Below are 71,474 nucleotides of genomic sequence, written 5' to 3' on the forward strand. Positions count from 1 at the left end.
ATGTCCAGTAAGGAATGAAACACTAATCTAGGGGTAGCATTTAACTCAGACGCAGACATGAGACCCTAAAAGTTGCCCTTGAAACTAACGGCCAGGTCAGATATTGGGGAATAAGTAGATGTTGATTATAATAAACGTGTGGATATAGTTCGCTTTGCACTTACAGCCAAGAAAGACTGAAGGGTCAGAAACTATGTTCCTTGATTCGATCAGACTCCTAGCTTAGCTATATCGAAGATGTTACGTTTCAATGTGTAGGTTTCTTCTGTTTTCAGATGAGAGTAACAATGGGATATGTATGGAGAGCTTTTGGAGTCGCTTGGCCAGAATTTGACTTTGGGCCAGGACAGGGAAGCAAGCTCAGGCAGGAATCTGATTTTAGGCTAGAACAAAGAAGTAGGCTTCAGGCAATAATGTGACTTTGGGCTAGGACAGGGAAGTAGGCTCAGATACCCATAAGCCCTTAGAAACAGTGATTGTGGGACTTTGTTTATGGCCTCGCTTGTTCCCTGACTATTTGTGTTCATTGTCTGGCTTGTCCCCTTAACCTAGAACTGACTTTATTACTTGCATGAAATTAAAATGGTATAAAAGCAGACTAGGACAAATTAATCCCGCCTCAGCCTCAAGCCTGGCTGGGGTCATGCTGCAGCATTGTCTCATCGTCTCTTTCTGTTTAACCCTTGCTCCGCTGCTGGAGAACCCATTGACGGACTGAGCTGGCTTGGTCAGATATGTACATCTCCAGGTGTTACTATGAGGACTATATCGGTTAATATTTGCAGAGTTACGGGCAGTTGTGAGCCACCCAAACTAGGTGCTAGGAGCCATACTGTTTTGTTGGGGTGGGGGGAGGTGTTGGTTTTGGTTTGGTTTGGTTTTGCAAGATCAGCAAGAACTCTTAACCCCTGAGCCATCTCTCTGGTCACAGAGACTGTTCATCATACATGAAACTCATCATGACTCAATGGAAGGGGTGAGATGGAATCTAACTGCTGTGAACATCTCATAGGTAGAGACTTGTGGTTGCATTTGAATAGAATCAATTCTAGACATTAGCATATCATAATAGGTCCTCAGTAAATATCGGGTCCACCTGTCACCCTGCAGTTCTGTTCCTGGCTCCGGTCTCCTTGTTTCCTTTGACATCTAAAGTAGGGCAGTCTGTCTTGGGAAACCAAGTCGGCTGGTTGACAATCCTGAGATGGTGAAGAATGTTGTGTATCTTTTCAGAAGATTCCTGAGCTTTCATTCCCAAGCCTCTTTGCTCAAACACGTTCATGTTCTTCAGGGAGTAATGTCAGCATTGCTGTTTTCTGAATCTGGTGTTAACATTGCCAAGGGGCTCTCTCTGCAGCTACTGAGAACTACTAAGGTCAAGTTTACCCAACTGTAAATGACTGAGTCAGAAAACACATTGAACTCCTCTAGCCGGGGATGGGTGGCCCTTGCCTTTCAACAAATCACCAGTTCCTAAGAGATTTTGAAATGAAAACCCTTGAGTGAGTGAGGAGCGCCACTGTGTGGTTCTAGAAAGTGAGATCACATAAATGTTGATTTGGTGTCAACAGATAAAGACTCTGCCAGAACACATCTAGGTCCTCTGGCTCTTAGGGTCTTTCCATCTTCTTTTCCATGATGAAGCCAGCACCTCACACATGCTAGGGAAATGTCCATCTACTGAGACACACCATCAGCCCCACATCTGTGCAAGTTTGGAGGACACCAGAGAACAACAGAAGGGTTACAGACAATGGTTTCTTTTTGGTGACTTGTGGGCCAAGCAATGCCATTGTCTATTAGCTAGAGGTTCTTACATGTGTTTGGGCAAGCTTAATCTTTGCCTCCCTGTGACAAGCGTGAAGCCAGGTTGCAGGCCTACTTCCCATAGTCCCCAGCAAGTTTGGGAGGCAGAGGAGTGTAACCAGTCATCTGACAATGCAACAGCACTCTTGGAAAGTGCAGTGGTCCTTGGTGGCAGCCGGGTCGGTTCTGAGAGTAAAGGGTGGTGAGCAAACCGCCCAGTGGGTACCACCGAGAAACTGGATCTAGGCAAAATTTAAGGTCCAGGCTAAGAAGGTTTTAGATGTTGGCAAGTGATTCTGTGTGATGTGTTGGGCAGGCCACTGACTTCTAGGATCTGCTCTGTCTGTCTTACTGTCCCATTTTCCTCTGCATTTCTTCATTGTGTCCTGTCACCAGGAAACAAACTGGCTCTCTCCAGCTGTGTCCTGTCATTTTTAGACAACAGCACTTTGATTTTCAAAAGCATACCTCATATCATTGTAGTGTGAGTCACATAATGCCACATGCTTATTTTCCAGTGTAAGATGTATTCTGAATTTTATACTACTCGGGGAAATACCGTTGTGTTAAAAGGCAAACTCAAGAAGAAGCTGCAGGTGCACAGAAAGGCACTAATTTGCCTGTTGATTTTGTATCCTACAACTTCATTGAACTCGTTCATTAGATTTACATTTTTCTGTTGGGATCTGTGTGGTCTTTGGATAAACAGTCATGATATTAGCAAATCGAGGTCATTCCAATATTTATATTTTTCTTGCTTTATTTTCTTGAAGACTTCGGGTGCTGAATAGAGTAAGAGTGAAAAAGGTGGAATCTGCTGTTCCAGGTGTTATGTTAAACGCTCTTCGTTTTCATCACTTAGTGTAATGTGGCTGTAGGTTTGTCATATTTAGCCTTTACTACACTGAGGTTGTGAGTTCCAGCGAATCCAGTTTATCTGGGTCTTTGATCATCGAGATCTGTTGATCTTTCTCAAATGCCTTTTCTACAGCAATAGACGTGATCATATGATTCCTGATTTATTCACTGATCTGCGTGTATTGAGCAACTTTGCTTTCCAATGATGAAACCAACTTGATCAGAGCATTTGACTTTCATGTGTTCTTGAATTTAGTTTACAAGTCTTTTATTGGGGTTTTTTGTTTATTTGAGAATTTTTCTATATTTGTTAGAGAAATTGGTTAACTCTCTCTGTCTCTGTCTCTCTCTGTGTCTCTCTCTGTCTCTCTCTGTCTCTCTCTCTCTCTCTCTCTGTGTGTGTGTGTGTGTGTGTGTGTGTGTGTGTGTGTGTGTGTGTTTGTGTGTATGTGTGTGTTATCTGATTTTGAAATCTGGGCAGTCCTGGCTTTGTAAGAAGTTTGGAAGTTTGGTAAAGTCTGGTGCCTTTCTCCACGAACAGCCATGACTGAGCCTTTCTTTGTTAAGAAAAATTTAACTGTTTAGTTCTGTGGTTTGTCTTAAGTCTTTTTAAATTGTTCATGTCATATAACTTTAAATTTGGTGGTTATAAGCATTTACAACTTTATTTCTTCTTGATTTTTTTCCAGTATGTTGATTATGTTCTGAAAGTATTACTAATGGATGTTCTGGATCTCACCAAAGTCTACTTAACACCTCCCCTTTCTGCATTAGTTTATTTATTTGGGTTCTTTCCTCTGTCTGACTGCTTAGTGTTCTGTTGCTCTGAAAAGACACCATGACTGTGGTAACTCAGTCCATTTTCAACACGTCAGGAGCACAGCAGCGTGCAGACAGCATGGAGCTAGGGCAGTAGTTGAGAGTGCTACATCCAGATGCACAGGCGTCAGGAAGAGAAGCAGCCATGAGGCTCAGAATGGACTTTTCAAAATCTAAGAACCCACCACCAGTTACTCAATTCCTCCAACAAGGCCACACCTTCTAATCCTTTCAAATGGTATCACTCCCTGGTGACCAAGCCTTCAAATCTATGAGCCTGCTAGGGGTCAATGTTCTATGGACTACCATACCATCCATTCATCTGTCCTTCCATCATGTCTGTCTGTCTGTCTATCTATCTATCTTCTATTTATACATTTATAGGTGTAGATATATCGTTTAAAATCTCTCTCACTTGTTCTCTCTCTCTTTCTCTCTCTTTTTCTCTCGGGGAGTTGGCAATCTTTCCAAAACTCCAGCTTCTCATTTTGTTAGGTCTACAAGATCCACTTCTTTCTGTTTCATTCAGTCTTTATCACGCCTTGCTGTCTACTGGGCTTGGGATTGGCTTCTTGTTTTCTGAGAGCTGTGGAGTTCTTATTGGAGATCAGTGGTTTACTTACATTTGAGCTCTCTAATATTTTACAGAAGTGGTTATAGTTATAAACTTTGTGCTTGGCAGCCTTGGCTGTGTCCCAGAGGTTCTGGTAGGTGGTAACCTTATTCCCACTTGATTCTGGGAATGTTTAAATGGTCTCCTTAATTTCTTCAATGACTCATTCAAAAATACATTGTCGGTCTCCAAGTACTTATATATCTGTGCATATGTGTTGGGAATGGTAATCCTTGCTAGTATTTTTCCACGTGGCTTGAAAGGTAAATTAACGAGGCAACTTGGGCTTAGAAAGACAAAAGCTGCACATTCTTTCTCATATGTGGGTCCTACCGTCTAAGCTAGAAAGAGAAAAGGGAACCCACACGATGTAACAATGACAGGGAGAGTCCTACGTGTGTGGGTCACACATGGCACAGGTATTAGAGATGGGGTGGGGGGGAAGAAATGGAAATGCCATCAAACCCTGCCCCTCTGTGGCAATTAAAAACCCAATTTAAAAAGTTAAAGGTGGATATAAAACAATTTTCGAAAGAATGTTGCCATCTAGTGGTCAAGTAGCAAAATTCACTTAGACAAGATCATGTTTTCTAAAAATGTGGCTGTTTTATAGTTTCCTGTTCACTAAGTTATACTTTCTTTTTACGCTCACTTTTCAGGCTTCCAAAATTTTATTCTCATATTTGGCCTGATTACCAAAAAATCAATTTCTCCAGGGCATAGCAAGATGTGTGTCTGTTAAGCACTCAGTATATTTTATCTCTGTTGATGCAAATCCTCTGGGCATGGCTCTCGTCCTTGTTTGTGTACTTGTGTGCACTTAAATAGTTTGATGATGCCACAGACCCCTGAACACTGAGCAGCCAGCATGAACAGTCGGACTCCGACGGTCTGCCAGCTAGGTGTAGTCTCTCCATCTGCAGACCCTGTTCCTTGCTGCACACTTTCCTTCCCTCTCCCTTTCAGGGGGCGTGGTCTGATTTTCCTCTTAGGGGATCTTTTGTATTTCAGCCCTTTACCTTAATGTTATATTCGAAGAAGTCATGGGCCACCGCGTGTCCCTGTAGCATACCTCTTCAGTGCCACACCCTAGTCTCCTACGTTGAGCTTCAGTCTCTACTCTCTTTGGTGATTCTTGCTTCCCCTCCCCGTTAGCATTCTGTCTAAGCTCCACGCAGTTACCTGGCAACAGCCAGGTATGCCTGACCCTATAAAAAGGGCTTCTCTCTTGCTCTCTTGCTCTTGCCTTCTACTTCTTACTCCCCCATCCCCTTTCTCTCTCTGCCTCTACTATCCTCTAAACTCCCCTCCCATGCCCTAAATAAACTCTATTCTATCCTTTACTATTGGAGTGGCTGGTCCCTCAAGGGGAAGGGATGCCCCAACATGGGTCCACCAGAGACATCCCCCTTCCCCCACACCTCACCACACCTCCATAGAACATACTCTACTTTCTTTATCTTTTTATAAACGCATCACTCCTCACACCCCTCACTTTTGCTCTTCAAACAACACTGGGCAATTTCCCATGGATGGATCATCCTCTACAAAGGTGTTCATGCTGGCCATGCATGCAACCATGTTGGTGTCTTAAAATACCACCCTGTTCCTTGCTCCCATGCCTTGACCATTCTATCCTCTATCAGTGCCTTCTATTCACCCAAGATAGGGAGCCATGGGAGAGCAAGAAAGTATTAAGTCCAGCTTGGTGGGCAATGATTTATCTAAGTCCAGCTTGGTGATCTCGTGACTTTTGTTTTGCTTACATTCAGGAACAAGCATAAGAGATTGCTCATAGAAGACAGAAGTGCGGGTGACTCTAAAACAGGTACATCACCAAAAAGTCCCACCCAAGCATGAGTCACAGTCTCCCAGAAGCTCCGTAAATGGATTTCCCCCATTCAGTCAATGCTTTTATGCTCTGGTGTCTCCTGGGACTGCATGCAGCTGGGAGGGATCCATGGAAGAAACCAGTGACCGAGACGTTGTATCAATGATTTGACCCTGCTGAGAGCACCTTAGAATTCTGGGGTTTTGCCATAGCTTTGCATGTCCTGAATTCTGACAAAAGGGGCTGCAAGAGAATGAAGAAAACACAGACATAGAGAAGCTGGGATCGGGTGGTTTGGGCTTTCTGATGGAGAAGCCAAAGCATCTGGTCTATCATAGCCAATGGAACAGGAAGGTGGAACTATTATATACACCTAAACAAGGAGGCAGGGTTATTATATCTAGCTGAACAAGACGGTAGGCTTAGCTAATATGGGTAGGAGCTGCTCTTTAGGGGAGCAGTCTTCGTGTTGTAACTTCTGGGATGAGAAAGCTGTGGTGGAGATTTTCTTCACACTGTCAACATTCATACTCAGACCTGAGGAAGGTTCTTTTGTCCCATGGGTTTGAGGCACCCATCCCTTGACATGGCCATGGTCACAGGTCTGAGGTACCTGTCTCTTGACATAGCCATGCTCATGGGTCTGAGATACCTATCTCTTTGACATGACAATACATTCATTCAGGGCTTCACTTATACCCCATAGTTTTAAAATCACATTATACAATTGAAATGCATTTCTTTCTGTAATCAGCTAATGGTTGGTATTTCCATCTGCCCTCATCACAAAGTTATAAATTCGCAGGCTCAAAACTTTATCTTCACCGGGACTTTGTCCAACATGATACACCTGGTTCGTTTGTGGTGCTTTATAAACAGGGGTACGTGAAATGGAATAGCAACCCATCAGGCAGACGCTGGTGGAAACACGTGCTTTCCCAGAGGGCAAAGAATCACAGGGATGCAGGATTTTTAGTGGCAGAGGTGTGTGCCCCTTAAGCACTTAACAGACAAAGAAAATATCTGTGGTTGGTTCAGAGTGTGGAGGAGCCAAGTGACAAGTGACAGGTGGAGGGGCTCAGTGAAGACTCAGCCTGTTCTGTCATAGAGAGGGGTGAATGGGGAGCCAGGGGAGTCTGGGAGGACACGGGGTTCAGCTGAAGACAGAGCCAGTCAGTAGATGAGGCCAGGTAAGACGAAAACAGGGACTGTGAACACTGGGTAGCTTTCAAAATGATTTAGATAGAATTTCATGTATCTAATCTTTCAAGATTAGCCATTGTCTTGGAAGAAGGCTAAGCCTCAGGGATCAGCAGAGGTAAGCCTGCGGGAGGTGCCAAGAGCTGAGTGACTTATGGATTGTAACAATGGTCACAGCATACAGGGTTGTGTATATATATCTTTTTTTATGTTTGTTTAATTTTTAGTACTTTTTAAAAGCATTTCTTTTATGTGTGAGTACACTGTGGCTGTCTTCAGACATACCAGAAATGGGCATTGGATCCCATTACAGATGGTTGTGAGCCACTATGTGATTGCTGGGATTTGAACTCATGACCTTCTAAAGAGCAGTCAGTGCTCTTAACCGCTGAACCATCTCTCCTGCCCCCAGTTTTTTAATATTTTTATTCTGGTGCATTTTATAAATTCTATGAGATATATTTGTCTGCCTCCTCTTCCCCAGCTTCTCCCATCACCATCCTCTCACTTTTCCCTCCCATCCCACACAACTCTCCTCCCCACCACACCCATCAAGGTTGGTGTCTGTTACCCAGATGGTCTAAGGAGTGAGACAAGCCACGGTATGTGATTGGCCCTCGAGGACGTCCCTCATTAGAGAAAACTGACTCTCCTGATCCTAGAAGCATCTTATCAAATAACTCTTTGGCTAATCAAGGGAATTTTACCCATCTTCCCCATCCTACGCTGGGATTTTGTCTAACTGGGGCTTAGGCGGGCCTTATGCATACTGTCGCTGTTACTGTGAGTTCATATGTTCATATGTTCAACTGGCCTGTTGGATTTGGACAACACTGTTTCTCTGATGTTATCCAACACTCTCACATGTACAATATTTTCATTCCCTCTTCCTGAAAGCATTGATGGGAGGGATTTGGCAAACGTGTGTAGATTGTCCTGCAGCTTGTATTTTTATGTTAATTCCACTTCCCCAAGAAGGGCTGCCTAGTCACCTACACAGGTGCCTTCATCAAAACCTTCCCATTTTAATTAGTAAAATAAAGGTGAGAGCCAGTGATTTGGGCAAAGGAAGGGAGATGGAGAAAGGGTCAGAGGGGAAAAGAGAGTGAAAAGGGGAGAGAAAGGACCAAGATGGAGATCGGGAAGGATGAGCTGGATCCAGGTGGACTTAACTGGCGTTAGGTAGCTATGAACATTTTAAGGACTTTATAGGTCTAATATCTCATATAGAAGGGCAGTTTGTATCTTTGTCTATTTGATGTAATCTTATTTTGTAGAGGGTTTGTGGATTGAGAGTTTGATATATAAACCTGTATGAAAAGCTATCTGACCTTAGAGTCATGTTTGTGCTGGGCAGGGTGGTAATTCCACCTGGGACAGAGGCATTCAAGTAGACAGAGTTAGACCACAGGGGACCGCATTGTAAAGGGGGGATGGGGCTAGCTATGTCAGAGGCCTTAGGGGGAAAGCCACTGCTAAATGGTTCCACAAATTACATGGAGTCCTGGCATAGAGGGATAATAAGTAAACAGAAAAAAACTACTGAACTATAAACTTCATATTACCAGAATAAATAATAAAAAACACAGCAATGTGGACCTCTTTACCTGTGTTTTGCAACAGGCAGTAGTACTTGAACCTTCCCCCTCACTCCTTGAACTATTCCAAGTCTTCTAAGCACTTTTGGGATATTAACCGGTGGCATAACCATGGTTGGATCTGTTTAATAACGACAAATCAGAATAAAAGAACTAGAGCAAATTTCTCTCAATAAACTTTATCATGCTCACATAGCAAAAGCTACCCAACAGCTTCTCAGGCATGCAATGTCTCCAGCTGTTCCTTGTCATCTCTCTGTCCCTAATGAATTCCCAACTTCTTGTCATCTGTCTGTCCTCTGTTTGCCCAATCCAAACTCTATCCCTTCCTCCCTCCTTTTACTTACATGGCTCATGTCACGTGTTCTAGAGACCAGTGACTAACTCTCACATTGAGATAAATAAATGTCTTTAGGAGGCATGGAGACTCTTGGGCTCATATAAGTACCAGAAGAACCAGGAATGTTAATCATACAGAGTTGTCTCTTCAGAAGGAGAGATGTATGACCCATTTTCTACCCAGAAGACTTGGAGTAGAGGTAGCTAATAGCCTTGTGACCTTTGTGCTGTCTGTGTGGCAGAGAACACATTAGATCCTATTTCATACCCTTATCACGAGTTTTCTTTTCTTAGCCAATCTATCAAACCCATCTTTGTGGAAAGATGTCACAAGTAGTTTACAGAAAGTTTCTATGCAGTCATAGTTTAGGTTTTATTGTTCACACAGGAATGAGTTAATTTTTCACTGGGAAGTTTTTTTTTTTTTCATCCAGTTGTGCTGTGCTTAAATATTTCTAAAATAAATGACTTGGCATCCAGACTCTTGAGGTTTGAACCAACAGCAGATACCGAGTCATCCTGAACTGAACTTTCTTGCAGATCGACATTCTGCTGGCCATGGTGTTTCCAGAGATAGTCATAACTGTCCCTCTCATATATAACCTAAGCTTCAGGATAGTTCCTAAGCTACTATTGAAGTCACCTCCCCAAACTCAAGTCTATAACATTTTAGCAAATGAGTGCATGTTCACTGAAGGTTTCTTGGGAGATATGGTATAAGTTGATGTACTTATGCAGGTGAAGGCAGACACAAGATAAAATGAGGCCTGCCACTGGATGAGAAGGAAGGGTAGGTGGAAACAAAGTTTTAGAAAGACAGGGAGAATCGAGAAAGGGGGAGAGCCACCATGGAGACAGATGTAGATGATCCTCTCTGTGCGTCTCTGCATAGAAAAAGGTTGTTATGAATATTTTATAAGGGATGGATGTGTACAGGATGATTTGACTTGTGTAGGTGGGCAAATTATATCATACCAACTGGATCGGAGTTTGTGTGGTGTTTTCCTTTATGCAGTGACTCAGTGCACAAGGGAACTGTGAGAGGGTAGCCACGGATGGAACCAGGGGGTGGCAGCAGGGAATATGAGCGGAGTTCTTGGCTAGCAGCAAGAGATACTAACCAGAGGGCAGCAGCTGCTGAGAAAGAATTAATGTTAGTTCCATATGACCCTCCAGGACCAGAACTGACGCCAGGGAGCAGTGTGGCGAGGTACCACGCTGGAATGGCTCACAGACTGCCCGGGTCAAAGCGTTCCAGGGGCAGCACAGCGCCACTGAGATAAAGTAATGTTAGTTCTGTATGGCCCACCGGGGCCGAAACTAGTGTGGGAGCAACCTCCCGAGTCAGAGAAACCCAGGGGACAGAGTGGAGCAGTGACGTGCTGGAACCGGTCACAAGGGCTTCTTAAATATTTACCTCAACAATATGGTATTTGTAGACAAAGCACACCAGAAAAGTGAGTCTACCAACTGTGTACATCTGAACATACACATACTCACATATATCTACATGCTCATGAAAACACACATGTGTACACACACTTGTGCACACACACACACTGCAGGGAGTGGTGTCTGCAGTCCCCACAGAAAAGCCAAGTTAAGATATTGATGACCTTTCTTCATGGTTGATTCCCTTAGCTTATGTCTCATCTTTTTTTTTTTTTTTTACCTCATGTAACAGCATCCTAGTGAGAGACTCCCCTTCCATTCTCTTACCAGCCTTTTCTAAACCCCAAGTTTCTAACTGTGTGAATATTAATCTTACCATTCCTATATTAAAGAGACACTGATAATGACTAGAATCTAATATATTAAATCCCAGTGTCAGATTGGCAGATAAGGCCTTACATACTATGACTCCTGCCTCTTTCTGCTTCTCTCTGCTCTTTATCCTCATCTTGCTCTTCCAGCTAGAGCAACAGTTATCCTTCCTCCTCAGCTCCCCAGACACACCATGGCCTCTCCCATGCATTTGATTTTATGCCCAAACAACCTCTTTGGTTAAAGCAAGTCTTCCTCATGCATCCTTAAGGAGAATACCCACTTAGAATTCCCCAGACAACATCACAGGGTCTTCTGTATTCCAGAGCACCCTGTCCATCCCAATTCACCTATGTGACAGTAGCCTTGTATACACTAGCAACATGTGGATCCCTTAGGCAGAATGCCCCCCCCCCCCGTTCCCTTGTATGCAGAGTATCCTTTCCCACCTTCAGGCCTCCAAGCTTGGCTTCTGAAACTGAATGGCATGACCCTATATGGGGCCATGAAACTGAAGGTGAAAGTCATGAAAACTCTGGCAACAAAATCTTTCTGCATGTGCAGTGCCCGAAATTTTATTCAAAGTCAAATGCGTAACAAGCTGGGGTGTGGGTGACAGTGATCCCTTGAGTTGCTCTGTGGCCTAGGCTCTGAACACACGTGCACACACTTTGCCCTGCACAGGCAACTATGTGACATAGCACGAAGAATTATGTTGGCTCAGATTTGACCCGCATATGTCGTGAGTTGCACGTTTTCTGCTGCCTCCCGAAAAGTCCTGTCTCACAGAAACACAATGGTTTGATTTACAGAAAACATAGACTCTCAGTATTTCCCTACTGTTTCCCAGTCTGTATCAGACCCAGTATGCCTTGGCATTTGATTACATTGGAGTTGTTTGATCTTGAACACGAGTTTGTGTTGCTTTCTTGGGATTCATGAAAGACCATGAAACTGAATGTTGGCTTGAGGTTACAGCATTGTTTCTCATGATTTCTTAAACTGCCCTAAATATGTTTTTATAGTGTATATACGCACAGCAGCCTTCTCAACATAGACCACTGCAAAACCAAAACACAGAACAGCTCTGCAAAATACCAGAGAAGCCCTGTAGTATCTAACAGTCAGCTAATATTTAGTTGTTTATGTATAAATCAGCAAAGACAATCCTGTCACTTGCTTTTGCAAACGGCAAAATTATATTTACCAAAGAAAGACTTTATGATAAATTTCTAGCAAGATCTTTTAAACACTTACAGATTGTTATTATCGTCGGGAAGTAAGCATATGGTGCACAGAGGTCAGTTGATGGTGCTGGTTCTCTTTCCACCTTTTTCTGGGCTCTAGGACTCAAACTCAGGTCACAGGGCTTACACAGTGAGCTCCCTAGCCATTGAGCCCTCTCCCTCATGCTCCTGGTGTCGAGTTTTTGGTAATTACTTTTACTTGTGTTCTTCTTCATTTACGTCTATGCCCAAGGTCTTGCAAAATTTTCCTGGGCTAAAAGATCAGGTCAGGAATGGAGGATGTTTAGGAAGCCCCGCCTCTTGTGTGCTCAAAGGATGGCATGTGCTTAGTCCAGGTCAGCGGGGACTTGAAGCTGGCCTCTAGGGTAATACAATGTTGCATGAAGTAAAGATAGGCCTGCTGAGGTAAGGATTTGCCTCAAGACTAGAGTTCTCTCTGTTGGAGCCTCCAATCTGTTTCCTTTTGCCCCTTTGCTTTGGTTCTCCTGTTTCTGTGCTCCTCGCAGCTTTGGGTTCTTGGGCTTTTGAACAGTTTTTTCCCTGGTTAGTTCTTCTGAGTGTCCTTCCATTTGCTCACTGTTCTCTGATTCCCTTGAGTGGCAGGCACCGGGGGTTCTCTGACCGGTGCAGACACATAGGCTGATGGGAGGGAATACTTTCCTTCATCCACCCCAGCCTCACAAAGTGAGCTAGAGAGGTGTGAATGAAAGAGTGAGGGAGGGTTTCACATTTTTTGTGCTCCCTGATGTCATGGCCACCTCAGAAGCTTACTTTCCTCAGTAGAAGAGAGGAGGTCTGCCTTTCTGTGCTCCCCACCCCCACTAAGAGGACAACTAGGTCGCAGTCACCAGAGGAATACAGTGGGGAGAAAGACAGAGGAGGTGCTGAGAGAGCTTGACCCTGGGTGACCTCCTTCTGGTCTAAAGAAGGAAAGGCCACTTCCCAGTTCTGCCCCGACCTTTAAAGGAAAAATGTCTCCCCTACAGAACACGGAACAATGCGGACACTGTGGGCGTGCTGCTGTTTGTGTTTCCAGTGGAACACAGAGAGACTTTGTTGAGGGTTCTGCCTCTTAGAAGTCTGAATCAATGCTCACTGTCCTGTTCCTGTGACTAATTTCATCCATGGCGGGAGAACGTCCTTCTCTTTGAACAGAAAATTCACATATTGACACCTTGCTTATCTTCTTTTCCCTGTAAAAGTAAAAACTTTAACTTTTGATTTCTAACCTCATGTTTCCCAAGATTGTCCAAAGTGGGCCCCATCACCTACCGCAGACCGGATGATGATACTTAGTGATTAAAGAAACTAAAGAACAAGAAGATGCCCAGGAGGTACAGATGACAACCCTGGGATTATAACCAAAACCACATTTTAGCTCTGCTTTCACAGAAATGGTAATGGCCCTAAGATAAGAAGGCTTCCATCCTGACAAGGGAAAAGGTGAATAGTTATTTCATTTTTGAAAAAAAAATGTTTTAAAATTATGCATATGCGTGTGAATCTGGGTATAATGTGCTCATGGAAACCAGAAAAGAGCCTTGGGTCCCCAGGCACTGGAGTTACAGGTGACAGTGAGCTGCCTGATGTGGGTGTTGGTCACTTGGTCATTTGACCAGGGTCCTCTGTAAGAACGGTGAGCAGTGAGCCATGTCTCTGGCCCCTAACACTTTCATTCCCAAGTCCACAAGATCCAAGGCTACCGAGGAACCAGCAAAGCTGACTAAAGGGCATGGCTGCTCCTCCGCAGGAAGATTGACCACCCACCCACGCGTGGTTTCTCCTTTGGTAGCACAAAGGGCGGACCCTCAAAAAGCAGCCATGGAGAAAGCAGTTGAGGTGCAAACCAAGGCTGCGCATGGGCAAAGAGCTCACAGTTACTAGGAACTCAAGAGGTGGGAGTTCTCACCTGCCACAAGTCCTTTCCCATGAGCTTCTAATGGGAGTGTGTGAGAGTTCATCGTGGCTGTCAGCTAGACCTGGAATCAACTAAAATGCAAGGCACCGCAAGTGGATTTTTAAAAACTCTATTAGTTATGAACCCGACCGGCCAGCTCCCTAAAAATCGAGGCAGAATCCTACATATTTTTAAAATCAGCCTTCGCACAATGGCTGGGTGAAATGCCCTTATCTATTTTTCTATAGACTACACTATTATTTCCCCAGTTGCTTTTCTCCGGGTTGTTTGTGGTGCATCATCCGGATGCAAGGTTTATACAACAAAGACTGGTGTATGTGGAAATTTGCTCCTCTGGGGGGAGGGGAAGTAACCAGACCTGGGGGGGCAGTATTTAGCATATGAATACACAGTAGCCCCAGACCAACCCCCAACGAGGCACTGGACACCCCTGTAAAGCACTTTCTAGATCAAATCATTCAAAGTAGGAAGGCCCATCTTGTTTGTGAACAGTACCATCTGGTGACAGGCCAGGTAAAAAGATGTGGAAGGAAGAGAGTTTGTTCTTCTTCTGTTCCTTTACACTCTGGTGAGCTCAGAGATCTTGCTGCTGTTGCTAATTCCTTCACTAGTGTGTTTGGGTTTCCAACACAGACTGGAACTCTGGAAATCCTCTCGGTCTCCAAGTCAAGGGTCTGATGAGACATCCAGCCTTGTAAGCTAAGCAACTACTGGATGCTGGACCTTGACGGTATCAGCCAGCGATTGTTGGACTATGTAGATCATATTGTGTAAGCCAAAATCAATGTTTTGCTGGTCTAAGCTGCTTTTGCTCGTGGTATTTTATCTCAGCACCAGAAAACAAAACAAAACAAACAAACAAAACTAATGCATGGGGCAAAGTAGAACACAGAGCATCCTCTTGGCTAGTGTTCTCTGGAAAGGAACCAGAACCCGCCCCCTTGCTTCCAGCCCCGCCCCCTGGGTCGTGTGACAAAAAAAAAAAAAAAAAAAAAAAAAAAAAAAAAAAAACCTGGAGATTCCAGGGGATACAAATTACCTTTGCCCTTTAAAGGGCAGAGAGAGCACCAGAGGAGAGTGCTCAGGAGACTAGCCTGCCTGAAGGTTTTCACTATGTGTTTGTTTTTATCTACACATTCCGTTTTCCCTCTGCAATTCCTGGCTCATAACTTGCTCCTGAAGGCAAGCCGGAGGAGCAGCAGTTCTCTTCCCCAAAGCAGATCCACAGAATCCTCCCCGCCGCCTTTCCTTCTGCAAGCTTTCAGTCAGGAGCTTCCTAACCTGCTTATCTAAGTAAGACTCTCCCTATTCTAGAAAGGTTTTGCTCCACACCCTGGAGGGAAGAATGTTCTATGTAGAGACTAAGGGGAAACTGAAACTCCCACTCCTCCTCCACCCACCTATAAACCTCGAATGACATCTTTTAATCCAATCTCACTCAAACATTGTTGCCAATGATTGAGTAGTGTGTATGCAATAAAATCCTCATACAACCCCATGGAACGTGTTCAGAGAGCTTCCCTATAGTTGAGCACATAGAAACTGTTGGGAGCCTTAGAAACCCTCTTGGAGGGCATGGAAGTGCCCCATTTCTTCCAGTGCCTGATGTACCATTTCCTTGGCATCCTTGGCAACCAGTGAGCATATTCCCACTTGTGTCAATCAGCTTTCTGTTGCTATGGCAAAGACATGTGATGGTTGACTTGTAAAGAGAAAGGTCTCATTTCCTCCTGTCCAAAACTACTCATCTCTTAGCCAGGAATGGAAGAAAAGGAGAGGGCTTAGGGGTCCACCAGTCCTCCTCAAGGGTATTCGGCCGGTGATTTTAAATATCTACCATTGAGTTCCACCTTTTAAAATTTACACCACTACCCATATTGCAAAGCTTGAAACCAAGCCTTTAATTTATGGAGCCAAGGGAGACATTCAAGAGCAAACCTATACCACCATGGTCAAGACAATCAAATCCAAGAAAGCAGCATTTGTGGGAACCCCATTCTTAGCTCATCAGTCAGTATGTTAAGTAGCTTTTGCATCATTATAACCTAGATAATTGATGGAAAAAAACTGAAGGGAGACAGGCTTGTTTGGGCTCATACTTTAAGGGGGTTTTGGTCCATCATGGTGGAGAAAGCATGTTGAAACATTTCCATCCATAATGACAGGAGTATAGAGTGGAGGCTTTTCACATTATGGCCAACCAAGAGGCAGAGAACAAGAGCCAAGGACCAGCAAACATTTAAAAGCCCTACACCTAGTGACCTACTTTTTGCTATTAAGGCCAGAACTTCCCAGACAGCACCATCAGCCGGGAACTGACATCAGAAAAAGAGCTTGTGAGAAACATGTCCCATTCATGCATAGTGACATCTGTGAGTTGATGTTTATCCAACCTTTATCCCTGAATGTGGAATGTGGCTCTGTCTGCAAGCTAGGCGTATTTCGTAAGGACTGAACCATGATAACTTTCAGTTATCACTTGAATGACTAAGATACTTTGTTTCCGTAAAAATAAAAAAAAAATCTGTTGCTTCTGGTTCTGCAGTATCACTCTGCCTGAGCTGCCAGGCACCGGGTGCCACACCGGGTGCCACACAGTCCTATACAGCTCGGTAAAAACATGACTCAAGAATCAGTAACATATCAAACAGATTTATATGTTAAATTCTCGATCCACAATACATCCAAACAATAAATTCACTGCCAATTTATAAAGATATAAACTGCCCACCTAGACAAGATAAAACTGATCTAGTTCACCTTGTTCTGAACCATCCTCCTCTGTTGTCTCCATCTTGAATCTCCCCTTTCTCCTTCTCTTCCGCCTTACCAACTTTGTCCCCACCCCACTCTACTGCCCAATCATGTATCTCCTTGACATCAACCTATAATACTTGATAGAAATTTATCTTTATTGAGAAAGGATAGAGTGTATGTAATTTAAACTGTTTGGTGCACCAATTACTGCCATATGTCTGTCACAACCAAGCTAAATGATGGGTTCTTATTGCACCAGGAATTAAATATCATGAAGATTAAAACCACTACTACCCCTGCTCATAATATGTTTGGGGGGGGATTTTTATTCTAAGTTATCTGCTAAGTGAATCTTCACTTTTAGAAATGTCAGAAGAAAAAAAAAGGGTGGGGGGGGGTAAGCTGGAGAGAAGACTTAGCATTCAAGAGTGCTCATTGTTCTTGCAGAGAGCCCAGATTCAATTCCAGGGTCCACATGATAGATAACTCACAACCATAACTCTAGTTCCAGTGAGTATGGCGCCCTCTGGTGGCCTCTGCAGGCACTAGCACTGCACACATGGTGCACACATATAGGCAATAAACTTATACCTATACACATCATAAGATAATGCATGCATATGTGGACATACACACATTTAGGCAATGTGTATATGTATAGGCACACACACACACACACACACACACACACATGCCTAGTAGCTTACCCTGCCCTTCCACATCCACTCTAGAGCACTGTCCCTCTTCAGTATCACAGCATTTATTTGGCTCTTTGTGAAGTTCATACATGGACACGGTGAAATAGGATCAGGACCATTCTCCCTTTTCCCTAACCTGCTGTGTAATTTTGAATGAGTTTTAGGTGATTATAAACCTCAATCTTTTATTTATTTATTTATTTATTTATTTATTTATTGTAGTAGAGTGTTCTGCATCGGTGAAGTTCTGGTTTCAATCACCAGTACCTCTAGTAAAACAGTAATAAATAAATAAATAAATAAATAAATAAATAAATAAAAAAATACATGCCACTCATATGGTAAGCTCACAATGAACCAGAGTTTAGCTGGGTTTGAATCTTATCACCATTAGCTAGGGTAAATAATCTCTGTTTCTCTGTTTGTCTCTGTCTGTCTTCCCCCCTCCTTCCCTCTCTCCCTCTCCTTTCCACCCCCCTCCTTCTCACCCTCTTCCTCTCCTTCTCTTTTTGAGACAGGGTCTCTGTATCTCAGGCTGACCTCAAATTCTATGTAGTTGAGGAGGCCTCTAGGCCCTTCCCGAGTCTCTTTCCTTGGTTCCCCACTCCCTGAAATGCAGGGTTACAGGATAACCACATCTGGTGCATCATTTTAGCAGCATATTTGTCAGAAAAATTAAGCAATGTTTAATGAGAGTAACATTTTTTAATCCTCTTAGAGCCCATCAGTTTTAAATTTTATGAGAAAACTATTAGACATTTAATGCTTACAGTTTAGCTTGCTGAATTAAATATCTTTGAAATATAGTGCACTGTCTCTGTTAGCTGACCTACGTCACATTGCCATAGTACTTTTTAAAAGTATGGTTTAGAAGTTGGACATTTAGGTGATGCCTAACAAGTACAAGGCCTCATATTCCATCCCCAGGATACACACACACACACACACACACACACACACACAAATGAAATCGCTAAGGTTTGATTCTCCACTGCATAATGCTGAGAAGAAAAAGAAATCAATCAGTGAACAAAATAAAAGTGCTTGCATGTACATTCTAGATACTCGTTGCCGGACATTGCACAGCCCAGCATTGCCTTTGCTTTCTCCTGCCCTGAACAGTGGTGGCATTGAAGTTATGCAGTTTGCAGGTAATGCGGGGTAAGGTGTATAGTTTCTTTTCATTGAGTGTAAACACGTGCATTTAGAAATCAGTCTGAACAACTGCCACGGAATCTGTGTGCTGGTGAACAGGTAAGAGGCAAATCTTCCCTAGGGCATCAGTGGTGGAAGACCCTCTATCCAGCCCCGCCCATCACCAGGAGCTCCTCCCTCTCACTAGCCCCCGCCTACTCCTACTCCGCAAGCGTGAGGCGCCAGCGCTGCGGCTTTTTGTCCCTCGCCGCGACCCGTCCTCCAGACGGTTGTGGCGGCCGCCATGGAGGCTAGTGGGCCCTGAGGAGAGGCCGGGCTGGGCCGGTGGCCTGCAGCCTCGTGGCGGAGGCCGGGACCTCGCAGCGGGGGAGGCAGGCGCAATCCGGGACGCTGTGCGGGAGGCTCGGTGCTCCGTGTGTGCTCCGGCCGTCGAGCCGCAGCTCCTGGCTCTGTCCCCGGCCCGGGCCGCAGACATGGCGGGCGGGCACTGCGGCAGCTTCGCCGCGGCGGCGGCCAGCAGCGGGGAGATCGTGCAGTTGAATGTGGGGGGGACCAGGTGAGCCCGCGGCCGCGTAGGGACAGTGGGTGGGACACCCGCTGCTGAAGGAGTGGCATGTGCAAGCCCAGGTGGGAAAGGTGCTGCAGCCGGGACGGCGTCTGCACGGCCAGGTGGGGTACCCACGACAGGCAGGGACAGTTTTGCAGGATCCAAGCAGCCCTGAGCATTCTTCAGAGCCTGGCCCCAGGTCGAGGTCATGGACTGTTAAAACTCAGTCTTTATTCCTCCGGGTTCCTATAGTGTCAGGCCACGGGAGCACAGTTGGCATGGTGGGCCTGCCTGACCAAGTGACTGGGGCCTCCCGAGGCACGCCAACCCGAGCTGTCAGCGTTCCAGCTGGTTGTAGTCTCCGATGCTAAGGCTTGGGCTGCTGCATGGGAGCGGACCTCCCTTTCTGCAGGTTTACCTAGCTGTGGGCTTAGCTTCTGCAAGGTACCTAGTGCATCTTTGAAAGCCTGCTTCGGTAGGGACTGTGATACAAATGTCAGCGCAGGGGACTGGGTAAGTCAACATCGTTGTTCATTTCCAGAGTTTCTCTTGGTGCACGGACAGGAAGGATCTGTGAGCTCCTTAGGTATGGGCAAGGAGAAAAGCGGATGAAATGTCGTCCTTAGACTCTCTTAGGCCTTCCACTCCCATTCTGTGCCTTACAAGCAAAGAACTGAAAACCCTTTTGTAGATTGCCATGACTTACCCATTACGCTTAGAAAAGGGGATTGCCGGTACTAGTTGAGGGAAACTTGGGTTTAAGGCACAGGAAGAATATAGGGAGGGGGATGCTCCGGGGCACACAGCTATGTTGTTGTCCTGGGAAGACTAGTTTTCAATGCGGAAGACTTTTAAGCTTGTAACACTTGTGTTATTTAAAAATTACAGTTAACGGCATGTAAATAGTGTTTTCCCTGACCACCTACACTTACATGAAACTGTTGCAAGTAACTTGGTACTGAGACAGTCCACAAAAGGAGTGTGTGGTGTGTGTTACTTCAGAGAAGCAGGACTGTGATCATGTCAGTCCTTCACACTGGTTTCTAGCTCTGTGGACGGCTCACGTATTTCCTTCCAGGCATTCAAAAGAATATAGCTTTATGACCAAAAAAAAAAAAAAAAAACAAAAACAAAAACTAAGTTTTATTGTCACTTTAAAAAAGATTGTTTTGTAAATACAGAGAGTATCTAATAATAAAAAAAAGATTGTTCTGACTTAATTGTGTTGTGAATGCAGGTGCTAAAGGATCCCTTAGAGCTGGGGTTACAGGTGTGGGGAGTCTTGTTGAGAGCAACCTGACACAGGCTCTGGGTCCTGAACTCTGGTCCTCAGCAAGATTGGCAAGTGCTCTTAATCACAGAGACATTCCTTCAGCCCTTACATTGTTGTTTGTTGTGTATTGGAGATGGATGTGGTCAGCTGGACCACTAGGCTGCCAAAGGCACTTAACAGCAAGGCTGGCCACCTGAGCGTCCTCCCTGGAACGTTTGTGAGGATGAAAGGAGTATACTGACTCCATGAGCGAACTGCGGTGTGCATTCCACCCAGTGCATCAAGAATAAAAACTAGTGGATGTCTTAAAGACCGAGCTGTCAGGGATTTTACTTTACCTATGGAACTTGGTTCTTACTAGGTTCTGAATTTTTTTAAAGTGCTAGTTAGCAGTTAATACAAAAAAAGACAAATTTATTCGTGGTTTGGATGCTTTAGAAGACAACCTTCGGCGCAGCTTGGATCTCTGGAGTCACCATCTAAGGTGCAGAAAGTGCTTGTTCAGAACTGGAAGAAAGACACACAACATGCCGCTTCAGGAGGACAGTGCAGCATGTGGCTATCTCGGGTTGTCTGGCTTGTAGCTCTGTGGGGAGCTCTTTAAAAACTGGTTGTGAATATTATTGATAGCATCAGTGAAGAGCCTGTTCACTCAGGTATCAGTGTAGGAGGACGAGGGACTGGTTGATGAAAAGTTTTGGAAACTTTTCTTGTGCACATAGCAGGCCTTCTCTCTCTTGCCCAAGTTAGCAACCTTGGGCAACTTACTTTGTATTGGTCAGTTTCCTGAACCAAAAAGTTACTATAGTACCAGTTTCATGCATTGATGGAAGACCTGAAGGAAATGATCATGGGTGCCAGGAGGCTTAGAGGCATTGTCATAGCGGTATTTCATAACAAACCACTTTACTTCATATTTTCATATTTAGTTTCAGATTTGCAGATTAATTTTGTAGCAAGCCACTAGAGTGGGTATGCTACATAACCAGATATGCTAGTTTCTTTAGTCTTTTTGATGTGTTTAATCGTATGTGTCTTTTCCAATCTCTTTGCCTAGAAGTTGCAGATTGCTTTACAGGTGGGCTTCATACTGATTGGCTGTATAGTGAGGGTTTCCCTCCTACTGTCTGTGACCGCCTGAATGCTGTGACTACAGCTGTGTCCCCCAGGCTAGTGTGACGTTATCATTGTAAGCAGGCCTGTGTACTTTAATATGGTCTCCTGAAAGTGATAAACATGCATCAGAAGTTACTGTCTGAGTTTGCTTGGGGGGTGACAAAGTGCTCTAGAAAACCACTGAAAGTTGAGGTACAGAGTTCTTTGGGCCCGTGATTAGAGGGTGCAGTCTACCCTGTGCAGAGGGCTGGTTGCTGGCCCCTCTGCCACTGCATTCAAGCAGAGACATGGGTGGTACTGTCCAGCTCCTTTTCTTTTCATTCAGTCCTTTAGTGCAGAACAGTATGCAGCATTACTCCATGGTTCTGCCTCAGTTCCCATCTCCAGGTTTCTGTCTCTGCCTTGGCTTCCTTCAGTGATGAACTGAGCCTGTAAGCTAACAAACTGTTCTCCCCAGGTTGAGTTTGTCAGTGTTCATCATAGCAACAGAGAACAAGCTAGGGCAAAGGAAGATCTTCCCTCTTCATTTAATTGAAGGGACTCCTTCATACACACTCCAAAGGTTTGTTTCCATTGTGATACTAGAGAATCAAAATGAACTATTCCACCATTATTACTTGATGTTATCTAATACCTTCTGCAAATGAGCCTTTCGCTGGGTGCTTTCATTTCTTATTGACTGATTTTCTTTTAATTGACTTAAGTTTGCTGTAACCAGTAGTAACCTATGAACTTTGAGCCTATAGAACTGTATAAGAGTTTGGTAAGAAATGCCTTTAGGAAAAATTGCCATGTTTTCTTGAGTACACTTTGTTGAATTCCTTCCTATTTATTTATGTCTTCATATATGTCTGTATATATGTATGTTCTTGAGACAGAATCCACTGGCCTCTATTTGCTGTGTATCCCAGGCTAGCATGGAGCTCAGTCTCCTGCTTCAGCTTCTGGAGTAGTGGAATTACAGAATATACTGCCTAATTTGGTTTTAGCTCCTTTCTTAGATTAATGATCATAGGAATGCTTGAAAACAAACACTTAGATTACTTATAAACTGTGAAATTAGTTATGAGTTAGCATCCTTGTATCTCTTTAAGATCTCTTAATGGAAAATATCTTTATCTCTCTATACAGATATAATCTATAAGAATTAAATTATTTGGGGCTGGAGAGTTGGTTTCCATGGTTAAGAGCACTTGTACTCTGGCAAAAGACCCGATTTTAAATCGCAGCACTTACATGGTAGTTCACAATTCTAACTCCAATCCCAGGGGAAGCTGATGACCTCTATTAACATCTGTGGGCACCAGGTACACACATGGTGCACATACATACATACAGGCAAAACATTCATATACATAAGACAATAAAATAAATAAATCTTCAAAAAAAAAAAAAAAAAAAAAAAACCAACTATTTTCCTCTTTCCCTCTGTAGGTCAGTTTTCCTTACAGATTAGAATATAGAGTTGTAGATGGGGAGACAGTTAATGTTTTCCCTCTGATTAACCAGCATACTTTGGTAACTACAGAGGGTATGTGTGAGATAATCAGGCTGTAGCAGACATTATATAGAAGGGAGCTTGTACTTTTTCTACTGTTACTGATATTGGGTGACAAGGCCTATCATGCCAATGGCCAGGTGGACAGCCTGGAGACTGTCCTTTACTTCCAGTACTTCATTTAATTGAAGGGACTCCTTCATACACCTTACCAATACTTACTTTATATGGAAGTGTTTTGTTGTAACTATATAATTCCACATGATTGTGCAAAGCAACCAGTGTCTCAGTTTGTACAGAACACTGAACTGGCTAGAGTGCACACTAGAACTACCACACTCTGTTTCAAAGTAGCTGTTGGGTGTGTGCTAGTGCTGGGCTATGGGATTACAGGCCATTCTCCAAACACTGCGACTCACCTTTAAAAAACATAGTTGTGTGTGTGTGTGTGTGTGTGTGTCTGTGTGTGTGTGTGTGTGTAAAACACTCCTGAAAAGTAAGTTTGAAAGATGTTCAGTCTTAAAGAGGTAGCATTTATCAAGAGATGAAATGTCTTAAGCCCTGGCTGTCTTAGTGCTTGGGTGTGGATTTGGCTTCTGCAGCTCCCGGCTTGGTCTGCCATCCGCTGACATTTGCTATGTCACTTGGCAGGTGTGAGGAGATGAAGGAAAGTTTGGGATGGACTGGGATGGACAGGGAGCAAACAGTACCAATTTCTCATACATTGGAAATAGCCCAGGTCTAAAGGACAGAGAGTGTCTGAGTTTCTCGCTGCTCAGAAGGAGGTCATGCAGGGCAGAATGTCTGGAATGCCATTGTGGATTGGGAACCTAGTGTGTCAGAAGAGACCAAGAGACCAGTGCGACTTAGAATATTGGACCCAAAAAAGTTGTTGAGCTGGGTCAGAGACACAGGCAGAACATGAAGATGAGAGAGGGCAGCGACTGGCCGCTCTTTGTGAAGCTGAAGTGAGATTTGCTGTGATGGACTGTAGGGTTGGATTTTGCTGGGCACAGTATGAAAATCTTCACTCTGACTGTAGACTGTAAAGTTTACCAGCAGTCAGCATGGCAAACAGAATGGATTTGCTAGAGTCACCCTCAGCCTGTGATCATTGCGGCCTCACAGTGCCATCTCATTTATAATGCAAGATGATTCTAATTGCAGATTCAGTACCTCAAGACAGACGCTCATGTGGATTCCAGATTCTTTTTTTTCCAGGTAATGTATATAATTCTTTGTGTTATCACGAATGTGATTACTTGCCAAAATCGGAAGCTTCCTTATTAGTTAAATTAAGGTTTTTTTAAAAAAACTGAATTTAAAATGTTAACTTTTAGTTAGAACTGTTTCTATTTTTGTACCATTGAGAAGGGTTTTGCTGTAAGGCCCCGTCTGGCCTTGAACTCTTCTTTCACCTGCCTCGGCCTTCTAAGGGGTTATAGGCAAACACTCCACACCTGATTAAAACTGAGATCTTTTTAAAAGTTGGAGACAGAAATTTGCTTGTATTGGCTTTGACATCTGGTAAGAAATTTGTTTATTTTCAGATTTTTATAGCTAACTTTAGCTTATTTTAATGCTTCCTAGTTTGCTGAGTGGAAGAATTTCAACACTTCGAGATGAAACTGGTGCTGTGAGTATAATGTTATGTTTCTAAATTCAGTCAACAAATGCTTATGAATTTTAGTAGGTAGTGACAGGAAAGCTCACATTTTAGTAAGCACAAATTTAGTGTGGCAGTTTTAAAAAATGTCACATGGAATGTTTCTAAAGTGGAAAGAAGTGCCCAAGGAGCAGTAACTATTGTATATAGCAATGTGGGATGTTAGTGATCAGAGAGCGTGTAGGGTGTAGCTTGTGGTGAATAGTTGAGCTGTAGCAGTCAGTAAGCATGAGTGAGAACATCCTTGGTTGTCAGTCTTGCAGGTTCTTATGAGCCTGTGAGACTACAGTGTGGAGGCAAAGGCTGTAAGGTGTGGACCAGAGGTTGTTTTCTGAACTTACAGCGTTGTCATAGATGAAATTGTGTTCTGATAACTAGTGTTCAAGGAGAGTGACAACTCACAGAAGCAGTTTGAAGTGAGTTAGTTTGATGAGATTTGTAGGTCAACTAAAGCAGCAAAACAGATGTGCCTGCATGAAATTATCTTAGTTAAAGACTAAATAAAATGCCAGTTTATTGGTTTCCCGTTGTGAGCATCTTTGTTCTGTGCATTCTGGAGTCCTGCTGTAATCCTCCCGAGTCCTTGAGGCAGAGATGGTGAGACTTGTGGATGTCCTGCCCTGCTCCTGGGCAGCTGTGTTAACACCTGTTTGTGCAGTGGAGCACACAGTGCTGCCTTCATTTTTCGAAGGAATTATGGTGGCTGCCACGGTGGGGGCTGCCACAGCAGCATCAGGGACATTTGTGTTATTTTCAGAGTGTTGGCTGAGTCTGGAATGTTTTAGAGGGAAGTGTTTGTGCAGGTGTTTTCTCCCCCTCCCCAGCACTATCTAGGGATGAGAGCACTTTCAGGACCATTGCATGAGCACAGCTGTACCACTTCAGTGTTAGAAACGGGAAAACCAAGGAGTCTAAGAAATCCAGTCGTTGTTCTTTGTTAGTGTTTCAGATATGGAAAGGGGACCTTAGCTTTTGACTTGATAATAACACAGTTCTTCACTTGCAGATATTTATTGATAGGGACCCAGCAGCATTCGCCCCCATTTTAAACTTTCTTCGGACAAAAGAACTCGACTTAAGGTAAGAGATTCATCCTTTCTGAGGCCTGGCTGGCAGCCAGTGTCTGAGCCTGCTCAGGAGGAACTGTGGTTTAGTGTGTGTGCTCACCCTGGTACAGGTCTCAACAGCAACTGACATACCAGTTTACAGGGGCCACAGTCACAGCAACAGTTACTTCTTCACCTCCTCAGGCGTGTGTGTAGCTAACTGTGGACTCAGTGCAGCTGTACTGTGTGGGAGCTGACTCCCTGCCTGGACTTTGTTGCTGGTGGTTTCTTTCTCTTTTGACCCCAGTTCATGCTCCCATGACCAACAAGCATCCTCAGCTTGGATGGGAACAGGCCACCGTGCCTTTTTCCTCCAGGAGGTTCGGGCAGATCTCTGGGCAGGTCCCTGTATTTCACTTCAGGCCCACAGCCAGCAGTCCAAGTCTGACCGGGCTGCTGCTCTGCAAGAAACAGAGGTGATGGTGGGCGGATGGCAGATAGTTGTGGGTTTGACCCTGCTTGGCTGTCTCTCACCATGCTTAATTCTCTTCTGATCCTGTCCCCTCTGCTGCTTGTTTTTGCTGTGTCTGCTAAGGCAGTGTCTGCACTCCTTGCCTGTCAGTTTGTCAGCTCTTGCTATACATACTGACATTTTAGTAAACAGTTCTCAACTCTCGAAGGGCACCCACTCTTCATCACACACCCAGCTGTGATGGCCAAGTAGTCTATGGATGACTGAGCGATCACCTGACCTGACCTTTGAAGTTCCCATCTTGAATTAGTCTGCATTCTTGTCAGAAAGCTTTAGTTAGTATTTTCTTTTAATTTTCATTATTCCTGTCAAACCTTCACTGAGGCTCTGATTTATTTTTTAAGGTCCAACTTTTAGGAACCTTGGATTACCTTTAGCTGCTTCTTGGCTTTACTTAGGGGCATAGTCCCTGAATCTGTATCCTTTGCAGATGAAGTTGTATTTTCATTCTTTTTGCTCTGTTTTGTTCCCTGTGCTTTCCCAGTGCTGAAAGGGGATACATGCAAGCAACATTCATGAAGTCAGTAGGAGGGCGGGCTGTGCTGGGTGAGAGTGGGGTGCTCGGCTTCCACAGTGCGGGGTTTTCAGGCACCTCGGTCTGTTTGCTTGTGACTGACCCGGCCCACTCTCTCCTGCCTTTGCAGCAACCAGTGTCATTTAAAGAGGTCCAGCAAATGGAAACTTTGAGTGGTTACTTTTCAAAGAAGGAATTTGTTTTTTAAACAATGTTTTAGCCTTGTTTTTACATAACATTTTGTATTGCTGGTACCACAAATTCGAATTTGTTTGCCAGTCTGTCTGCAGCTCCTAAGCTCTTCCTTGTCTTGGGCCTTTGCCACTGTACCATTAGCATTTGTTTCTGAAGTGGAGTTTGGACATCAGCATTCTTCGTTTTTTGATGTGTGTGTGTGTGTGTGTGTGTGTGTGTGTGTGTATGTGTGTGTGTGTGTACATGTGTCAAGGTTGGTATCAGCATCTTGGATCTCTGCCTTCTACATTTGAAGCAGGGTCTGTCAGTTGGACCTAGTTCTAGCCATCACTGTTTAATCTAGCTAGCCAGCTTGCTCTGGGGTCCTCTGTGTTGTCCGGCTTCTTTACAAGTGGGCTGCCACACATCTGCTTTTCTGTGATATGGATGGATCTGAACTCCTGATCCCTTGGGTCCTCATCTTTGGAGTTGTTGCTTTATTCCAACCCTTCCTAGCCTATACTTTCTTCTGTTAAACTGGTCACAAAGGAAACCGCTAACTCTCAATTATATATGCTAAAGGCCTGGACATGTTCACAAAGGAAGAGCGGTTACAGCTGAACCTCAGCTGAATCCTTAGTGCTGTGGGCTCTGGAGCCCGCTCTGTCTTCACTTGTTAATTACGTATCACTCAGCTCTCCTGCTGCGGCGGTGCCAGCTTCACCTGCACATGAACTTCTTGCTGGCCCTTTACAATCCAAGTTGCTTTTTTTTTTTTTTTTACCAACAAATACACTGCAAGTGTGTAAATGAGCAGTGTACTGGGCGCTGTAGAAATACAAACCCGTCAGAAGAAGTGAAGCTTACAGGATAATGGGGAAGGGTAACGCATTAAAAGTCCTGTAAGAGAATGGTTGTCAAAACTTTCTTGATAATGCATTGTATTATTCCTCAAATTTCTCTTACTTATACAAATTATCAAAACACATAAATGTTTTAAGTAGGTAACAATGTATTATTTTAAATTCCTGTTTACTTTTGTTCTGTGTAGAATGTCTTGTCACCATGTGTGTGTGCCATGTCTTACTTGCATGTGTCCTTGGAGGTTGGAAAAGGAGTTGGATCCCCTGGGACTGGAGTTTGAGTTCCGTATGAGCTGCCCTTTGGGTGCTGGGAACTGCGTCTGTGCCTCTGGGAGAGGGCACAAACTCTTAACCACTTCCAGGTGACTAATGGGGTTGGAAAGAGAATATGAGATAAAACAAAATTTAGGTTTGGTGGCCTCATCCCCTTGAGAGGTCTGCTGCTTTCCCCATGGTGTCTGTGGTAGCTCAGGTCACTGGACTCACAGCCTTTGTTCGTTTCTTTACAGGGGAGTGAGCATCAATGTTCTCAGACACGAGGCAGAATTCTACGGGATCACTCCGCTAGGTATGTGCTGATCTCCTGAGACTGACCCTCAGTGCCAAACTCTCAGCTCCTCTGCAGAGTGGTCCCTGCTCAGCGTCTCACAGGGAGGAAGTGTCTAGCTGGGAGCTGTCTAAACCTTCTCCTTTCTTTTCTTGCCACTCTAACTAGAGAAGTGGGTGTGGAGCAGCTGTGTTGCATGTCCCTGACAGGCTTGCCTTGATTATTGCAGTGCGGAGGCTCCTGCTGTGTGAGGAGCTGGAGAGGTCGTCCTGCGGCAGTGTCCTGTTCCACGGCTACTTGCCCCCACCAGGTACTGCAGCTCGAGTTTGGTCAGTCTCTAAAAAGTTCTTTTTGTCACTGAACATAAGCATAAAAAGAAGAAAAACTGTTTTGGTAATTTTGGACCTCAGACTGTGCCCTTGCGTGAGAGTGAAGCTGTGCCATATAGAGCAGGGGTTGGCACCTTCTGTAAGGGCAGAGAGGAGCTCCGTGATGGCACTGTCTGCCATGTACACCACTGGCCTAAGCCAGAGCACCCGAGCCCAGGAGCTCTGCAGGCTTAGGTCACGGTCCCCTCAGTTACTTACTAGAGTTGGGCCTTTGCCTGTGCAGCATCGTGCTTCTGAGAGGAGTGTTGCTTTTGAGACCATCCTGTCTGAAAGTGTGAGGAAATTCAAGCATAACAGATAAAATTTGTATTCTCCTTTGTAGGCATTCCCAGTCGTAAAGTGACTAGCACAGCTAGGTCCTCTGTGGACAGTAGGAATGGACTAAATTCTATGGAGGGCGAAGCCCGGGGAAACGGGACACAGCCCGTGCTTGCTGGAAACGGAGAAGACACTATCCGGCTGGGTGAGTGACACAGAGCTTGGAGAAGGAGAGCACACATTGAGCTTGCAGGGACACGGCCATGAGTTTTGAATATTCTTTTTTGCTTCTCTTTCTCTCTTCCTCTTCCTCCCCCTCTGCTCTTCCCTCTTTCCCTCTTCCTTCTCTCCCTCTCTCTCTGTCTTATGGTTTTGTGTGTTGAACCTCTGGCGGTGGTGCTGAGCTGTGCTCCAGCCCTTTATATTTGTTTTAAATTCAGATTTGTGATTTATATATTAGAAACTCGTTTAACACTTTTTTATTCTTGATGTATAATATCACCCTCTGTTTTTGTTTTCTTTCTGTTGTTTTGTCTTCAGAACAGTTGAAACTTCCTGTTGAGAGCTAGCTAGTGTGTTTCCAGTTCAGGCTCCTGGGGTCTTGTGGTATCTGTTGGTTCTACTTAACTTAGCCTCTGTCTGGTGAAGGCATCTGCAGTCTAATAAGCTGGAGTGTGCTCTGCTCCGACCATCTTAACACCAGTAGACAGAAGCATGAACCGGCCTCTGAGCCAGAGCTTTCCAACTCAGTGTGAGATGCAAATGCTTCTCTTTAAAACTCACAGGAGTTCCAGTGGATCCAAGGAAGGTGCTAATAGTTGCTGGCCACCACAACTGGATTGTAGCTGCCTATGCACATTTTGCCGTGTGTTACAGGTACCGTGTCCTTAGTCGTCATTTGGTTTTATTTTAAATAATTATTTTATATTTAGGTTGAACATCACCTTTTAGCCTTTAGTTTCCCCCTGATAGTGTCAGCCACTGTGCTAGGTTATAATTCAGTTTGTTGTTTTACTTGATATCTTCTTTATACTGCTGATAGCCTTAATGTTTTGTTTCCCAGACGGTAGATGTGATGCAGCAGAGATACTTCACTCTTTCTGGCTCATGTAGCTGTATGTGGAAGCCTTAGGCAGGATTATTAATGTGAGTCTGTAATTTCTTTTTCGTGGTGAGTCCATCTGTTGTCCTGTGCAGCAGAGATGAGAAGAGCTCTGTACTGTTAGAACGGCCACAGTGTTGGGAGTTACGTAGTGAGGTCAGGTGTGTGCACGGGTCTGGATTTAGGGTATTGGACTAGACCGGAGTTCAAAATGAGTTTGTTTTTAACAGGGTAAAGTTAGACTCTTGAAAGCCTCATGGGCTGTGGGCCTCAGGCGGTGCTGTTGCTCCCACAGCAGAGAAGCAGGGAGGTGGCCAGAATTGCCTCCCTCGGCATGGTCCCATTTAATGTTGTTACTGGAGAGTCAAGGATGTTACAATTTTGTTTTTTGTACCTTGGTTAAGAAAAAAAAATAGCGGAGGTTGGTTACCGGTTTAAAAATGCCTCAGGAATTCACTGTCCCCTTGTAAGTACTGAAAGTGTGTGGTACAGGTTTGCCTCTGGAGGGTGCTGTCTGCCATTTTCTTGGGCTGGGCTTTGGTTGTAGTGGTAAACAGATGAGACGTCATTCTGAGGGCTGTGCTGGTTTTTAACTTAATTACTACACAGTATAGGAATGAGCTTTCGGGTGGTTATTCTGTATATGCTCTTATCATCCTGAGATGTTTAGTATGGGGATTTTATGGAATTGTTCTAGACTTAGCAACATCTGAATGTAAACTGGAAAGGCCCTTAGAAGCTAGTCTCATAGTTTAGCATGGGGTGCACAGTGGATTACTGACCAGGATTCCAGGAACTTGCCGTGACTATTGTGTGATGTGGCAGCTCTGCCTCTGCCACACTGCTGCAGGTTGTCACTTGCCAGAGTGTGTTGAGAATCTCCCAGGAGGAGGGATGGAGAAGGAAGAGTAACTGCTTGTGACATTGTGTAGGCTGGCACAGTTAGCCTATGACTGCGGCTGTGACTTGGGTGGGGAGTGAGAAGGGCAACCATGCTGGCTTTCCTTACAAACTCACATCGTGAGTGCACTGATGGGCAAACGGTTTGAAAAGAAATTGATAGTACTTTCTGAAAACCACAGTCTTTTCTACAAGGCTTAAAACAGCAAGTGGTGTGGTGGACCCATGTGCTTTCCCATAGGCCACTGACTAATGTTTGTGTCAGGTTTGTGTCCTGATCCTTGCTGCGTTTGACAGTGGCCACTCAATTAATAGAGAACTTGCTCTCCTCTTGCATCAGGACTCCATTTTAGATCTTGATCTCGGAGGAATGTCCTTTGTTGTAGATTATATGAAATTTAAGAATGTGTTTTGCTTTCTTCCAAATGAGTAACTAATTATGTTTATATTACTTATCATGTAAGTTTGCTTCCCGCTGAGTGTGAAGCCCTCTCCAGTGTGTATATGTGTGTACTTGTGCATATGTCTGTGTGTCTCTGTATTCGGGTATCTTGAACTCTTGCTTATCACGCTTAAATACACCCCTTTAATTTGAGGAAGAACTTGTCTGCAGTATACTTTATATTTACTAGGTCTCAAGGTTTTACTGTGGAGGATACAGCGATCCGTGTGTGGCTGTGCTGACTCCAGAGTCCGCAGCAAAGGGCTGGAAACTACACAGCTAGAGACTGTGGAAACTACACAGCTAGAGACATCTTTGCATGCATTTCAGTTTGAAAACACGTTTCCGTCACGGTGCAGTCATGCTTCCATGTTATCAGTGTTTCTTCTTCTACAGTCCTGATGGCTGTAGACTAGGAACTAAGAAGTGTGCTGTCTAGGAAAGAGTGCTGTGTTCCTGCATCCTTGCTTTCAGATCAACGTCCTTTCAGATTCCAGGCCAGCAGCATGTGTGCTGAGCTCAGTAGGGAGCTGCCCTGTGTCCATACTCCAGCAGCATGTGTCGTTAGTCTTTAAGTGAGGACAGTCCCTGCTCTGTGCTCAGTCTGAGACGGCCTAAAGTCCATGCTTTATTCCTCAGTCGTTGTCAGTTTTAGAGTTTAGTGGATGAGTGGTTTCATGCTTATCTAATACATCACTCCCATCTGGTGGCCATAAAGGGTAATTACAGAACTTAGGTACCGAAATTACAGCCCTTCCTAAGGCTTGGGGGAAAATAGGTACATTTTACCCTTTATTGCTTTGAAGCTTAAATAAGAAAAACATTAATTTTCACTTAACGATTAATTATGTATTTTGTGAGTTGTACTTGTATTAGTTGAGCATACATATTTAAATGAAAACAGTGGCCCATGCCTATGCTAATTAAATAGCATGTGTTCTACTAATGGCCGACCAGGTTAGCTTTCACCATATGTCATAGTGTAAAGGGCAGTTTCGTCCTTTCTCCTGCTGGGCAGAACCAAGATGGTACTCTTGCTGACTTGTTCATCATGATGCTATAAACAGGCTATAACTGTGGGGGCTTGCTGTTCACACAGAAGACCAGTCTAGAAGACCTGAATTCATATAGGACAAAGAAATGTATTAAAAATGGCAGCCAGGCATGGAGGCAGAAGTCTGTAATCCCAGCTCCTGAGTCTGGGGCAGGAAGACTGAGTTGGAGACCAGCTCAGGTACATAGAAAGACCTGGTCTTGGGGAGACACAGGGTAAGGGGGCGTGGTATGTACAGTGTCAGGTTTTGATCTGTATAAACCAGTCTTCAGAGACAGGTGTTTAGTGTTATGATGTAATGTCATCTGAGGATCGGAGACTTCATTTCTTGCCATGTCAAATTAGTGACATCATATGATTGCTAACAGGAAAGAATCCAAGCTCTTCTCAAGTGCTGACTGCTGTTGCCCATCATCAGTCATACAGAACCACAGCAGTAGCTTTATGGGAAAATGTGAGGAACGCAACCTTTTGTGTAGATAAACCAATGTAAACTTACTTATCTCTGTCTAGCTTACAAATGACTGAGACTCAGATTAGGATAATTTTATTTGGCTTTGATAATTACTTGGGGGGGTGGGGGGGAACTCCTAATTTACCTTTCTAATTGTTGGCTTGGCTACTTCACCAGTCATGTACCCCAAATACTTGCTATTTCTCTTGGCCATGTATTCATGGTTCTTCTCCTTTCATGATGGCTTCCTCCTCTCACTGTGTCCTTTCTCCCCCCTCCACAACCCCCTGCAACCCTCAGCCAGGTAACAGGTAACTCAAAACCCACCTACCTCTAATCCCTTCAGTAATTGGCTGCCATTTTTATTAAACTGAAGTTTTAAATTAAGGAATGAAGTTTGTATAACAGAAGCTTGTAACTGTGAGAATTTACTTGTAGGCAAATAGACCCTCTGGTACAGAATTTGGCATTACAGTACATAGCAACGGACCAAACCTCAACAATCTTAACATTTTCCTTTGAATTTTTAAAGTGTTTTATAAAATTTTAATTTTGGGGGAAAAACAGTATTGTGGTTCTTGTTTTATGGTTATATGTCCTATATATGTAAGTGTAAGACCAGGAATAATGTCTGTATATCTAGGTAGGTAGAGGATGTGGGTCTTTTTTGTTGTTTGTTTGCCATGTTGATTTCCGTTCTTTTTCTCATCCGCCACCAAGTTTACTCTACATGTCTGTTCTTATCAGAATCAAAGAGTCTTCAGGGTGGCAGCAAGTGTTTACAAGCCCATACCTGGACTGGACCATTGAACGGGTGGCTTTAAATGCAAAAGTGGTTGGAGGTCCTCATGGAGACAAGGACAAAATGGTGGCTGTCGCCTCAGAGAGCAGCATCATCCTGTGGAGTGTTCAAGATGGAGGAAGCGGAAGTGAAATTGGTAGGAAGACTTTTACACTGCTTGCCCATAAGTGTGATCACTGGCTGGGGTAGTTACAACTCTGGGTGCCCAGTGGTCAACACTGCGCCTGTGGGAGGGAGTGCTGTGTTTGAGGCAGGCACTGAGGTAGAGCCTGGTGCGCTTCCCTCCTGCGCACTCTCTGAAGGCTGTAGGTGGGTAAATAGTTCATGCTGTCTGGCCTCTGTAGCCAAATTTCTCAGGCTTTTTTGATCTCAGAACAAAAGCTCTCTTAAGTTAGTCAAGACCAGAAAGTATTTGTATAGGTTATCTATTGCATTCACATTACTAGAAATTAAACTTGGAGTTTTTAGTATTACTGATATAAAATAAACAATATTAAACTCATTGCTTGGTGATTCAAAACACACGTTAATGAAAAGAGATATTTTCCAAAAAGAAAAAATTTGAGACAAAAGTGATTGGTTATAGTTTGTAGTTTTTTTAAACATCTATTTTTGGGTGTTCTAGTACACATGGCTGGTGTATGTGTGCATGCATATCTGAGTGAGTGCACATGCCTACATGCCTGCCTGTTGAGTCACAGAAAGTTGTGCTCCATTTTCTGCTTTATTCCCTTGAGGTAGCCTCTCATTGACTTGGAGCTTGCTGGGTTTGCCTGGGCTGACCAACAAACACAGTGATCCCTCAGTCTCCGTTTCACCGTACCACAAGAGCAAGGACACAGACATGCAGGACTTTTTCTCTCTTCAGGTGTATGCCGGGGGTCTGAACTCTGGCCCTCATGCAGGTGCAGTGAGCACTGTTACTAAGTTGACCTGCTCCACAGCCCTGTGGTGATACCTTTAGTAATTCCTAAGTCTGTCTCTGTATTCAGTTTGCTGTGATACATTATTTTTATTGATTTATATAAAGACAGGGTGGCCTGAAATGATAAATAGTTGTAAATACATTTTTGTAAATAATATTTTCAAAAAAAAAAACTGAGGCTCTCTCTTGAATCCTTCACCAGAGTCATGAAACTTTTCTAAATTGGCTAAATTAAGATCCCCAGTCTGATTTGTTCTTTGAGTGGTTTGTAGCACCTGTGCTGGTCAGTTGGCAAATGTTGGCTTGCTGAGTTAGGCAGATTTGTAAATGCTGGTACCGTTCACTCCCCAGCTATAATGTGTTCTGGCCTTGGAATCAGTGACACATCTGACAGTGTTAGGGGTATTCACACCCACATCTGACACTGTTAGGGGGTATTCACAGCCCTGTCAGCTGAGATCTTCAGAATACACATTTCACTTGAAACTGAATGCTGGAGCTGGCAACAAATACCAACTGATGCCCTTCTTGAATTAGGCTTGTTCTGTTTGTTTGGGGAGCAATATACCAGATATCAAATCTGTCTTGTCCACCTTCTCCCTTCCTTGTTTCCTCTGAGTGTTTGAGGTCTTCAGCCAGGCACGACACTCTGAGGTGGAAGCACCTTATCTGCTGTGGCCGCTGGATCATCCCATCATTCCACACAGCCCCTCTTTCAATTGTACCTTTTATTCACGTGTCCTTAGTGAGATCCCTGAGCCACTTCCCCATCCCTGCTTGGCAGTGTTCCTCTCTGTATGATGGGGATGCCCAGAGCAGGAAGACACAGTTGCCCGGATCTTGAGTCTTCTGTTGCCTTTTGTGCATTGCCTAAAAGCGCCTTCTTGTATTTTGTCCAGTTTTGCTGTTACTGTTTGCAAGTGTGGAATAAGTGAATACCACATATCATGTTTAACAGGATAACCTCCCTTTGGTTTGTTAGAAAACATATTTTAGCATTAAAGCATAGTGCTAGTGTTATGTCAACTTGACACAACAAGGAATCACTTGGGAAGAGAGAACCTCACTTGTGAAATGCCCCTACCAGGTTGGTCTACGGGGACCGTTTTCTTGATTTTTATTTGGTATGAAGGATCCAGGTAGTGCCACCCATGGGCAGGGGCTCTGGGAAACTTAAGAAGCAGCTGAGCAAGCCATGAGGAGCAAGCCAGGAAGCAGTGTTCCCCCATGGCCTCTGTGTCAGCTGTTTTCAGGTTCCTGCCCCAACTTCTGAGGATGCTGGACTGCAAGCTAGGAGGAGAGACAGAGAGAGCCTTTTCTTCCCAAGTCGATGGTTGTGGTGCTTGTTTCAGCAACAGAGATCCATCTGCCTGAGCCCGCTGATAAATAAGCAGAAAGCAAGTTACTTATGAACCTCTCTTCCCAGTTGCTATTGAGTAGAAATTTTATTTCTTGATTTGCAAGGGTAGCATGGTAGGGAGCCCCTGGAGGAGCTGTTCCCGGAGCAGTTTGTTTATGCCTGTGAAGGTGGCCATTGTTCTTCCACATTTCACTATCCCGAGAACACGGTTGGCCTGGTGGATGCACAGTAGGCTCTCCCAAAGCTGCACCCTGCCCTATGGCTCAGATGAGACAGCACAACGGCTTCACAGAGGAGCAGCCAGAGCTCTACACACTCACACTATCGCCTCTTCTGCCAACAGTGTCACGATCCTTGAGCCACGCTGGAGTGACACTTTCAGTTCTGGAGACTATTCACAATGTCATCCTTGAATCCCCAAAACCTCACCCTTCTCAGAAAAATTAGCTTGCTTTAATTTCTGCAGCAGGACTGACTGAAGTTGGCTTCAGTTTTTAAAAGCCATCCTGCCTCACAACCATAGTCTTACTATGTAAATAATTGTGTATGACATAGAATTACTACCTTCTGCTCTGAGGTGCAGTTTATTCCTTTACCTGATTTTGTTAAGGGGGGTGTGTCTGATAGCTTTCTTTGCTCTGTCTCGGTTGGCAGGTGACGCACTCATGTATATAAATATGTATTTATATACAGACACTTCAGTGTGTAAGAGGAGATGTTCCAGCAGGACTACTGATGTTTTCTTCTGAGTGTCTCTCATCTTTCTTACTGCTTTGTTTCTGACTTTAAAAACAAGGTGTGAGCATGAGCGAGTAGGTGCCGTGTGCATCTGAGGTCAGGATGGGTCTGTGGGAGTTGGTTTTCTCTTTGCTCTGTAGGTTTTGTGCTTTGACTCGGGTTGCCAGGCCTGCACTTCGTGTGCTTTATCTCCTCCACCATCTCACTGGCCCATGGTTTTCTTCAAGATTGCTGTAGAACTTGAAGGTCTTCATGAGAAACAGTCATCTTTTCAGGCTTGTGCTTTTAAAGCACACTTTGTTTTACCCCTGACTTCTTTAAGGACCCCCTGAATCTTTATTTTGGTAGCTAAATATTAAAAAAAAATTGTTGAGATTGGCACACAGGCACTTGCTTACTAATGATCCAAAGAAAGCAGGATTTAGAGAGTGGACTCAGAGTCACGAGCTACTGGATTAAAAGACATTTTGAGAAAATATTTCTCAAGTAAGATGTGTTAGATCATGCCGTAGTTGCAGTGGGACTGATGAATGGGCCATGGCTTGAGCTCTTCAAAGATGATGTTGGAAGAACAGGAAGTCAAGTGGTGATGGTCTCTGAGAGCCTGTCAGACACGGCTGGAGACAGGCCAGTGACAGGCTGACTCTCCCCTTAGTGTGGGTGTCCCTTAGCCAAGCTCCCCTCTCACAGTTTTAGCTTACCCTTTCTGATTCTCCAGCTCAGTGACGCTTGGAAAAGTCCTTTGGAAAATCCAGCTTGTGATTTTCTTTCCTCAGCCTCTGCCCAGCTCCTTTGTCCCTCTAACTGCTGTCTTCACTGCACTCCCTTCTGCTGTCTGCATTGTAGTAGAGTTGAGTGTGCTTTCCTCTGCTAAACTGGGAATGAGTTAAAATGAATCTTCTTGTTTTCCTTTAGAAAGCTGCTCGCTTTATACAGTTCCTTTTCAATTAAATACTAGAAAACTTAAGTGCTTGTTTTGAATACAGTGTGATTTCTTTGGTCTTCTGTTACCTTATTTCTGCATTTTTTTAGACACTTTCTAGTTATTGGGTTTCCAGGTATATGCCTTTAGTCAGTGGTTTCCCAAGATCTAGTCCATGAGCAGGCTACCTCTGGATTCCCCGATGGTTTTAAGGGGTCTGGCATAATCCCAGAGTTCTTTCTCTCCCTGCCTGTCAGGTGGCGGTTATGGTGAACTAAGGCTGAGAGCCACAGCATGAGACAACACTAGATAGCTAGTGAGACTGCCCAACTCACTCTGTTCTCGGGTCCATAATGGAGACTTAAGAATGTACAGGTGCTGCCGGATTTCTGGCCGCCATTGACCACAGCACAGTCAGTAGGCCATAGTAACCCTGGAGACATCGAATCTAGGTTGTGATTACTTAGTGCTGGACTGACATCTGTGTTTGCTTTGCTGGTTAAGGTGTGTTCAGCCTCGGTGTTCCTGTAGATGCTCTCTTCTTCATTGGGAATCAGCTGGTGGCTACAAGTCACACGGGGAAAGTGGGCGTATGGAACGCTGTCACGCAGCACTGGCAGGTTAGTCTCAGTCAATGCTCTTTCCACAAGTGAAAACACTTTCATGCCAACAAGTGTCATTTCCTATAGGGTTCCTGCCAACCGTGAGTACTGTCACATGGGAGATTTGTTCCACATAGACATTTTACTGTTTTAAAAGGAGCGTGTTTTACTTATATAATGATAGTTTTAAACTGAGTCTTTGAGATTTTTAAGAGCCATATTGTGTGCATAGGAATTGAAGTAAACTTTATTGATTGAGTAGAAGGAAGTACAGATAAGTCTGGACAAAGTTAGGCTGTGTAGAGACCGGAAGTAGTTGGCTAAACACCTTCCAGGGCTTAGGGAGAATGAGACAGGACTGAAGAAAATGGGAAAAAGTGCGGGCTTTCGAAGTAATAATTTGAAGATAGTGTCTTTGCTTTGTCTCCTATGCTAACTACACTTAAGGACTGTGCTTTTTCCCCCTAGGGTATGAGACGCTTGAGCGTATTGTAAGTGGAGAGGGGAGAGCAGAGAAAGCTCTGGAGCCTGGAAGGATGGAGGTGGTGGGTTCTCAAGGAGTGAGAAGGGTGTGGAATGTAGAGCAATGAGGAGAGGGTGATGGACAGGTGTCGAGGAAAGACAGAGGTATTTGGACATGGATATATGCTATCGAGGATCACGGCACTGTGAACTACTTTTTGTGGCCCAGTGATCCATTAGTACTGAGAACTGGGTCAGGAACAAATGGACAGAAACGCAAGGAAAGACAGTAGAGTGTCGGCCTGATGGAGGGCAAGTTTCCTGGAGGTGAATGCAGTGGACCAGTGGCTGAGAAGGCACAGTGGTTGAATAAAGCCAGCTTATTGAAACCAAGATAACACGGGGCAGGCAGGGAAGGATGCAGGGATGTCAGGGCAGATTGACAACCTCAAAGGAACTGGGAAGAAAGCAGCTCAGTGAGGGTCAAGGCCTCAGCATTGGAGCAGTTCTCATGTGCTGACTGGAGAGTGCAGCCAGCTTTCCATAGCTCTGAGTTTCTCAGCCGCAGACTCAGCCAGCTGGATTAGGAATGTTCCAAAATAGAACCAACATCTTTATTGTTCCTAAACCATACAGATCCCAGCTAATCTCATGCTGTTCACATTAGAAAATGCTGGGTACTCTAGAGATGATGACACACACAGAGCTGACCTGCAGACACTAAGTCCTATTATATTTGTACATCAAGGTTTTGGTGTGTTGAGGTCTTGGAATGAGCCCAGCAGATACACAGATAACTGGGAAGCCTAGGGGCCTCTGTGCGAGCAGGTAGGCTTCAACTAGAAAATAGGATAAAGCCAGATGACAAGATGCTCAGCAGAGGTGAAGGGTTAGATTAAACGTGACAGGCTTGGGGGTGTGACAATTGACACCTGTGAGGTCCTGGAGAAGGAACAGTCCTGGGACCCTAGGACTGAGGAGCAGGGGAGCTGGTAACTCTGAATGAATCTCAGGTAAGGGCTTGTAGTGGGGAAAGTGTTTGAATTTCAGTGAAGATGCAGAAGTCGGGTCTGCATAAAAGGTATTGTGATAAAGGCAGAGGCACTGCAGTGGTGGTCAGTGGAGAGGCTCCCTCACAGCATTGTCATTGCTGGTGCCCTGCAGGGTCTGAGTCATGGAAGTGACACTCTGTGCCAGTTGTATTACAAGGGAGCCATGTTGTCACACAGGGATGTCCTGTACTGTGACCCTGGAAGGAGCAGCTCCTTTACTGTCCTGTTGGCCTTTCACTGTTGGGAGAACTAAGCGTAAAGGTTCAAATAGCTTTGAGATCCAGAGACTCATCCAGTGACCCCGCTGTGGATCTTAGCCATGGGTGTTTTGTCTGTGTATCACTGACTTCGTGCCTGCATATACATGACTGAAGCCCACATCTGACGTGGATTTGTTGCACATTTCAAAAAGACCTTGGAAAGTTGTGCATCCGTGCAGCAAACTGGCCTTGTACCCAGCTGCATTTCTTCCTAGTGCATTGTGGAGATAGGTCTACTGTGAAGCCTCAGTCTTGTCTGTAGATCTCAACCGACAGCGCTAACTGTAGGCTGGCTCCCAGGCTGCTGCACTGGTTGACAAGCTTCGCACTTGGCCTTTAGCAACATTCTAGCCACAAATAGGAGAGGAAGTGCACAGGGCAGCCCTGAGGTCTCTACTTTAGATGTGTAGTCAGGACGCATTTGAATATTAGAGTCAGATGAATCGTTAAGCATTGCATCTGCATTTAGTCTTACAAACACTGACAAATCTAGATTTTTCTATCAGCTTCTCAACCCCACCGTAGTAAAACGTGATGAAATGTTATAAAAAGCACTCTAGTGGAGATAAAATAATATGGCTTTATTTCTCATTCCTTTTTAATCACTCCCTTCTCATATAGCATAGCACACACATGCACCATGTCACAGAGTGTTAGGCAGAAAGCATTCTACAGTGTTGTCAAATAGGTAGCTCAGCCTAAGCAAGATGGCAAAAGTAACACCGTGTGAGCATCATTTCTCAAGTTCATGAAGGGATTTAAACAAAGAGTGACTACAAGTTTTATTCTCCTATTAGAATACGGAGAATACTGTGGATGCTAGCCCTGAAAGCCACAGTGTGACACACGTGAATTTGCCTCTCAATGGATCAGAGAATGTTTCATACATCACTGTGAGGGCTTGGAGACCTTGCAGTGAAGTAGTTCAGTGACAATTTGTCCTGTGACTCTATCAGTGGGGACTGAGTTTGAGGAGGAGCTACTGACCCTGTCCAAGGCTCTGCCTTGTTCTTCTTGGTGTTGAGTTCCAGAGCCCTCTTGCTCTCTGGTTCCTCCCCCAACCTCTGCTTAGATGACAACCCCTTCTCTCCCCTGGGATCACACTACAAACCCTGCTTCTGGGCCTGACACACCAGAATTGTCTTTTTCTTTTACTTCTCTGTGGGAGGCGGACAGGCACCTGAAAAATTCAGCATGTGCTTTGTGAAATAGGTTGCAGCACATAGTGCACACACACATGAAGCGATCGCATGTAGATGTTGTTCTTGCTGGAAAGAAGCCTGAGAAGTGCTAGCCCCTTGGAGCAGCACTGACTGATGAGTCTGTACAGCAAGGTCTTGCCTCCCGTACGAGGGGCTTCACAGTGCTGAATCATGAGGGGTTTTTACAGTCTCTGGCATGACTGTAGAGAGTTGTTCACTCCTGCTTCTTGCTGCTGCCACGGTGCTGTTTCTTGGCTTTATTTATTTATTATGGTAACTTAAGTCCTTTGGATTTACATGGTTACCTGTTTGCAAACCAGATTGATTGCTTTGAGAGATGCTATTTAATTCTAGTACCTGGGAAACAAGACACAGGGAGCTTTGCCTCTGCTGTTCCTTAGAAGAATCTTTACTAAGGATAGTAAGACAGGACACTGTCCACTTGAAGTTGTAGCAGGTTGGCAGGTTATTCACTGTGTGTCTTCAGCACTCTATTTTATATGAGTGACATAAGGGATGGGGTGGGGTGGTCTTTCTTAGCCTTCCAGTTCCAGAAGCTGTGGTGTAGTCACCACTTGCAGCAAGAAGAGGTGACACATTTGACTTCAGAGAGCATGGGCTCCTATGGCATGCAACCAAAATGTGTGTCTTCACAGCTGCATGGGGGTGGAAAGACAGCTCATTGTCTAAGCTTCCTAAAATTGGGTGTTGGGATACCCAAAAGAATCAAAGAAATGACTCTCTCGTCCTAACACGTAATGATTTCACTGCATCAGGTACAGGACGTTGTCCCAATAACCAGCTACGACACTGCAGGCTCCTTCCTTCTCCTGGGATGCAACAATGGATCAATATATTACATAGGTGAGCATCGAACATGCTTTATGCATGAGGACATGGAGACTTAAGTCTCTGTGTTCTGATCAGATGTGTTCCTGTCTTCAGACATGCAGAAGTTCCCACTGCGGATGAAGGACAACGACCTCCTTGTCACTGAGCTCTACCACGACCCTTCCAATGATGCCATCACTGCACTGAGTGTTTACCTCACCCCCAAAACAAGTCAGTACACGGCCAGCCTGGGGGGTTCTCGAGACTGCATGTATTTACTGATCTCAAAGATGCCCTGTAATGAGAGAGTGCTGAGAAACATTAACATGTTGACCTGTGCCTGGGGACAGACCATGTGCTTGGATGTGCTGCTTGGTGACGGCATCACTTGACTGATTCATTAGACAAGAGAATCACATCAGCAGGAAAGAGCTGTAGTGCTCGCTGAAATGACTGAAGACTCAGGACCACTCATACTAGCCCTGTCTGTCTTCCTCCCTCCTTTCTTCCTCCTTTCCTCCCTCTCTCCCTCCTTCCTTTTTTTTTTTTTTTTTCCCTATTATTTGTTCTGTGCATTCTCCTTGGCTGCTTTCAGCAAAAGAGCTAAGAGGTAATGACAGACAGTGTGGAAAACAGAATTTAAAATACTTAATTGCTACTTGTTTCTTAGACAAAGCTTGCTGCGCTCTGCTCTAGAATGACTGTAATGAAGTATGGAATCCCCCAATCTAATTTACAATTAGAGGTGAAACTGAGGAAGTTTTAGAAATCAAACTACACAGAGGAAATAAGCCCTTCCTCATGTTGGCAAGACTTAGAAAGCATGGAAATGGTCTTCCCGATGGCTGCGGTGTCCCAGTCCTGTGCTCTCCCTTTGGTGGGTTTCTCAGGTGATGAGGAAGTCCAGCCCACAGTTATCTCCTGTGCAGCTTGCCAGAAAGCAGTGTCTGCCAGACCTTTGATTTGTCATGGGATGTGGCACCAGTTTAAGAAAAGCTACCAGGGTTGGAATTATGGCTTAGGGTTAGTACTTGCTGCTCTTCCAGAGGACTCTGGTTCTGTTGCTAGAACCACATGACAGATCTCAACTGTTTAGAAGTCCAGATCCAGGAGCCTCAATGCTCTCCTCTGGCTCCAAGGGTACCAGACATGTAGCTGGTGCACAGACATGCATGCAAGTGACACAGTCATACATAAAAATTAACCTTTGAAAATAGGAAGGAAAAGAAATGTGAAGCCACAGCTGAGCCAGGGTGGATTGAGGAGACAGGATAGTCATCGGTGTGGTGTGAGCAGATTAAGTGTGCCTGTCCCACTGTGTGGGACTTGACCGTCTTAGTGGAGGTGACACTTGGTTAGTGAAGAATGGCCCAGTGCCTCTGCAGTGAAAGCCCAGGCCACTCCTGGCATACTTTGGCAGAGTACTGCTATGGGATGGCATTCTTCTGGTGGGTCTGGCACAACAGGGTTACTCTCTAAATTGATGTTGAGTTGGTACCATGTCTCAGGCACTCTGAAAGCTGATTCGGCTTCTATCAATAAGTAGCAGAGGCAGGAAGGCATGAAAATTCATAGAATAGTGTGTAATTACCACAGCAAAACCTAAGATAGTGCAGGAGGGCCGGGAGCGGTTCATTGTAGGGTGGAGGGTCAAGAAGGACCTGTGAAGGAAATACAGACTTTCTGCTGGCCCAGTAGTCTTGAGCTGTGTTTGCTGAGGTTTTTGGTCACACGCTCTGATTTCTTCTGGGCTCTGTCATCACGGAGGCTCACGGTTGGGCTTCCAGTCTTCACATAACTCACTCCCTTTGACCTGTGGCTCTTAGGTGTCAGCGGAAACTGGATTGAGATAGCCTACGGTACGAGCTCTGGAGCAGTTCGAGTGATTGTGCAGCATCCGGAGACGGTCGGCTCAGGGCCGCAGCTCTTCCAGACATTCACAGTTCACCGGAGCCCTGTGACAAAGATCATGCTGTCAGAGAAGCACCTGGTGTCAGGTACAGTAAGACTCCCTCTTACCTCCTGTGACACCTCCTGTTGCCTGTCTGTCCATACACTGAGAGAGGAAGAGGAGTAGTTCGGGCTGCATTCTGAAAAACCGAAGGATTGTGGCTTTGACTTAGTAGCTTTTTTTCCTAGTAGCTCTTTCTGTGCCATATTTCATTTCGAGAAGCATATCATATCACTGCTGAGATTTTTCTGTTTCAAAATTTTCTGAGTTTGAACTTTAATATAAATTTATTTCATTAGCTTCAGTTTTAAGCTTAAGTTGTAGGCTTAGATGTATATTTTGATAGTTGATTACCTTATGTTTAAAATTCATAACAATATAAAATTATGTGAAGAAAGTAACATTTTGTGGACTTATTGTTCCCTATAATCACAAAACTTTAAAAATTTTAAATATGGAAGTAAATATGATATTACATGCTAATTTTGTCTAGTGCCAACCTTCTTTCTTTGGATCATGACACTCTAAGCTATTAGCTTTTCTAGTTTGTAAAAATGTCTGAAACTTCTTTGCTCTTGTTTGTTTTGTTTGCTGTGTTTGGGGTTCCACGAACTTGTTTGGTCCTCAGTAAGGTCTCCCAGTCTGTAAAAGTAACCTTGTCTGCAAGAGTCTCCTGGGTGTTCTTCCCAGGCTGACCATGTGCCTGGTTATTTATTTGCCTGCCATCAGCCTCCTTCTAGACAATGAGTTCCACAGCAGTAGTTGTGTGTTCTCCAAGAGATCCTGAAAAATGCTGTATGTTGTAGGCCCAGATTTAAATGCCCAGTTTAAAGCCCAAGTATGGAAGTGTTCTGTGTTCTCAGCCCTTCTGCCCCCTGGTGGCTATTGGTGTAAATGCAGCCATGTGCTTTTCTGTGGTATGCACGCTAAGGCCTGAAATGGAGCTGTGCAGGAGTAGGAACAAGGTTCTGTCATCAACACTTGAATCATCCAGGATCACTTCAGTTCTTTGTCTTCTCAGTCCTGCTAAGCTTAGTGAAACCACCGTTTCCCACAAGACTGGTTAAATGCCCTACCTGCATCTCCTGTACTCACTAGAGAACTGAGGATTTCATTATGTACTGCTAAAAAGTGCACAGGAATTACTTCTTGGTATTCTCCACGTTTCTTTCTACAGTTTTCTTTAAAATACAAAACTGATACTGTATGACATAGGAACTGGGGTGTTTGTATGAAAGTTTTAGATTCCTAGCGTTAGACATTTACAAAATCATCACAAATGGCAAGTTAATTTCCCCCTTGTTAAAGCAAGCAAAAAAGTATACTTCTTCCTAAATGACTTAATGTTTTAGGGTATGTTTTTAATAAGCATGCCCATTTAGAACAGAAATGTGGAGAGAGTTTAGGAAGTAATGCACTGTATGGTCATTTAATAGCATTCCTACTCAGAAATTAGCAACAATACAACCAAGGGAAAATCTTGGAAGACATAAATGTAGAAAAGTTTTTTTAGGGTTGAGAGAGGGGTGTTTTATATTACTCGGACCCTAAATAGCCTAAACCAGCAATAACTATAAACTGGTGACTAGAACTTTCCACGCATCTTATAGGGTAATTCTGTATTACTCATTTGTAGTCACATTATTGTCTTTATTAGAACTGAGCGTTGTTTCTTAAAAAAAAAAAAAAAACAGTGTGCAGTAAACAAACTTATTGTGGGTAGGTTTTAAAAAATCTTTTATTAAACCATTATTATTATTATTATTATTATTATTATTATTATTATTATTATTTGCCTTTGTGGGAGCTTATGAGACAGGGTCTTTTTATGTAGTCCTGGCTATCCAGGAACTACCATGTACAGCAGTCTGGCCTAGAACTCATAAAGACCTGACTGGCTCTGCCTCCCAAGATGTGTGCCATGATATCTGGCTAAGTGTTTTAGATGTGAATGTCTATGTCTTGTAGTGTTTGACTACCCTCAGAGACCAGCAGGTCATCAGATTCCTTGGAGTTGGAATTTCAGGCAGTTGTGCATCCACTGAGGTGGGTGCTGGGACCACACTTGAGTCCTGTGATAAGAAACAAACATTCCTCTCCACTTTGTGGGAGTCCGCTCCCACCTTTTACCCTGTGAGTCCTGAGGCAGAGCTCAGAGTTTGAGGCGTCTTCACTCTGTCATCTTCCCAGACACACTTTTCTCACGTTGGCTTACTATGTGCAAATCGAGTACACTTTTGAGGCAAATCTGTGGTCTGCCTTTTCACATGTACCATGATCTGCTTGATGTAAAAGAAGAAACAAGTTTCAGAGTAGAGGAGTGACATTCTTTGTTTCCTAGTGTGTGCTGACAACAACCACGTCCGCACCTGGACAGTGACACGATTCAGAGGGATGATCTCTACACAGCCAGGCTCCACTCCGTTAGCGTCATTCAAGATCCTGTCCTTGGAGGAGACGGAGAGCCATGGCAGCTATTCCTCTGGAAATGACATCGGTAGGCATCTTCAAAGATGGAAATCTAGGACCAGGGTTGACATGGGAATTTTATATTTTAATTTCAAAAGTCATTTGAACAAATGTGTGTGTGTGTGTGTCTATGTATGTACGTGTACACACACATGTGCATGTGCCATACATGGGTGCATTGCTGCCTGAGCACACATGTTGGAGGTGAGAGGATAACTTACTGCAGTCAGTTCCCCTCTGCTGTGAAGATGCTGGGGATCAGACGCAGGTCGCCAGGCATGGTGACCAGTGCCTTGAGCTGCTCTGCCACAGCTAATCTTCACATGTTACAGTCTTGCATGTAGGCTTCCAAAACAGTAATAGGAATATACAAAGTGACCTCTTATCTTCTCTCCCCCCTTTTGTTGCTAGGGATGGGATTCATACTCCCAAGCTGCCTTCTAGGTCACCAGAGTCTAAGCATATCCTTAAAGGGTGTGTCTAGTGCTGATACTGCAGATTCTTAAGGACCTTTGCCCTCAGCTTACAAGTCTTTAGTGCATAAAACACAGTATTTGTGGGAATGAAGAGATGGAAGACTTGAGTTGGTTCTGGAGTACACCTAGGAGGCTCTTTGGAATCCAGTGCCCTCTACTGCTTATGTTGTAGACATTTTTTAATGTCTAATCTGGGGTTTATACCCCACCTTTGATTGTTTAGTTCTTGGATAAAAGACACACATTACCTTTATATTTTCAACAAGCCTTAATCAGCACAAGCACCAGGCAGACATCTGCCCTCTGTGCTGTTAGAATCTCCTTTTCTATTATAACCCGAGTTATTATTTACTATGTTCCATCTGGGCTGCTGTTAACTCCAGTTGGCCATCCCTCATGGCCATGTTTTCATGACTCATCTACCATGGCTGCTTCTCTTTCCTCCTTTACCTTTTCTCTCTCTTGTCGTTCTCTAAACCCGCCTATGTCTCTTCTGCTCAGCTATTGGCTGTCAACATCTATATTCACCAGTAAGAAATGACTTGGGGGCAAGGTCACATAGCTCACTTGGTTCTTTGTTCAGAGTAGCAAAATTAATCTTAAATTCTGGATCAATATACAAAGATTTATACTAACAAAAACCTAAAATCTGTATTAATATACAAAATTTGTATCAGTGTAACCAAAATACAACCTCAAATCTGCATCAAAATATAAAGATCTCTGCTAATGTAATATAGCTATAGTATACTTTTAATAGTAGATTTAGTAATCCATCCCTATTTATCTAATTTTAATAGTATTACTATATCCCCTTTTTTCTTTTCAAACCACTTCCCTTTTTTAAAGAAGGAACGACAGAGAAGAGAAAAGGAAAAGTAGAAATCCCCAGTCAAAGCTCTCTATTTAGTTTCCCCCGTGTCCAAAACTATAATTACTTGTAAATCATCTCTTAAAATGACAACATATCTATCATTTATAAAATAACCAAAACCACCATCCCCAACGTAAGAAATTGAGACAACAGTCTTATAATTGGGGTAAAGAGCTCCTCTTTGGGGCCCAAAACGAAATTGAAATAAAAGTTCAGTCAAAGCTGGTTGGCATTATTTGCTATCCATTCTTCATGTGTTGAGAAAGCTCAGGATGTAGCTGAAGTCCTGACTGGAATCATCGGAAAGGATGGATGAATGAGGTCACTGGGGATTACAGACTCTGGAAGCAAGTCTCTGGAAGCAGCACCAGTTGAGGTAGGGTCAGGCTAGGAGCTGGAACAGCAGGTCATTCAGCATCTCTGGTGAATCTTATCAGGCCTGCCCTCTTGCTGTTTATGTATAAACCTTACAGCCAGTTGTGGGCACAGTGTCAGTCACACACAGGCACTCACTCACACATACAGAGACACACACAAACAGACACACATACACAAAGAAGTACTTAAATATTGTATATTTCTATTGTAAAATTTTATGCAGATTGACATACTTTTGCCTTGAGCTTGTGTATAACGTTGATGTGTGGCTCGTGCCATATGAGACATGACAGTTATTTGGGGAAAGGAGTGTTAGTGCTAATGTGCTTTTACAAAAGGAAACCAATTCTCATCCTTGTCCTTTCTTTTCTGACACAGGGCCTTTTGGAGAACGAGATGATCAACAAGTGTTTATCCAGAAAGTTGTTCCCATCACCAACAAGCTGTTTGTCAGGCTGTCATCAACTGGAAAAAGGTGACACTTCACATATATTCAAAAATTGCTTTTGCCTTCCAGAACAAAAGAAGGCACTGGGCACATCAGAGCAGACCTCCATCCCCATGCTGGTTACCTATAGAAGGGACTCAGCAGTGCGCTTGCTGCCACTAAGAGTCGGGGTGACCGGATGGAGCGCACCATAGAGAACCATGGGATCTGAACACCTCTCGGTCATGCACAAGTGTACATCCATTAAGTGTGTCTCTCAGATGGGGCAGTACAGATTGCCAGACCATCTCTATGTAGAACAAGAGGAAGGAAGCTGGTCATCCTTGGCTGATGGTTAACATAACCTGTCTAACTTGGCCATCCCTCCCAATTAGCAGCTGTCCTCCTTCTCCCAGGGCAGGGCCTTTTTTGTTGTACCTTATGCTTGCAGAGCAGGGGTTCTCACTGGTCCCAAGTGCTGTTGGGACCCTCTTTTCTGCTTTTGTCTTTCTAACTTTAATGGTGATCACAGTAGATTTCATGGCAGACAGATGCACTAAATTTTGATAGTATCCTTTATAGCTATGTAAATTCAACTTAAGTGACCTCATCAGCTGTCTGACAGAATAGGGTTCCACTGTCTGGAACATATGTTATATAGGTAAAGTGAGAAAAAACAGAGGCCCTATTGACCCTGACCGTAGTGGATGTTTGTAAAAATGAAAATTTTTTTTGCCATTTTTAAATGATTGTTTTTAGTTTTGCTGAGTTTTTGTTTTGTTTTGTTTCCTGCATGCCAGGCAAATGAGCAAGTAAAATTACTAATAGTGGTCATTAATCAGACAGATTTCCTTTTAAATGTTGCTAGTACTTTTGAGGCTCTTAAAGTTTCCCCATTTAACTTTATTTGGCATGTCTCTGGTTACATGGTTTTTAATGAATAAACTCTAAGCGATGATGGTTTTATTTCCATCAGAGATAGCATATAGTCATTAGTAATTCATGAATGAATTCTAGAAAATGGCTGATGTGTCCACAGATTTTTTGTGTATATATATTTTTTAAGAAAATGAATTTAGAGTTTGTGCAGTGATTAGTATGTGCTCAGTGCAGAAGCTGCCAGCTCCAGTTGCAAGGAATCCAGCACTCTTTCCTGTCCTCCTAAAGCAGCCGGCGCACAGACATGTAGAAGTTACACTGACTGAAATGAAGTGCTGAAATACCGAGTTTACTCCAGATGAGGTGACTCCAGTCTGTGTGCCTAATAGGACTGCTTCATTGGCCTTGTCCACGGGGCTGCTTCCTCTCTGCCCCCCCAACTCCCACCCCCAGCTTCATGGCCTCTTACTCTGATCACGAGCTGCTTCACTTCTGACTCAGAGGTCTGGAGCCTTTGTGGGTTTACATTGTGAACTATTGTGCATAAGCTGTAGAGATATTTTATCATTAGCATATTTTATCTTTCCTTCCACTTTTCTCTTTCTATTTTTCTCACATCTTCCTTTAGAAGATTTGCTTGTTCCCAGGATGACTTTTGTGACTAAACCATCTCTGTATTTCAGTTGAGAACAAACTAGTATGTGAGATTTCTGTCAACTTTCTTTGACCATTTTTAAACTATTTTAGATACATATTCTTTGTGTGACTTTGAAAATGGAAGTTAATGAAATGTTCCAATTGTATGATGTATGTGATAGCTTCCTTTGATCCGCACCACCCTTCTTCCAGAATATGTGAGATCCAGGCTGTCGACTGCACTACAATCTCCTCGTTCACTGTGAGAGAGTGCGAGGGCTCCAGCCGGATGGGCTCCCGGCCACGGCGCTACCTGTTCACTGGCCACACCAACGGCAGCATCCAGATGTGGGACCTGACCACAGCCATGGATATGGTCAACAAGAGCGAGGACAAGGGTAGGTGACTAGGTGATGGCACAGCGGAGGTTCGGCCCAGCTGACCTTTGACCTGCCATTTGAATGAGTGTTTCTCTCTAAGATGCAGGTGGCCCCACTGAGGAAGAGCTGCTCAAGCTGCTAGACCAGTGTGATCTGAGCACGTCCCGCTGTGCCACCCCCAACATCAGTCCTGCCACCTCTGTGCTTCAGCACAGCCGCCTTCGAGAGTCCAGCTCCAGGTGGGTCCCGAGGGGACAGGACATGCTGTAAGCTTGCCGTTGTGAAAGCTGCTATTTTCAAATACACTTTGAATCATATATGTTGACATTGAATTGTTTGAATATAAATTTTTATCTGTATGTATAGCACATCTTTTTATGGAAAACATTCTAAACTTTTATTGAATTTGTTCTTTGACGGTTTCATACATAGGTAGTGTGCAAGGAAAAATCTGTTGGGGTCTTTTGTGTGTCTGACATGTAATAACTTTGGAAATCTATTAGTTATTTTTCTATTGTGATAAACACAATAACCATGATAACTTATAGAAGTTTATTTGAGCTTAAGCTTCCAGAGGGCTGAGTCCTTCACAGTGGGGAAGCAGCAGCTAGAGCAGGGTTCTCACATCCTGAACCACAGGCTCAAAGCACAGAATGAACTAGAAACAAGGTGGTAAATCCCCAAGGCCTGCCCCCAGGCACATACTTCCCCCAGGGAACCACACCTTCTAAACCTTCACATACCTTCACCTACTGGGGACTAAGAGTTCAAAGGCCTGAGACCCTGGAGACACTTGCCATCCCAGGAACTGCAGAAATGGGCTTTCCCCTGCAGTGCCTTATGTGGTCGGCAACCCACCCTGCATTGGAGGTCACCCATCAGCTGGATACTGTGTGGAGATTGTTCTTATCGTTCAGGTGCAGTGCTAACCAAAAGTGGTTAAGTAATCTTATCTAGTTTTAGATACAACAAAATACTCAGCCTTTTCCAACCATATTGACAAAAATGTTCAAATTCTGAGAATCCAAGAACCAAATATTGAAGGACATTGATTCCTTATTGGTTTCAAAGACTTATTTTTCTTTTTCCCTTCTATTGGCTGGTTTTGTATCAACTTGACACAAGATGGATTTATCACAGAGAAAGGAGCTTCAGTTGAGGAAATGCCCCCATTAGATCCAGCTGTAAGGCATTTTCTCAACTAGTGATCAAGGGGGCAAGGTCCCTGAGCTGGTAGACCTGGGTTCTATAAGAAAGCAAGCTGTGCAAGCCAGTGGAAGCAAGCCAGTAAGTGACATCCCTCCATGGCCTCTGCATCAGCTCCTGCTTCCTGACCTGCCTGGGTTCCAGTCCTCACTTCCTCTGGTGATGAACAGCAATGTGGAAGTGTAAGCTGAATAAACCCTTCCTCCCCAACTTGCTTCTTGGTCATGATGTTTTGTGCAAGAGTAGAAACCCTGACTAAGACAGCCCTACTATTCAAAATTGTTGCTTGATTAGGAATATGTACGTTATTACTTTAGTTGGTAACTGTGTGTGGTATGATCCACTTGACAAATACATTTGTATACTGAGAGGTGTGGATAGTAACATGCCTTATATGTTTCGTTGGCAGTTTAACTGCTGAGATAATGCTCCTGAGACCTTGGAGTGAAACCCTGTCATTTTTTAAATCTGTCTTTCAGCCTTCAGCTTCAGCACCACGAAACCATCCATGAAGCAGCAACCTACGGTGCCACACGGCCTTACCGAGAGAGCCCTCTGTTAGCTAGAGCAAGGAGGACTGAGAGTTTCCACAGCTACAGGGACTTCCAGACTCTTAATCTCAACAAAAACATAGAGAAAGTTGTCCCTGAAAATGGTCACATGGGTCCAGCCCAGGCTGAGGTGAAGGGGGCAACAGGGGAGTGTGCTGTGTCTGAGAGGAAGTCTCCTGGGACAGAGGTAAAGAGTGTGAGAGAGTCAGATGGGGGGTTGGAAGTGCATAGAACAGCGGAAGGTTTGTCAGAATCCAAGAAAAAGTCAGCAGAGGATGAAAATGAGCATAAAGTGGAGTTCCGGAAGAAAGGATTTGAAGCAGGAGGATTCCTTGGAAGAAAGAAAGTTCCCTATCTGGCATCCTCACCAAGTACCTCTGATGGAGGGACCGACTCTCCTGGTACAGCATCCCCGTCTCCAACCAAGACCACTCCATCACCTCGGCACAAAAAGAGCGATTCCTCTGGCCAAGAGTACAGTTTATGAACTTGCCCAAGTGCGTGAGGGTTTTTCTACATCTAAGAGAAAAACAAAATTTCTGGGATTCAGTACTTGGCTTTTATACCAAAACCTCTACAGGGCACAGTTTGACCTGTTTAGTGTTTTCTGGGCTGCCCTTCCTAAAGCATGTGAGGCAGCGGCCGTGTTCCCAATGCCGTAGCCCAAGGCCTGTCTGGCAGTGGTACCTTAAAGTTAATCTCATAATCTTTGAACATGGGCTCCTGACCCTTGTGATTGCAGAGTGTTTACTAGATACATAATGAGGTGCTATGTTGTGAAAAAGTCTCGTGTAACTCAGAACACTATCATTGGTCCCCAGGGTCCACTGTGCACTACGTCTTTCGGGTTGTTTATTTCACTGTGGGTCATTTTCTGATTCTTGTTGGGAGTCACTATAGCATGCGTCACCAGTGTTTGGTACCTGAAGTCCTTCCAGTGGGGTCAGCGTCTGTGTTTGAATAGGTAAAATGATAATGACAGAGGGGAAATATGGCTCTTCACAAGGGAATCCCTCCATTTGCTACTCCCGCTACCTTAGGAGCCACTGCATTTTTGCAGTGTCTCACAAGATTTGAATTCTGGATTTGGAGTTAAATGCTTCAATATGTAAAAATGTTATTTTGAACTCTAGGGGCAAAAGAAAAAATTTTGTACATTTTCTTCATTTAATTAGAATGGTTTACATATTTCTGCAAATGGAGAAAATGTAAAATTTAAACCCATCATACTAAGTGAATGATGTATATTCCCATTCTCAGAAGTATAATGAAGTTGGAATAAATTCTTTAAAGTTTACTATATTGACAGTGGCTTCACACAAATTCCCTTGTATTTATTTGTCATTAAATCAAGTGAGAAATGTTAAGGCGGTGTCTTGAGTTATTTAAGGAGCCTCACTCTATGTAAGCTCCACCCACATGTGTTTGTAAAAAAGTGACATTGTACTTATGTCAGAAGACCTAGAGATGAGAGGGAAAGTTGTTTGGGACTAAAATTTTATATAAAAGTAGTGTGAACCTTAATCTCCCCCTGGCAGATAGAGGCTAGCCTCAGCTATATTATGAGCTGCTGTCTCAAAGACACATGGGAGAGCAACTTCCTAAAGCACATTCTGCAGGTCTAGCCTCGTGTCTTCCATTGACAGCAGAGTTGGATCCCACTCATCTTTTTTTTGCTGTGCCTACATTGCCAAAGTTGTGACTCAACAACAATGAAACGGGACTTGCAAAAGGAGGATATGACATTTCATGAGAATTGTCCAAGCACTTGGTTGTCAGAGTTCTATTACACTGAGTGGGGTAAGCATCGGTCTACCTCAGTGCAGTCAGAGGACACGGTAAAACTTAGCCAGGGTCTCAGCCAGTCTTTGAACTGACATATTCTGGTTGAAAAACCTTTAACTTCCTTCTTGTCTTTCTCATCATGATTGCTTGGCATTAAATCTAGTTGTCCCAGCCCCATTTCAAGCTTGCCTCATTCGAGTGACTCATTTGGGAAGAGCATCACATCATGTGTTGGACCAGGCCATACTCAGTCACATTCTGGTTCCTTAAGTAGCTGCTGTCACTTTATGACTCGAATGCTGGAACATTCTCTAAGTGTAACTTAGTTCACATTTACATACCTGCCCCGTCTTTACACACATGCTGACTGCCCTCTTGCCCTGTGCCCTTCACCCGCCACAGTGCTTTTGTGCAGTAGCATAGCACACTCTAGCTCACTGGTAAATGCTGAGCTCTATGCAGCTTGTATTGAGGAAGAGTCAGAAGAATGTAGGCAGTCACAAAGACAAGAACCTTCCCGAGACAGTAGCTTCTCATTTCCAGAAGACACTGGCAGGAAAAACATCATGGTTGTCTGTGCGGCACAGACAGAGGAGAGGACCAAACACCCTATAAAACACAACCTAGAGTCCGTCAGCAGACTCCCCAGACTGAGTCCCTCTCAACCTCAAGGGATAAATCTGTTCCTTGTGCTTTCTTGGCAGCTGGCTCTTCTGTTTTTGCCAGATGTTGAATTCTTTGTTTAGCCCTGGGGAAGAGCTCAGTGATCCCCTTGACAAGAACCACTATCCTGTTCTGTTTCCTGGGGCTCATCCAGGCTTTGAGATGACATCTATGCAAATGTACCTGAAAACCAGGTGGACAGAGGGGCCCCTTCTCTACAGTGGAGCCCTCCTGCCTCAAGGTCAGAATTTGTTAGCTCTCACCTCCGCCCGAAAGGGTGGTTTTCTGACAGAGCTGAGCAAGTGATGCCACGCTTGCCTTGAGTTTGAGGTAGAGATTTCATGAAATTTAAATTGAGGTTACTAGGAGGGGAAGACCTGCCTCTCTGCAAGGTTTCATTGCACGCTGGCACCCCAGATATGCCTCAGTTGTTCATCCAGGACACTGCCTGCTTACTGCAAGCTTGAACTCTTAAGCTCTGTACTCTGGGAGAGGGCTGGGGTGGCAGGAACAGGGTCCTCCTTGGCTGCACCATCTAGCCAGTAACAGCTCCAACCTTACATGCCCCCTACTCACACACCTTTTCCAAACTAGACTCCCCTCTGTCCTTAAAAGAGACAATGGGCTCTTGAGGTTCCCCCAAACGGAAGAACATCGGCTGTGCGGCTACAGGTGGTACGTGCCAGTAGCAGGATTGCATACACTTGTAGAAGGCTCTGGGTTGGCCACCGGCAACAGTCAGTCTGTGGAAGAGATGGAGAGGGATCTATCCCAGCAGTATAGCTCTGTGAACTTACTGGTTCCTGAAGGAGGCTGGAGAGCCTTCCCAGTCATGTCCCCTGGACTAATATGGCAAGAGCAGGGACTTTCCTGTGAGTTTGCTGTAGTGCAGGGCCAGGTACAGGACAAGCTGCTGCTAGCAACAGGCAAACACAGACCATCCTGCTTGGGTGGGAGGCTGTTTCTGCCTGTTCTTTCTGGCCTGTACCTCCTTCCCCCATCTGGTTCCACCTCTAGCTCTACTCTGGGTAAAGTACTGGTCAATGGAAATGTCTTAGCCTTGGGCTTCAGGATCACGTGACTGGGGAGCAGAGTGTGTGCTCTCAGAACATGATTGACTAAAGTGTCTCATCGAGACCTGGAAAGTAACTCTTACGGATGCCAAGTGTTCTGAGGGATGGCAGCATCAGGCTTCCGAGATCTTGGGAGCAGATGAAACTAAGTACTTGGGCTGAAGTCCACGCAGGGACAGACAAGAGGACAAGAAGACTGAGAAAGACTACAAGAGGAACTGGGAGCTGCAGGGGACTGAGCCACACGTAGGTGCTGAGATCCCGCACTTAGTCCAGTCTCTGCCCAGTGATTCCCGTCTGTGCAAACTGGGAGATTTGGGCAAAGCACAGGCCACCCTGATCCAAGACTCGTCTGTCTTCCTTCTTCTGCCTCAGTGCAGATGGGACAGACGGGTTCCAAGTTCTCTTTTGCTGGGTGTGTCCCTGACTTACCCTGGGATGTTTCCCTAGAATGAGGTGTTGGGAGAATTCATACCCATCTTTATTCAGGGAGCCTACTCACTAGAAGAACCAAAGGAAAAACAGGATATTGAGTTTCTCAGCTTGTCTGCCTCCATTTGCAAATACCCAGAATTGATTGTGGGTACAGGCTTACAAGCAGTTGGCACCCCGAGGCTAAACAGAAAGGGTCTCAGATTAGACCACTGGAAAAGGCAGATCCTTCTATCTGGTTGACTCTCCCTGATTATGGATACTCCAGCACTTACTGGGATTGTATAAATTTTAAAGGCTCCAAACAGGAAGAAACCTGTTTTCTGTGTTTGTCTATTCCTGTCCCCATTACCTGACCCAGGAGCTGATGAGACTGGTCTGGACCAGCCTGTACTAGTTACAAGGACAGGTATAGTTGTCAGTGGACTCAACAGCAGGTCTGCTTATTGTAAACCACTGTTTTTAGATTTATAGAAGAGCAACAAATGCCTGTGTGCATCAAATTGTCCTGTGCTATTTGAGTTCCCTGAGGAGCTGGGGTTCCAGATACAAGAGTGTTTGTATCCAAATGTTCCACGGCCCCAATTCCTGAGTCAGGCTGGCACTCTGGCTGCTCCTCCCTGCCACAGAATCAAAGAGCAGAGGCATCATGACTGACTTAGCTCCTGATGAAAATAAAGCAGCCAATGAAGAGGAGACTCTCAGGAAACTCAGCACAGTTTTCTTCAGTGTGGCTCATACTCAACCCAGAGCCCTGCTGTGGCAGATGGCTCTGTGCACTGGATGAAGACTGTTTTCTGTAAGCCCCACAGTGTAGCAGTGTGTACGCAGGTGATATGAAGTGACTATGGATGTAGTGTAGATTCAACTTTCTTTTATTATGGTGTTATTACACAACACAGTCTTTGAAGTCAAACATCTGCCATGACGTCAGCCATGGCGACTTGGAAAGATCACAGGTAGGTTTGTTCAGTCTGTCAGTTTGCTACTGTTAAGTCTCATAAGAAAGGTGGATGTTTTTCCAGAATGGGAAAGACAGGTGGAAAACATGAGCAAAGTTACAGGGGCAAGTTGTATAAGGTATGTAAAAGGTCAGAGTTCAATACATTTTAACAAACTGCTTAAATCAGAGTTATTGATCTACTCTGCAGCAATTACAAGGACTGGGTTAAAGAACAGAAACACATGTCTAAACAAAGTTTAAGTGTTTGGTTCCCCTCCTCCCCTAAGCTTCATCTAAAAATTACTCACCAGTTAGAAGACCAGTTGCATCACTCTGGTACCTTTAAGTGTTTGGGAGCCATACTTGGGAGACTGATATGCTCAGAGGGATTAACAGGGAGGATATTTCCTCCCTTTGCCTTCAAGGTTGACTGGGTTCCAGAATCACCTGTTCTAGTTCAGAGAGGGCATCCAGTCTACAAAGAGGAGTATCAACAGAGGGAAGTTTCCTCCACTCTCCCAAGTGAAAAGTGAAACCATGGTCAAACAAGGGTTTTGACTTAGCTACACATCGATGGAACTACTGGTGAATGAAAGGCTGGAGGAATCACAGGTTCCTGTTAAGCCCCAGTGACCCAGTCCTCAACTCGCCTGGACAATTAAAAAGAAGTGACTAATGTTGGCCACCTGCATGGCTCTAAAGACACAGTAAGGAACTATTGCCAAAGAACTATTGAAATGTTTCTATCACACTCCCTAGATATTAGGCTTAAGTCCTCAAGAGATGTTGAGACAACTTTTCCTCACTAAATGATTTTCTTCTTGATCAAAAAAATGCTGCCCAGCTGTAGGGCCTCATGACTTCGGTTTAATTCAAAGCTGTGGTCTTGAGAGGCAGGCCCACTGTTGCTATATCCTAAAGATAATGTGAGATAAAACCTACTAGATTGGTCCGTTCTCTTTCCAATTCAAAAGGTATAAGTCTTTTGGCAAGACAGGAGAATGCATATTATGACTTGCACAGGCACTATGGATGTCCCACTACTTTAGATAGATTTGTAGCAGGAATGTTTAATCCAGGTCTGTGCTTTGACATTTAAGAGTAGCAAGTGTCTAAGCTGTTCTGTCACAGATCTGGGTGACAGTACAGCACTCCCAAAGTCCAGCCTTAGACAGTTGGGTCATGGGAGTAAATAGTGAGTCTCTAGCCAAATAAGTGACTCACTCCCCCTTAAAGTGTTTTCCACCTGCCTCTTGGCATCGGTCCACAAGATATTGACACATAGACTAGGGATAATTTCCTAGAACCTTTAAGATGGAAGGAAAGGAGGGGTTTATTAATGTTTTCCAGGAACAACAAATTTCTATTTTATGAAAAGTACTAATCCACGATTTCACAAGTTTTCATTTTAAAACAAGACCTCAGTTCAAGCGAAGATGTTCTAGTAGTAACAACCGACCAACTTCAGCGATCAAGCAAGCAGCTCAGTCCTCAGGAACAGTTTTGAGAGCTTCGTACAGCTGCGCCTCGTCTGCGTCGTGGGACGCCAGAGCTCCAGAACCTTAACCCGTGCTCATGCAGAGCTGTGATCACCAGTGTAGCTGTTGCTTATAAAGATTTCTTCCTCTCTGGTAGAAACAGCAGGTTGGAAAGAGCAAGACTAGCCTCTTAGCAGACTTGCTTGGATTTAAACAGGCGACTATTGTGCATTTCTTGAAATGGGCTAGAATGTTCCTTTAAGTCATAGGCATGCTTTGCTTTCCACAGAATCAGCGATGCAAGCAAGGGTAGGTACAGTTTCCCGAGACAAGCAGAGAAGTATTTTTAGGTCTCTGTTAGGAAGAATTAAACATTTTGTTTCAGTGTTTTTCAGCTTTTATCACATACGGTAATAACTGGAAGAAAAAAAAACAGAGGGTACAAACCATGTGCCCCAGGGTTCCACGTTCTAACTTCAGTTGTTTATAGGTGGGTGTCGGTAAAGGCGGTGTGCTCCTTGGTCACAGAGCTGAAACCCTGGATGGCGTTCATTAGCTCCTCTTCATCCACATACTGAAAGGCAAGCCAGTCCTTGCATAAGATACTGAATTATCATTAGCTCCTTATTCATAGTCTACCACTGTGATATCAAACATGCTCACCACTAGGATGTGCTTTACGGCAGATCTTCCTTTAAATTCCCTCACTGAAGGGATCATGTGATATAAAACATGCTCAACACTAGGATGTGCTTTACAGCAGATCTTCCTTTAAATTCCCTTCATTGACAGGACCATGTGCTAATACAACTCACAGTCATCATCTTAGCCTCTGTGAGCCTCAGTTTATCTGTAGACTGGGGAAAACTTTGAATCTATATGCAGGTAGTTTTTCATTTTAAAGATTTAGCTGAAAAAGAATAAAAGACAGTACAAGCTGTGTTGCTTCCTACTCTGTACTGTTTTTAACCATCAGGGTTAGTGTTATGAGTTCTTAATGAGCCAGTAACTGGCCAGGTGTTGGCACCTCCACAGGATTCCACCGACCCCTCTGTACACTGCCCTCCACTAGAGCTGAAGACCAGGCAAACACACGTGGCCACTGTCTACTCCCGCTAAAGGTAAAGCCAATAATCTCAATTCCATGAAAAGATGACTAATGTGTTCTTGGGTAGGTCCTAGGCACCTCTGACCCTAGGCTGGTTCCTCAATGATGCTAACAGCCCTTCCTAGACTGCATGAAGATTGTGGGAAATGTGTTCCCACATAAGTCTTCATGTGTTACATCAAATGCATTTCTGTTGTGGATGAAAAAGATAATTTAGCAATTGTTTGTTTCAGATTAATTAACGCTTTAATTAAGGTTAATTAGTTTAATTAACATTGAAGGATGAAATTATGTAATTGAATGAGCTATATAATAAGATCAAGCAGGATTTTCACAAAGTTTTTTTTTTTTTTTTTGGTGTGTTGGGGCCAAGGTCTCGTGTCTCCCAGATGGCTTCAAACTTGCATGTAGTTAAGAATGACCCTGAGCCTTTGATTCCATTTCCACCTCCTGGTGATGGTGTTATAGGTGTGTACTAAAGTGTTCCACTTTAGTGTAGTTGGAGGGACTGGACAGAGCTTCATGCGTGCTAGGTGATCACCCTACCAACTGAGCTGCGACTCCAGCCCGAGGAAAATCATTTTTAACTTCACTATATGTTTAATCTTTCAGAACAAGCACGAAAGGCTCAGGTGCTGGCAGGAGAAGGGATCTGGAGCCAGACAATTAATCCCTTTATCCTTACCAGTTACCATTAATCAAAGAGGAAATCATGGAAGTTGCCCACTTTGTAGTAAAGAGAAAGTGCACAAAACACGGGAAAGGTGAGCTGAGGCTCCTGTGCACAGGCAGCAGGCACTGGAGAGCTCAGCTCTCTGCCCTCAGTGGCTTCTCTTACCAGCCAAATGGAAAAGCGTTCAGTCCAGCAGATGTCTAGGATGAAAGGCAGCGTAGCTGGTAGAAATCATACCAGGCCCGTCAACTTCCAGACACTGGAGAAGCCGATAAGAGATGGCAGGTGATCCCTCCAAGCCAGAGTCTGAACCACTGGACTAAATTCATGAGAGATGAAGCTCACAAATGGTGACAGAGACTGGTGACGAATGGTGTCATGTCTCAGGTGGTCAGAGCCCTGGGTTCATTCCCCAGTGCTACATTCCTGTTTGTTTTTAAAGCAGGGACATGGTAGTATATCCCTGGAGTTGTAGCATTTAGAAGGTTGTGACAGGACAAACTTGTCTCAGTGGATGAATGGATACAGTGGTGTGTGTTTTATGCCTTCTTTAGGTCAGTTTCTGTTTTCTCCTGTGTTTGGGAGTGCTTTATCATATAACAGCAGTATCTACTCTGCTAACCACATGGCAACAACATTAAGCCAGTTTACAACATAATTGGGTTTGCACTTCAGCGGTTTGTGCATGAGAGGCAGACACACTCACCAGTCCATGGCTGTGGCCCATAATAGTTTCCCACAGTGAGTCCTCTGTCACCACCTTCTTGTCGGGAATGTCCATGAGCTGGCTGACACTGCGGTGGAGAGAGCCCTGGGAGTAGGCGTGGCTCAGTTGGCTTTGACTTGGGATCCGCAGTACGGACACACTTTGGCTGCTCCGGATACTCAATGGTGTCCCAGACCTAGGGAGTCTGGTGTCAGCTAAGCCCTGAAAAGGAAGCTGCTGTTGGAGATGGGCAGGTGGTGGAAAGGGGTGACTTTCTCAAGCCTCCTCTATAACTGAATACCTGGAATATTGTGCTGATGCTGGTGTAAGTGACAATGCTATTGGTCTCTAGGGCATCTGTGCCCTGCTGTGGTGGCTATTATCTTTCTATAGGACCAGGCCTGCCAACCAGGGTCTGGTTTAAGGTGCTCTCTACCTGCACATTGACATGCAGCCTGCCCCTTGAGGAGCTTCTCTTCCACCCCATTAAAAGTGAACTACATTGTTTCATGGCTGTCTGTCCACTATGAAAAATATATATTTCATTTGTGGAGTTCTGGATATATAAGATATATATATATATCTTATTCATGTATTTACCTTATAGGAAGCCAGGGTCTGTAACACATCAACTCAGTCATTATCACCAGCAGGCTATGGTGTCTCCATAATTATAATCAAAGATGTGCTCTTACAGTAAATTCTAGCTGACTAAAACATCCAGAGTTTTTAATTTTAATGGTCCCATCAGTAAAACAGCTCTGCTTCTCACTGGACAGTCAACACGACATGCAAAAGATCAGATGACACCCATGCAGCACACAGAGGTACCTCAAAATGCATGGTGTAACTTTTTAGGGTGACATTGCTGGACACATCAGATATATCAGCCACAGAATCAAACTGAGAAGAAGAAACAAATGGGTGCATCAGTCTTTGATTAACATTGCTTCAGGGGTTCAGAACCAAAGAGGGCTACGGAATACCCTTCACACCACTCTATGACAGGAGAGGATGAGCTCTGGAAATCAGAAGTGATAGAAACCCTAAAGAGCGAGAACAATCATCAGGTAACCTACAGAATAGAGAGAAGCAATGTACAGCATTATCAAGGGGGTCCTGTCCAGGAAAGAACAAGATGTTACAAGCAAGTGCCGGTAATGTGGACCAGAGCATCAAACAGGCAACCTGAGTGAGACAGCCACCAGTGGAAACTAGTCTGGGGTGATGATTGTTGTAAAAGCAACTCCTAGCTAGGGCTGTGGCTTAGTGACAGAACACTTCCTTAGCATGTGCAAAGTTCTGTATTCAGCCTCAACACAAATTAAAAGAGACATGATTCCCATGAACCAAGGAAAGTACTCACTTTGAACCTCCCCCAGATCATACCCACCCCCTTTTGATAACATCTCAATTTAGGGAATAGAAGCCAAATAATAGGCCTCACTCAAGGTGAGTAGTGCGTAGTTGGGCCAGTATATATCTTTTAATATCTGGGCAGAAGATTGTTCTCACAGGGTCCTGCAGCTTTAAGTAACAAGCTCACAAACTGGGGAGGATCTTTCAGTACCACAGTTGGACTGTAGACACTACTAAAATCCCCTGGTTTTATCTATGTCTCCATAGCTACAGTTGACAAAGTACCAGGAGAACCAAGTAGGTCCAGAAACACAAGTGGCCCTGGCCCCTACCAACACCTACCTTCCACTCCTTTCCCATCTAGCAACTTTGGGACTACAGCCATTGTAGGAACATGCCAATTTCACCTGTGCTTTGGAAGCCAAGCCGTTTGCCTAAAGAACATAGTAAACAGTGGCTCTAACCTTCTCAACACACTGCATAAGAGGATCTGTAGGAGCTCTCCCTCCTAGCTGTTAATTTTAAGACTGTAGCTACAGGTAGAAAATGACAATCACTCAAGCTTGGCCCTGGGCTTCAGGGAAAGAATCCAAGTATATCAAATCCAGAATGGTAACTATCAACCTCACAAGTGTTACCCCACAATAGCTGTTCCTTTAGGGACATCCCCTTCTAGACTTGGAAGCAGCAGGACTATTAGCGAACAGAACCACCCATACTTGACTTTCTAGACCAAGAGAAACTTGTCTGCATGTCCTCCCTAGGAGTGGGTATGGCAGAGCACAAGCATAAATGAAAACTCTGGGTTCTAGATAACTGAGGGAAAGGACATCACAGCCCATGAACTTGGGGCCATACCTGCAGGTGCCATGTGTGCCTATTCCCTGTCTTCTGCATTGTCCTTGCCTATAGGGCCTAGGGAAGGTCCACAATTGATTGGACCACAGATGCTATCACCATCTTTGAATATTTGTAGTACCTGAGAAAAGGCCCACCCTAATGTGAGCTCAAGAACCATCACTGCTGTGCCACAATGCTCTGCATCTCCTATGCTTGCCCCAAGAATATGTCCCTCTATGTAACTGTGCTACCTAGACTGGCAGCTGCTTGAGCTGACTCTGTTGGGCCTACAGACACAAAGATCTTCTAAGCCTATGTCTACCTCAAAACCAGTCAGTACCACCATGAACTGCTGCAATCAAAACTCTTAAAGACTTCAGACACACCTGATGATGAGCCAAATGTTTTAAAGTGTCATCTAGTTATCTCATATAGACAACAACCTTTTTCCTATAAAAATGGAAGAAAAATGTCACAGTAGACACAGTAAGAATCTCCCAAGAACACATCCCAATCTGAAGGAAGTCTGCAAAATTTCTGAAACAATAAACATGATCCTAAGGAAACTAAGACCTAAATGCAAACGAATACTACAAAGGATGATGAAGGAGAGTGAGGAATTCACTAAGAGATGGATATCAGTAAAAGAATCAAAGTCATGGATGAAATGAAATAAGTTTGAAGGAACATTTCCACAATAACATAGGCCAAACTAAAAGTATTCAGAACTTGGGAGACAGGTTATGAAACTACACATTAGGATAAAAATGGACCAATGAAACTTACAGGGCTTATAGTGAACTATTATTTACATCTTAAGAACTTCAGAAACTGAAGAAAAGGTTCTGAAAAAACTCTCTCATAAAATAATGGTTGAAAATCCCGCAAAAGCTTGTAGTAGGAAGGAGATCTGTATGTAACTGAAGGATAGGACATGGCTGTTGCACAGGTAAACTTACAACAGCTATGGTTGTATTCACAAGACTAAGAGTCAAAATTCCAGCATGTAACACTCCTGTCAGAAGAGCTATTGGCAGTTGGTGGCTGCTAAAAGAGCCGAAACATGGTTTTCTTTGGGGATGTGGCCACTGATAGGTTTCCCATGCTCCAGGGGGTGGCCCTGCACATCATGAACACATGGGCAGCCTTAGTTGTACTGAGGGATTGGTATTAATAACACATTACTTAAAAGGAAAGCATTGAGTCTGAAAGGTGATAGGTAATGGTGGAAAAATTGGAGATAATGGTAGATAAATATGATCAATATACATTGTATAAATATATGAACACAGTAACTCGTTTTAAAAAACCAAAATCTTAAAAGATATGGATATAGATGAAAGAATCCAAGCTAGCTTTATCCAGAACAGAGCTCAGACATGGTATATTTTTAGTAAATGTTGTGTGTATGACAAAGAATTATGAAAACATTAAGGGACTCCTCAGATTTGTAGCAGAAAAGAGAATGGTATTGCATATTTAAAGTAAAGAATAGGAAACATGCTAAAATAGTACTCCCTAAGTAAAAGTCTTTCCTATCTTATCTAAACAGGAATTTAGGAATTTGCCTAAAGAAACACAGAGGCATTCTAACTAAAAATGAGGGGATGGTAACTGCTGTTGTGAGAACGCAAAGGTGTAAGACTCATTGGAACAGCAACCCAAAGAGATTTAAATCTAGATGCTGCCAAATCAAGCAAACAAATATGAGAAAAGCAAAATATAATTGTCAAAATTATATAAGATGTTGTAACACCTTTGCCTATAGATGGATTAAAGTCACCACTCAAGAAATAATAGACTGGTAAAATTAAGAATTAATTTGAAGTCAGAAATAGTGGTCCACAACTGTAATGTAAGTAGACGAGAACCAGAGGCAGGAGGATTATGAGTTGTAAGCCATTCTAGCCTCCTGGTATAAGCAAGAGAACAAACAACAAAAATCCTAAGATACAACTATATCCTGCTGACAAGAAACTCAGGCCATTGCTTCACTATAAAGAAACACCATGTATACTAAAAATAAAAGTTTGGGAAAATATATATCACACAAATGGGAACAGAAAATGATCTGAGCTTGATAGTTCAGGTCTGTACTCCCTGTAAGTTGGGAGGTTGATGCCAGAGGATCATAAGTTTAAGGCCAGCCTAAGGAACTAAGGGAAATCTGCTCTCAAAACCAAAATACGGGATGGGGAGGATAGATGTAGCTCAGTGGCAGAGTGTTTTCCCACTATATGCAAGATCTTGAGTTCAGTCTCTGGTACTGAAAAAAAAAATGGAACAGGAATAGTTGCATTCATTTCAGATAAAATAAATATTAAACAAAATCTTTAAAGGAGGTAATCATAGTGAGAGAAGTACCTGCTCAAGAAGTGACATGCTAATTGTAAAGCTATGTCAATGTCCTGGTCTGAATGAGAATGGCCTTCATAGGTCTCATGTTTGAATGTTTAGTCGCCAGTTGGTAGAACTCTTTGGAAAGGATTAGGAGATTTGGCCTTGTAGATGGAAGTATGTCACTTCAAGTGGGTTCTGAAGCTTCAAAAGGTTGATCCATTCCAATGTTTTCTCCCTCCATCACCATGGTTGTCTCAGTATATAAGGTGTCTTCTACTGTTCCAGTGCCATTCCTGTCTGCTGCTGTGCTCCCTACCATGCTGATCACTAACATGCCCTCTGTTACGCATGCCTCCAGTTAAATACTTTCTTTTATATGTTACCTTAGTCATGGTGTTTCTTCACAGCAATATCAGACAGTGACTAGCATGGGCTTCCTGATATAAAATAAAGGGCAAACTAATTCAGTAGACGCTGTGTTACAGTAAATATTAAAAGGTGGAAACCTTTTATCCGGCTCCCATGGGGCCATATGGCACTGCTGGGGATCTCTAACTTGGTGCTCCATGCCACCTCTAAGAACTCAGGTATGGTTCACTCCACCATTCCTGTCACTTCTGTCCCACCCTGGGTGGATATGACTGCTCTGGCGTGTTGTTTTCACTCACTTTCCTCCACTGCCTGATATAAACATAACTCCACATCTATTAACTTATCAAATAGGTTTATATGTTAAATTCTCAATCCACAAACCCTCTACACAATAAGCTCACAACCAGAGGACAAAGATATAAACTCCCCATCCAGATAAGATAAGTTAGGCCCATAGAAACCCTCAGAAATAATTATAATAACATTATCAAGCTAGAGGTGTGCCCAGAGAAACATACACATCTGCTTTCGTGTTGCCTTCAGAATGTCTGCCTCCTTCCCTTTCTTCTGTTCCTCTAGACTCTCTCCCTGCCTACCTCTCCACTGACTGATCAACAGCAACCCACACATCTGGGCATTTCAATATCCAGAATTCCTCGATGGGCACATCTTGCAAATACCAACCGTCAGAGACAGCTGCACAGACCCATTCTTCAAAGCAAACATTCCTAACAGGTACTGAAGCTCATCCAGTGACAGCACCTAGATTCTTCTTACCAGGATCTTGACGGCAGAGCAATTAAGCCACAAATCAAGACTCAATCAATAGATATATCAGAACTCTACTCTGGATTATGACATTTTAAAACTGCAAACTAAGAACAAGAGGAGAGGAGAGTGAACAAATATGTGCAGAGTAACCTGCACCTAATAACCAAGAGGTAACAATGGTTCCTCAAAATTCAGTCATAAAATCTACTGTGAACAACTATAAAAAGCTAGAAAAACTAGAAGAAAATGGTGAATTCTGAGCATATACAATATGCCCCACAGTGAATCAAGGTGAACAGAAAATCTGATTAATAGTCAGCAAATGATGTTGAAACAAGATTTGTTCATCTCAGGGCTGAGAAGATGACTCAGCTGTTGAGAGTGTTCACAGCTCTTGAAGAGGACCCAAGTTTTGTGTTCATAGAGCATCGCCCAACTGCCTGTAACTCCAGCTCTAGGGGAATTTTATTCCTTCTGGCCTCTGCAGGTACCTGTACTCACATGCACTTATTACACACAGACGCATAAACATAGTTTAAAAATAGGATAAAGTCTCTAAAACATTAACTCTTTTCTCTAGAAGTCTTCAGGATCTGATGGCTTTACTGAAAGAATTTAAAGGATAACTATTTCTATACTTTGAAAAACTATTCCAAAAAATCCAAAATAACCAGAATTCTTTCAAATTCTTTATGAAGCTTACATTACCTTGATACTAAATCAGACAAACATATAAACCAATAGAATAAAGCATACAGTACTATCATACACACACACACACACACACACACACACACACACACACACACACAAACACAAATAGCTATAGACTCCTAGCCAGTAGACACAGGAGTGAACATTCTCATTATAAATAATTGAAGTTCAAATTGGTGCTTATATACCAGAGACCTGAACTAGCCTGCATGCAAATACAGACATGCACAGGACACTAATTTTAAACTCCTTTACAAGTCATCATCAGAAATGGCCTCCTGAAATAGTGTTTTCCTTCACACACATGTGTGATGATTAATGGAATTGGTCCCAGGCATGCAGGGGTGGTTCAACACATACAAATCAAGAAACGTGTTACACTGTATCAACAGAAGAACATTGAGACTCCATAGAATAAAGGACATTTACAATAAAAGCAATCACATATTATTCTTGGACAAAAGGAAAAGGCATCTCTCTCTTTTGAAAGAAGACAGTGATGCCCACCCATCCTTACCACTGTCAACACAGTACTGGAGTTTTTGCAAGAACAGTTAGGTAAGGAAAAGGTTTAAAGGGTGTCTAAATTGGAAAGGATGAAATTTAATTGCCTGTTTGCTGGCATGGCTTTATGCATAAATACTTCACCAAACAGCTGTCAGTGATAAGTGAATTCATAAGAATGAAAGCATTTCCATACATACCACATGGGTTTCCCCTGGTGGGTAGACGCCCAGTGGGGTCATTCGTTTCTGAAGAGGTACCAAGGGAGGTCTCTCTCTTATGCATGGCTCCTTGTGGATTTTTCTTTGTAGAATCAAGGACAGAAAAATTGCCAGCAAGATCAGGCCCAGCACGGCCATTACAATAATGAACCACAGCTCACTGTAGAACTCTGTGCTTTTGGTCCCGGCTCCCTTCTTTTCCCCAGGAGTTGTCAGCACCAGGCCTGCAAAACCCATGGAGAGAAATAGTTTTTCCAGAAGACAACCTTGTGGCTTTGGGTGTTGTAATTTGACTGAGAATCAAAATCTGTGGTCGATTCTGACTGCATGTGAGCTAGAGTGATGGTTTGGGGTAATGCAGGGAGACAGCAGACCACCATTATCTTAGAAAGAGTGGGTGGTAGACAGGAGACAGCAATGTTTAAAGAAGGGTCTCCCCATCCTTGGTAGTATGTTCTGAGCAACTGGCTCTCGAAAATCACCAAGACGTCTTCCCAAGGCTCCCTCACCTCAGGCAACAGCTCTACTCACAGGGTTTGTTAACTGGATCTTGAGGTATCAGATCTTTTCCATTGAGAATATCAACATGTTCCTACTACAGTTTTCCCATGGCTTGTTGCTTGGCCTCTGTTAATTAGCTAACGTTCTAAAAACCATCTAAAATATATTGGGGGAGCCTCCTATAGAGGGAAGTGTCAGTTGTGCCTCTTTCCTAGATTTATGTGCTAACACTGATATTATCTTCTAAGCACGGGGCAAAGTTCATGTTGAACACTCAACAAAGTTCAGGGAGTGTCCAGTTTGGATCTGTGTGGGATGCTTGGTCTCTAGGAGAGCAGTGTTTGGGGACAGGTCAGTGACAGTGACTATGTCATTAAGGTTCTCACCTCACCATTGGCAAGGTTGTGCCTTAATGGGCTGTTGAGAGGTGAGGTCTGATTGTAGGAAGTAGGTCGCTGAGGACATGACATGAAGGGTATATCTGGGCCAGACTCATCTGTCTCTACATCATGGTTGTCATGAGGTATGAGGTAGCATCTGTGCTCTGTCATGTGCATCCCATGACAGTGTTCAGCCTCCTCAGCCTTGGGGACAATAGGGCCCAGTGGACACGGACTGAAAACCCTGAGCCTACATAAATCTTTCCTTACGTTGTTTTTCTGGGATCTTTTGTGACAGTGAAAGCTGGTTAACAAGGCGAGCTCTGAGGCCTTCTAGATATGATGGGTAGGATTACCTTATATGTGAGGATAAAGCATGGGGGCAGGGAGGGAGGACCACTGGGGAGGGGCTATGCCATTGGCTGGCTAAATGATGGAGATGGCCTTACATTAGCTGTCCATCCTTTCACTGAGAATAACTTAGAGATTCATGACTATGATTCAGCCACTGCCTGGGTTGGCCAGAAGCTGAGAACCAAAGCCCTGCCTATTGAAACCCAATGTGGGAGGCAAAGGAGAAGCTGATGGCCCTGAAAGCCCCATGCTCTCTGGACACCCCCCTGCTTTGAGCAGATCAGAACCAGAGGGCAAGGCAGATGTGCCAGGGATTCACATGCATATCCTCAGGGAGAATGTTAGGAGGTGACTTAAGTTCCAACCCTGAGAGCAGGGTGCACTTTTGTGAACCCAACAGTGACATGGTTTGAAAAGCCACTGATGCCCTGGGCCTCTTCTTCCTCACTTCCAAAACAAAGGGTTGATGACGAATCTCCAGCAGGAAGTCCCTTCACGGTGAGAAACTGTGGTGTTTGAAAACTGAACTTTGTGCAGAAGAGTTAAGTTCTGCTGTGTGCGTGACACAGTGCTGGGACCCCAGGGACATCCAATTGGCTCGATGTGCTCTTTGCTCAGGAGTACATAGGGAACGAAGGGCAGGGTGCCTGGAGGAAGCCTCAGAAGGGGGAAGCTCAGCAGCAGGAGACACTGTCTGCTTCTTTCCCGCTTGGAGGCTGCCTTCAGGCAACGGAACAGGAACACGTTAGAAATTCTATCATGAAAATTAAAAGTGACTAGAGATATATGCTGGGCAGCATATCTCAGAACCAGCAGTCCACTGAATTCCCCCTCTTCGCTCTGCCAAGAGCCTTCCCCCAGACACAAGGGCTACCTTCAGCCTAGCGTTCCTACAGTGGGAAGCTCCATTTGTCTCAAGAGCTGACTAGAAGTTGCTGCCCTGTGCTAAAGGCTGAAAATGGGATCCTGTCCAGCCTTCTATTCCCTGTTCAGACTTTACTTTTAGTTTGGGGGTCCTGCCTTGTTGATCAAGTGTTAGGGTCTACTCGGGATGAGTTTCTACGTTTGGAAGCTGACTACAATCTGGACTGACATGCAATATGAACCAGTCAGCATGAGGTGCTGGGGCCCAGTGTTAGAAACACAGGATAGGACTTATTTAAAAAGCCACAGTCCTCAGTACCCTCTTATCTGTATATTCGTCAGGGACCTGAGGCTCTATATAATTAATGAGAGCTGATTCTTACATAAAGAAGAGAAACACATTGAAGGAAATGTCCCGAACAGGAGTGGCTAGGAAAACCATGTTTGAGTGAGAGTGAGCATCCACACAAGTTTGCATAGCATTCCTGGACTATCCAACTGGGAAACTTGACTTCTCAGAGTTTATCCAATGAAGTCTTTCCTGTCCCGCAGCTTTGAATATAATGAGATTATGGATAAATGGGAAGGGTCATGTTAAGTCTGAGATCTATAGCACACCCAAATGTGCACAGTATGGGAAGAGGATATCTGTTGATTGAAACAAGAGGGGAGGAGAGTTGGGGAGATACATACAGAGGTCAGAGGGCAACCTGGGATGTCAGTCCCTGCCTTCAAGCTTATTTGATACACTGTCTCCTGTTTGCTAATGGTATGCTAGGCTTGAGGCCTCTGAGCTTATAGGGATTCTCCTGTCTCCACTTCTCGTCAGAAGCACTGGGGATTACAGACTGTCACACCATCCCTGCGTTCTAGTGGGTGCAGGGGATTCAGACTCAGATCTTCATGAATGTGTGGTATTTCCCTCACCGAGCCATCTCCCTAGACTGTAAGCCATCACAATCCATGAAGGATATGGCTAGGATCATCCCCACTTCACCATGTTAGGCTCTGACTCCAGAACATCATTTGAAC

The 71,474-nt window shown here is 44.1% G+C and overlaps 2 protein-coding genes across 4 annotated transcripts in view; one reads left to right on the forward strand and one right to left on the reverse strand.

Annotated features, from left to right (window-relative positions):
• Positions 1 to 18,884: 18,884 nt before the first annotated feature.
• KCTD3 (potassium channel tetramerization domain containing 3) lies at positions 18,885 to 53,667 on the forward strand. Of its 3 annotated transcripts, none has more exons than XM_080918881.1 (18): positions 18,885 to 19,159; positions 24,205 to 24,258; positions 24,628 to 24,673; positions 25,710 to 25,783; positions 28,342 to 28,400; positions 28,609 to 28,689; positions 29,091 to 29,231; positions 29,812 to 29,902; positions 33,726 to 33,916; positions 38,230 to 38,345; positions 42,080 to 42,167; positions 42,249 to 42,365; positions 43,961 to 44,131; positions 46,427 to 46,582; positions 48,661 to 48,757; positions 50,438 to 50,622; positions 50,705 to 50,843; positions 52,290 to 53,667. In XM_080918881.1, the coding sequence occupies exons 1-18, from the start codon at positions 19,077 to 19,079 to the stop codon at positions 52,846 to 52,848; spliced, it is 2,448 nt and encodes an 815-aa protein (XP_080775007.1). In that variant the 5' UTR covers positions 18,885 to 19,076; the 3' UTR covers positions 52,849 to 53,667. The 3 variants fall into 3 exon arrangements, with proteins under 3 accessions (XP_080775007.1, XP_080775008.1, XP_080775009.1); XM_080918882.1 differs by having other exon boundaries at positions 50,711 to 50,843; XM_080918883.1 differs by lacking the exons at positions 33,726 to 33,916; positions 42,080 to 42,167.
• A 5,552-nt stretch (positions 53,668 to 59,219) lies between these two features.
• USH2A (usherin) overlaps positions 59,220 to 71,474 on the reverse strand; it is a gene marked incomplete at both ends in the record, with an annotated part of 645,989 nt that continues 633,734 nt past the window's right edge. Inside the window, 3 exons of the mRNA XM_080923960.1 lie at positions 59,220 to 59,309; positions 61,223 to 61,444; positions 68,323 to 68,567. Of these exons, the coding sequence (XP_080780086.1) occupies positions 59,220 to 59,309; positions 61,223 to 61,444; positions 68,323 to 68,567 (557 nt within the window). The remainder of the gene's footprint in view (positions 59,310 to 61,222; positions 61,445 to 68,322; positions 68,568 to 71,474) is intronic.

This window comes from Micromys minutus (assembly GCF_963924665.1).
Source record: "Micromys minutus genome assembly, chromosome: 1".
Taxonomy (NCBI): domain Eukaryota; kingdom Metazoa; phylum Chordata; class Mammalia; order Rodentia; family Muridae; genus Micromys; species Micromys minutus.

Coding starts and splice junctions, on each gene's coding strand:
- KCTD3 (XM_080918881.1), top strand. CDS start 19,077: ATGGCGGGCGGGCACTGCGGCAGCTTCGCCGCGGCGGCGGCCAGCAGC. Junction 29,903..33,725: donor CATTTTGCCGTGTGTTACAG/GTACCGTGTCCT, acceptor TGTTCTTATCAG/AATCAAAGAGTCTTCAGGGT. Junction 42,168..42,248: donor TGGATCAATATATTACATAG/GTGAGCATCGAA, acceptor TCCTGTCTTCAG/ACATGCAGAAGTTCCCACTG.